Genomic DNA, 65514 nt, shown 5'->3' with positions numbered 1-65514 from the left:
TTCGACTATCTTAGTACTTTATTACTTATCTTAATTACTTGCATATTAGGTGGATCCCATTCAAGGATGACCAAGGGAGCCACATGATTTGCATGGGTCCCTAACTAAATCAACAAGGCTGACCATCGAACTTCAAAATCAACATATCACTACTAGCCCTTTTGTTTGATTCTGAGCTTCTTTTTTTTTTGGCTAGTTTGTTAGTACACCCACCGTCAGCTCACACGTCACTGTTACCCACCCCCAATAGGGAATCGATAACAAGACCTCAGTGTTGAAACGAGGTATCTTTCACTCAGTCTACCACTTGAGCTTAAGCTATAAACAAAAATACCAACTCTGTGTCAAATTGGTGCGCATGTGTATTGATCCAGACCACCATCAAATCACTGGGACATCTCTTAAACAGGTCATCACCCACAGAACACAGAAACTAAATCTCCCGACAGTTATAGTCCAAAACCAATTAATCTTACAGCTTGGAACATTAGATCAACCCTATTTTTGGTTCTGTCCTATACAAGAGATGGCTTATTTTATTAACAGCTTTGATTGATTGGAATATGTATCAATCATTTGCAGACATGGTTTATAAAACCTATTCTCGGTGTATAGGTTATGCAAAATAAAAATAAAAATAAAAGCATAAGAAACATTCCAAGACTCGTCTTTATTGTAATTTCTCAATTTCGGGGGAACACAAACACATCCATCCACGCACACACACATGGCATTAATTTCCTATAACTAGCCTGAAATCTGGCGCAGATGACACGAGGGTTTTATTGCATTGGGGACAGCGATTTAAGACTACCATGGGGATCACTTGTGGGCTTCTCTATCTTCATCAAGATTCTAGACTTCAAATTATTCATAGGGATCTGAAGGCCAGCAATGTTCTTCTAGACGATGAGATGAATCCTAGAATCTCAGATTTTGGTTTGGCAAGGATATTTGATGGAAATCAAACTGAAGCAAACACTACTAGAGTGGTTGGGACATAGTAAGTACTTCAAAACATGTGATGAAAGCTCCAAACTTTAGGTATTCAACAATGTGTGACTCAGGATATCTCAAGTCTGCTCGATTTTTAGTTTGTGTAAATGGGGCCCATGGTTTAGCAGTCCAAAATTGTGGATATGATGGGTGCAGCATGGATGGCCTATGGAGCAAAAGCACCTGTTCTAATCATCAAATCTATGGTCTATACACTACCAAAAAAAGGGGCAAAGGATTCAGACCACGTTACTTTTTTGCTACGGATATAAACCTTAGCTATACTTGCTACGGTTTTACTCTGTAGCTAAAAAGTTGATACACCATTAATAATTAATAGTGTTGTAAGGGGCTCTATGAGACCTAAAAACAACTATATGTTCTATCTAAACCGTCTATATATTTGTAAATATTACTTTAGAGGTTGAAAAAAAAATCAGCTAGATCGAAGACTCAAGTGGACCACATGGTAGGAAACATTAATATTAATTACAGTTGCTTCTTATGGTGTGGTCCAATTGGGCCTTCTATATACTTGAAATTTGGTTTCCTAAAGTAAAATAATTTATTAAATTTATGAATAGGAATGGATTAACGAAATACATCAAGGTGGGCCCCACGGAGTCCCTAATCGGTCTGTCCATTAAAAGAACCCCAATTTCGCGCGCACACACACATACACACGCGCGCGCACACACACACACACACTCTCTCTCTCTCTCTCTCTCTCTCTCTCTCTCTCTCTCATTTTCCTTGTAGACATGTCATAGCTCTATTCTACGGCAACCCAGCTGCCCTACGACGGCATTGTAACGATGCTCTGACCACACCTCATCGGCATACAAATCTAACAGATTAGGGTTTCCACTTCTGGAAGGTGATATTCTTTTGATCTTCTTAGCTTTAATATATTCATGATTATTTGATAGTGCTAAATTCATGAAACAAAATTCTCTTTCTTTTTTATTTTTGGGATTTCTTCTTTGAAGTTCTATAATCGATTACGGTTTGCTTCTGCTTTGTAATTTCTTTTTTGGAGAGAGTAGAAATCTCAGCAATGTGAAGAGATCTACTGTTGAAGGAAATTGTACGGATACTTCTCCTATTTCTTCATCCAGATCCAAAAACTCTCGACTCCTGGAAAGTCAATGTACAGCTTTGAATTCTTCGTGAATCAATTTCAGTTCCGCTTTTTAGTGCATTTTTTGTGGCTGTTTCAGTTTAATTCTTCGAAAACCCACATTTCACGGATCTGGTTTTTTTTTTTTTTTTTTTTGGCCCAGCTTTTCTTTTGATTTCATTGTGGAAACCTGGATTTTGAAGATCTACGCATTTTTTTTAATTTGATTTTAGATTTCGTTAATCTGGAACTTTAGTTTGCTATACTTTTTTCAGCTGAATTTTTTCACCCAACCCTTGTATTTCAACATCTGGAAATCCTGATTCCTTTAAGTTGATCTGTTTGAAGTCGAATTTTCTATCTAAAATGTAAGTTTCTACTTCCTTTTTTAGCATTTCCTTTGCCTTCTGTGTGAAACTTCCTGGATTTCAAGAGCTAGATATACTATTTGCTTTTGTGATTGATTATCTTATAAAAAACCTGGAAATTCAAGTTCTCGAAACTTCAATTACTTCTGAGTAGATTTCTATCCAAAACCCCAATTTGTTGCGCCTTAACCCTGAATTTCAAGTTCCCTTATAGTAAAATTGCTTAAGATTACTGCATTTTGCTCCAGCCATTTCAGAAGAGGTTTTTTTTTTTTTTTCTTTTTCTGGTGATTTTGGAATTTCAGCTCATAATAGAATGTGGAGTCCGGCATGACAACTCCCAGGTGGGGCCTGGTTCCCACGTCAGATGGCACATATATCGGGGATCTGGGTCATCTGATGTGTAGTACACATTGTGAACTTGTACCAAAAATCAAGATGGTGTACACTCATCAACTGAGCCACACATGTTCTACCGCCCATTTTTCTCACACAAGTGGCCTGCCTGATCTATGGACCGACCAACATTTATTTTAGTTCATGGCATGCTCCCAGTGTACCCTACTTGGTGAATGGCCTGGATCTTTGAAAAGTGTGCTATCTGACAGTTATCCAATGGTAATTTCCACCCCCTCAAATTGTGGTTTTTTGATTGAGTCACAACCCATGAACATAAATGGCAAAATGAGGCTCTTTCGTCTTTATTGGAAAGGGGTTTCTTTTGCATCCAAACAAGGACCTCTCATGATTTTTGGTAATTCTATTAAGATTATAAATTCCAAAGATTGCATAATATTTTCTTCATGCCTTGAGCCAAATATGGCCTTAGTTTCTCATCTTCTTGATGAGTTCTAGATCTGAAGCTGCAGTTCACTTCATCATCATGCATTTCTTGTTGCCTCAATAAACTTCTGTATGTTTAGTTCTGGATTGCTGTGGATCATTCTGCAATTATCTCCTTCAAGTCTTTCAAAAGTTTTTTTTTTTTTTTTTTTAAATACTCCTTTAAATCTCCACTATTGAATAGTTGAACTGCCCCACATGTGTCAAAATGGCATGTATGTCCAACATATGAGCCTGGTGCCAGGTCTGGCACTACATATACATGAACATGCCTTGTACCTTCTTTTTTCTTTTTTTTTTTTAGAAATAAAAAAAAGTTAATATCCTTCACCATCATGTCTTAAACCACACTTAAAATTTCTAAAATATAAAAACCAATAAAGAAAAGCTTATGTCATAGAGACCAAAATCCCAAATAACTTGGAAGCATCTCAACTTTCTTATAGTTTCAACGAATCTGATCTGACAACACAAAGTCGCAGACATCTTTGATCAGAATTACATGAACAAATTAGGCCTTGATGGCTTGAATGTTGTCTTAAGCTTCCTAGTTGGTGGCCTAACCTTCTTGAACACCAACGGGAACTTGATTTTGGAATTATGAAATTGCTTAGTATTCTCTCTCTTGCAAAGCGAGTCAGGTATGGTAGCTGTCTTGATGATATGAATGCAAGGAGACCTTACCAAGCCATCTCGTCATACATATGCTTAACAACACCATTAAGAGTGGTGTCCCGGTATTCCTTGTACATATTGTGGTAACCAGTTCTGCTCTGGTACCGCAACCAAATTCCTTAGTTCTCAACAATGGTGGGATTCCTCTCAAAAATCTCATTGATGGCAAGCACTTGCCCTATACTAATGGAACATGCCTTGTACCTAAATCCAGGTTGGTCCCAAACCTCAATTTGGGCAATCCATCAAATGGGTCCATCCTTAATTGCCCCTCTCTCTCAAAAAAATCACTTTTGACTAGATGATCTTAACTATCCAATCAATGGCTAAGGAAATTGATGGTTTATATTGTTTATACTACAAATAGTCTATTAATCTAGACTTTCCATGATGTGAGTCCTGAGCTTGATTGTCCATTCATTTTTCCATGATGTGCCATCTATCGGAACGATTTAAGGATGTAACTGATGCCGATGCAGGACCTAATCTCACCTCATTAGCCATTGTTGATGAGTTGATATTCAATGAACCTGAAGACATCAGTGTTGTAGTCGAGAAAACAAAGAAAAGAAAGCGATCAAGGAGAATCTCTTGAATTGTTTATATTTTCTAAGCATGTAGCAAAATGATATTTAGAGGAAATCCAATCAAGGTATGAATAATGTAGTGAATTGTTTGTACTTTATCTGTTATCCAAATTATTGTATTAATCATTAGTGTTTTTATTTCATTTTATTTTAATTTAATTTAAACAGGCACATGGATTCACAACTAGAGGCATTGGGTGTACACTTGACCGAGACTATAGATGCGAGCAAGACCAAAGGTAATATGATAGTTCTCCTTAATTAGATATGTAAATTTTAATTTTCTTATATATTGGCGGTAATCAAGGTTGTATATATATAACTATTGTTCTTTTTATGTTGTTGTGCCAGCTTCTTCTTCTTCGTCTAGAAAGAGAGGTCCTACTAGGGGTGCTTTTTTTACATAAGCAACCTGATAGGAAAAAAGTCCTAAAGACGAATGAATTCGGGCAACCGAATGAGGGTTGTCCTGAACAAAAGCAATTTTCTGGCTTCTTCTACTATCATTTGAGGACCTCAAAGGCCCAACTAACTTGAGATTTTTATATGCAGGCTAATGTATTTTTAGCCCCACAGATCAATGTTGCCACTACAAGGTTCAATATTGAAATGGTAAAGTTTTTAACTATTTATTTTATCTTTACTTTTTCCTGTTCTTTATAAATAATATGATGTCTTAGCCTCCTATCATTACCAACTAGTCTTGTCACTATTTGTACATATGTCATCTCATGAGTCTTACTATTTATAATTTTCTTACCCCTGTAGTGATTATCAGAAGCAGTGGGCCATCATTGAAAGATTACCCTTGTAGTGAGTCCAATCAAGGTATGGATAATATATGGTTTTAGTTCATGGTAAATGGTACCTTTTATTGTGAATCACCCCTAGATCAAAGACCTGGTACCTATTGTTATAAGTTCGTATTGATTTTGCTAATTGTAATAGAAAACAGACTCAAGCTCAAGTGGGGGGAGATTATTACCACAATTCCAACTATCGGTAAGTACAATTTAGAAGGTAGATTTAAATTTTATTTATTTATTTATTTTTGCATTTCCTTTAGAAATGCTAATTGCATTAATAGAGGATTGACTTATCCAAGGGGTATTGACTTTCTACGGGTAGTGTCATCAGTAGATCTTGGTTATTTTTTCACTCAAATGTACTCAAATTTTAGCTCTTTATTTATATTTTTAGATACACAATTTTCTGGTTGTTGCTTCTGTGTTGTAAATTGGCATTCAGCTTTTTCATCCAAGTAAATTTCTGTTTTATTGGTGTTGTTTATTTATCTATCCTGTTAGTGCAGATAAAACCTTTAGTGAAGCCAACCAAAGACATAATGAAAGTTCGTCGCATTAAATATGCTTGGCATGAGTTTTTCTTGAGGGTACTCATCTTCCTCTTGGTCCATGATATCCTTGCTTTTTGTCATTTCATTCGTATAATTTTTTTATTCTGTCAATGCAGCTAAGTACAACATTGGTGCAGTTATCTCGCTCTGGGCACCTGTCATGCCCCAAACTCAGAAACTGGGCTCACAAAATTCCCGATCGCCGAATCCAGCACCGACAGCCTCCGTAGTACCCCATTCTCGGCTCCCAGTGCCCATTTGCTAGGTTCCGATCCTGGGATGCTACGAGGAGAATTTTCAATATCAGTTTGATTCGTAATAAGCATAACCAAAGGCATAACCCACAAACAACAACTAAAAGCTCCATCACATTTTCACTATGATCAGAAACATTACAAATACAATGAGCATAAAGGGAAATACAATAATAATGGACAAAAAACTCCAAGATGATCTGCCATGCGCTCCTGCTTCAGCGCTGCTACGGTCCAACATCACCTGCACGCAACGGTCGTGCATAAGCTTATGGAAAGCTTAGAGGGTGGTGTAAGTATGTGCTTAAGGTAGTAATATAATTATACAGTATCAGAGTAATGTAGAACATGCTGATGAATCCATGAATGCTATTAGCCGTACTAAGGTCATGCAGTGCAAGATATGAATTATGTCAGCCATACCAAGGCCATGCGGTGTTAAATGTAACTCAAGTATGCAAATCCTCATCTAAGTCCACATATCATTATAACTCAACTTTGGAATATCACCGGGGTCTAGTACACTCCAAGCCAGAATGTCGCCCCATCACGCACAATAAGGTGAGTGGAAAAGACATCACTATCCACCTGCCAATATTAGGCTCGGCTTGTCGATAGTGGACCCATTCCTCGTGCTAGTCAAACTCAGCCTAGCTTTGCACCCTCCTCTCGGGCTGGTAAGGCTGCAACCCCTTCCAACTGACCACGATATAGTGGAAAGCGCGACCTTCTAGTAATCGGCACTCAGCGCTCATGTACCCACTCGATCTAAACGTTAGAGCAACCTCTTGGTACCATAAGGGTTTAGGGACTTTCACCCAGGGATATCTATAGCACTCCATGTGGAATAAGATTTCCGGTATCCAATCCTTCCAACCATGATATTCCTGTGGTGGCTATGGCTCTGATGTTGCTAGGGCGTACGGTATACATGTCACCCAATGCGAGATGCATGAATCACGCAATCCAATCATACAGCAATCATGCGCGTACCACGCGCTCATGTGGGCATCTCCCTCCATCAGGGAGTCCCATAACAATCTGCCCAGGGGCATGTGCTATGATCAATCAGTCATCTCATCACAAGCATGCAGATGATGCGTATGGGCATATATCATGATGTTATGTTGTCATATACACATAATCGGTATCGATAACCGGCGTCGGCCTCGATAATCGGCACCGATAATCAGAATCGGCCTACACAATCGGCCTCGACAAATCGAAAGGGGCCTATTAAGGCCTAAGGGAAGGTCATAATGAGGACATCTAACCATCATTGCCCATCAATGTTGACGTCCAACCATCATTGCTCATAGGGGGTGACCCTTATGAAGAACTCATAAATAATGCAACGGCCCGCTCATACATTACATTGGGCTTTGTTCATGGGCCTCACATACATCGCATTGGGTCTCGAATACACATCAGGTGGGCCTCGCACTAGGACCTCAAATATATCTCAATGGGCCTCCTATGTCGAGCGGACCACATCACATATGCCGCATTACGTGGGCCGCACGAACGGGCTTCATGTATATCAAATGGGCCACACTGATGGGCTTCATTTGGGCCTAACCTTATGTATATTTGAGATCCGACCGATTCATAAGTTAACGTAGAGATAAATGAAGTAAAAAGAATATCAACTTATTTAGAAACCACCACAGCCCTAGAAGTTTGAACGGTGGATGTCATTGTCTACTATTTAAATGGCGGGGTCCACTTGAACTTTAGATATGATTCACACTATCTTCCCATGCTATAAAATGATCTCATAAACGGTTGGATGACATGGATACAACACTTGCATCATGGTGGGCCCCACTGTTCAAATAGGGGACGATGTAGATAAAGCCTATACATAGGGAGTAGGCCCCACCGTCGGACGGACGGCATGTACAAAACACATACACCATGCGAGCCTCCACGTGTAGCCCACAGCCCATTGTAAGGCAGAGGTGGGTCCCACCTAGGGCCCACCCTCATGCATTATACAAAGAATATAATATATATATATATATATAATGTATAGCTGTAACTGTACAGCTTGGCTGCATTAAAATAAAGGGAGCAGGGGTGGGTCCCACGCAGGGCCCACCTTTCTCAGATAATATAATATTATAATATAATATATAATATATATAATATAATAAAATATATATTATATATCAAACGTCCAGGCCGTCCAAGGCCTGGACAATACATACATCACGATGCTGCCTCATACGTGGGGTGGGTCCCACCGTCCAAGAACGATGGATGGTCCAGATTAAACACATGCAACATGGTGCGGCCTAACAGAGTGGATGGACGGTGTAGGTGGGTCCTATGGACCCCACCGTCAATCACACTACATCGTTAGCCACTCCCTACAAGGGAATCCAAGACCTCAATGTTGCAACGAGGTACCTCCATTCAGTCTACCAGTTGAGTTATGGGCTGGGTGTGTCAGGGAGGGCCCCACACGAACGTGGGCCCCACCATTCAGAAATAGTGGGTGGTTTAGATTAAACACATATAGTATGGTGTGGCCCTCCAAAATGGATGGATGACGTGGGTGGGCCCATGGACCCCACCGTCACTCCACATGTCACGTCCCAAACTCAAAAACCGGGCTCACAAAATTCTCGATCGCCGAATTTGGCGCCGACAGCCTCCGCAGTACCCCATTCTCGGCTCCCGGCACTTATACACCAGGTTCCGATCCTAGGATGTTATAAGGAAGATTACAAATCATCAGTTCAATTATAATGAGCATAACCAAAAGCATAATCCATGAACAATAATCACAAGAACACCATCACAAAATTCACTATGATAAAAAACTTTAAGTACAATGCATATGAAGGGAAATACAAGATAATGCGAGTAACAAAACTCCAAAGGCTCGACCGCACACTCCTGCTGCTGCTATGCTACAGCTACGACCTAGCGTCACCTGCACGCATCAATCGTGTATAAGCTTATAGAAAGCTTAGAGGGTGGTGTAAGTGTGTGCGCAATGTGATCGTGCTCAGGGTGCAAGGTCGGAGAAATGAGGGATCATGCTGATGAACACATGTATGCAATCAGCCATACCAAGGCCATGTGGTGTAAAACATGAATGCGATTGGCCACATCAAGGCCATGCGATGCAGAATGCAAGTCAAGCATGTCAATTCTCATCCACATATCAATGCAGCTCCTCACTAGATCATCAAATCAGTGCGGTTCTCAGTATGGATAATCACCGGGGTCAAGTACACTTTACGCCAGCTTGCCGCCCCTATCCGGACGCACAACTGGGAGGGTGAAAGAGACCTCACTATCCGCCTACCAATATCGGGCCCGGCTCATCGATAGCGGACCGATTCCTCAAGCTGGTCAAACTCAACCTAGAAATTATCCCCTCACTCAGGCGGGTAAGGTCACACCCCTTTCCAACCGACCACGATACAGTGGGAGACGCGGCCTACTGGTATACGGCCCTCGCATGCTCGTGTATCTACTTGGTTTCGACGTTGGAGTCATCCTCTGGTACCATTGGGTTTAGAGATTTTCACCCAGGGACATTTATGGCGCCCGTATGCTAGAACCAAATATTTTTGGTATCCAATCCTGCCATCCACGATGTGTTTGTGGAGGTTATGGCCCTGATGTCGCTAGGGCATACAGTAACTACAATCACACAAATACAAGTGCATGAGTCACACTATCAGTCATGCAACAGTCCTGCGTGTACCATGCACTTATATTGTGCAACTCCGCCTATCAGGGAGCCAATAAACAGTCCGCCCGAAGGCATATGCTATGATCGGTCACTCCTCATATCAGGCATACATATGATGCGAATGATCATGAATCATGGATCTATACTAAACATGTATAAAGAGATGAGCTCTGTGTATAACGGAGATGGGCCTAGACGGCCTACTTACCACAAGTATGGGCCTATCAGTGGGCCTTAGGGAGAGTTATAATGCGGACATTCAACTAACATTATCTATTCAATGTGGACGTCAAACCATCATTGCTCCCAAGGTATAACCCACTATAAAATCAATACATATACCATGGTGGAATCACACTACAATGGGCCTTATGTACATCCTATTGGGCCTTGACCCATGGGCCTCCAGTACATCAAATGGGCCTCATACATGGGTCTCATATGTACATATCAAGGTGGGCCTCAACTAGGACCACCAATACATCAAGATGGACCTCAATAATGGGCCTTAAATTATCTCCAAAATGGTTAGACAGTTGGATGAAATACATGCATCATGATGAGCCCACTCTAATGGAGGGTATGGTTTACAATACATACATAAGTGGGTCCCATGTGGGGCCTACCATAATGTTTATTTTCCATCCAATCCATTGATAAAGTCACTCAATCCTGGGGCCCACAGTAATGTTTATTTTCCACCCACTTGGGCCCATTGCAATGTTTATTTACATCCAAGCTGTACATAAAGTCACGTGGACCAGGGCCTACCATAACGTTTATTTACATCCAGCCTATTCACAAGGCCACGTGGACCTGGGTGGAACTGAGGCCCAACGTGATGTTTGTTTGCCATCCAAAAGTTCACGGGTCACGTGGACCATGGGCCCACCATGATATTTATTTACATCCAATCTGTTGAGGGTCACGTGGACCTATGGCCCACTGTAATATTTGTTTGCCATCTAAACTGACCATAAGGTCACCGTCGGGGGGGCCCACCGTGATGTGGTCCATAGATCCAGCCCACCCATTATGTGAGTCCCACTTGGCTGACCATTCAGACCAAGTTTCAGCTACATCCAAATTTCAGGAAGGCCCCACCAACTGATTTTATATGTTTAAGCATGTCTTCACATGATTTTAAATGGTGTGGCCCACCGGAGTTCCGTATACAGCCGATCTTTAGGGTGGTCACCTGGTCCGAGGGGACCCATCAGATGCATGGTGTTGATGTTCGAAACGCATCACGATGGGGGCCCACAGCTGGAGCCGTGAGGCCCAGCCGATATATATATATATATATATATATATATATATATATATATATATATATATATATATATATATATATATATATATATATATATATATAAAATCAATTTTTCCACAGATTTTCTTAGGTGGACCCATATCAACAAAATCCACTCTGTCCACTTGCTCCTACAACTCAAGACAAGCCCAACGGGTCTAATATCCGAGGTATTTTCATGTATAGGGTCATCAAGTGAATTTTTAACAGTAAGGATCCCCATTTTCCATGCTACGGCCCACCAGATGCTCGGATTAATTTCATACCTCGGCTCAACGCCTAAAATAATTCCGAGAATGGAATGGATGGCTTGGATTAAATATATACATCAAGGTGGGGCCTGCATGAGTGGCCCAGCACTTCTTTCTCTCTTCTTCTTTTTCTTTTACAAGTACACACCCATGTCAATATACACACTCCATGTTAGCATCGCCCGTCCAGTGTCCAGTGACGCTGGATGGTATGGATAGACACATGCATTATGGTGGGTCCCACATGGACGTGGCCCACCAACTATATATATATACATATATATTTATATATTAGTATAATATAAGTATAATATATATATATATATATATATTCCCACCGGATGGTGGATTTTTGCCTAAAATGTGGTGGGCCTCACCATTGATGAATGGAGTGGATTTAACATGATTTGGTAGGGCCCACTTCATTCTAGGGAGGGGAAAGAAAGAGAGGGAGAGAGAGAGAGGGAGAGAGAGACATACGGTGATAGAGAGGAGGGACCCCGCCACTATGGGCCCTCCATTAATACAACACATACATCATGCGGGTCCACAACAAGTGGCCCTTAAAATTGAAAGCAATGGTAGATCACCCACCTTATCTTCCTTCTTCTTGGTCCCTTAGACTTCAATGCTCCTTAGCTTGCCTTTTGATAGAGGTTGATGAACTTTTGATGGTGTGGATGAAAGATGAGAGGGTGTAGATGGAAGATGAAAAGGTGGACCACACTTGTGGTTTGGGAGAGAGGGGTTGGACGTGTGAAATTTTTGTTGCTTGGGAGATTTGAGAAATGAGAGAGAGGGTGGGATGATGAGAGTGATATGGATGGGTGAGGTGGTGGTTGTAATTAATGAGGTATGGGTTGGTTTGAAAAATGGGTAAAAGAGGGATGGTGAGGGAGAGAGAGGTTTGACTTATGGAAAAGGGAGGAGTGGGTGGTTGTACTTGGATAAGGGATGCATTTATGATTGATTGATGGGACTTATTGTAGAGATTCCCTCAAGATTCGCAATGCGTGACAGTTCTTCGGAATAAACGCAGATCGACATCTTCTAGCCTGGGTATCAAGTCGATGCGCGAGTCGCGGCGTTGGAATCGCAGCGACAGCATGGTTACTAAGATATAAGTTTCGGTTCAAGCCGACTTTGGCAAGCGGGACTCGGCTTAGGATCGCGCACAATCATCGAATACGGTGCGAAGGTTGTCAGAATTTGACCGGTAGGATCGCGGAAGCATATGGAACGATATGGACTAAGATACGGGTCTCACACCACACCCATGTCAGTACACAGTCAATGTCAGCACAACCCATGTTAGCCACCCACGTCAGTGCACACCCACTGTTAGCACACCTACGTCAGTGCACACTCACTGTTAGTTAACACTTCACTGTTAGCCACCTCCACTAACGGACGGGTGGCATGCCTCATCAAGGTGGGTCCCACATGGCCCACCTATTTATTTGCCCATGGCACGTACCACCCATGAAAACAGTGGGGGTCTACATCAATGGATGGCGTGGATGAGGTCCTGCATCAAGTGGGCCACAAGCCATCATACCCACAAAAAAAGGGAAAACAAAACAATAGAGAGAGAATGGAGAGGATGGAGGGGCCCCGCCACTATAGGCCCCCTTTTGATACAAAGCCTACATCAAGGTGGGTCCCACATATGTGGACCATTAAATAAAAAAAGAAAGATAAAAGACAAACATCCAAGATCACTCACCGGCTTCTTCTTGCACCCTAGGCTTCCTTAGCTCCTTAGCTTTGATTTCAATGGAGGAGATGAGGTTTGGATGGTTGAGATGAGAGATGAAAGGGTAGGAAAGGTGGGCCACACTTGTGGCTCTCTTGGAGTGGAAGAGCTTGGACGTATGGAGGTTTTTGGGTTGCTTGGATTGTGATTTGAAAATGAAGGAGAGAGAGGGTTGTAAAGAGAGATGGGTGATGGAGTGAAGGAGTGATGGATGTGGTGAGTGATGGGTGTAAGAACTTTTTGACTTTTGTGGTTTTTGGTATAAGGAAAGTATGGGCTTGTGTAAGAAACTTTTGACTTGGGGTTGCTTGGGAATGGGTGAAAGGTGATGTGTACTTGACATGTACTTGACATGATGAGATTGATTGATTGATGGATTTATTGATGTGACAAGTCATGGAGATTCTCTCAAAATTTGTACGCGCGACGTTTTCCTCGCACCAAGCGCTCGCCCACATCTCCTAGCCAGAATATCGGATTGGCGCACGAGACGCGGCGACGGTGCGATCGCAAGAGTACAAGTCTCAATTTGAGTCGATTCAGGTTGACGACATGTGACACAGGATCACGCGCAAATATCAGTTAAGGGTCGAAGGCTGTTGAAATTCAACCGGGAAGACCGCGGAAGTCTACGAAACGGTACGGTGTAGGATACGGGGCTTACAGCACCTGTAGTCTCGGTATGTCTCATTGTCCTTCAATAATTTAATATATCGAGATTTCTTTCCCATCATCATTTACATTTTTTTTCCTAATTGATACTTGGAAGTTAATATAATCATTTACTCTGTTTTACAATCTTTGAAATCTTTATATGTAAATCTGTGCCCATATGCATTGTCGGAGAAAATAAAAAACTTTCTCATTCTTAAATTACATTGTGGAATATGCATCCATTATTTAAAGAAAGGGCAACATTCCAAGTACTCACACTTTCTCTCCTTGCTAGCTAAATTGATGAGTCTTCTTTCCTTCATACTATATAATTCATTGATTGGACCGTTCATCACGTGGGGCTTGATTTGTTTTTTTTTAGTTATCTCAAATATTATTTGCATCACATGGTTATAGTAATTGGACTAATAGTTACAAAATGGACCTTTTGTCAAGAATATTATAGCCATTCTACGCAACCTTTTCTTTATAAAACCACATTACAAAATTCTCAAATTCTTTATGAGATGTTTATACTATTCTAAGTGCTTTTACCCTTATTTGCGGGTGTGACTATTTGCTGACGTGCATGGAATACGTCATGTACATGAGATCCACCACTAGGACCTAAAAATTCAGGCTTATTTAAAACGTAGGTTGTCTACAATATGGGGGGATAGTTGAGATGGAAGTCCCGCTATTGCAAGAATGTAAGTTGCATGTGGGGTCCACTGTATTAGTGTTTATATGGTGTCTTATTCAATCACCTAATGCACCAGACCAGGATGAACTGAATTTAGAGTTTTTTAGCACGATTTTACATTGTTTCATATGGTGTGGCCCACCCAAGTCTTAGATTGGACTGATTTTTAAGATTTAGAATTTAGAGTTTTTATGGTGTGGCCCACCCAAGTTTTGGGTTAGATTGATTTTTAAGATCTAGGTGAAAATATGGTGACACATCTAATGGATGAGTGGACTGGATGAAAATTCTCCACCATGTGGTGCACGGTTATTTGCAAACCTGCTTTATTGGTATGACTATGGGCAATTAGAGCAGTTGATTCCTTGTAGTTCTATATTGGCTCTCTTGTTTGTATCTTTTCTATAAAACTTGAGTTTGTATGTTTATATCTTTAATATCAAAGACATTGATATTTGATATTCAATGTGTTTTAGGAACCAGTATCCAAGCAACATCGAGGAATTGGCTTTGTCACATATGAAAACTCAGGTACCATTCTTTTGAATTTGGAAGGGTGTTTTAGGACTTGATTTCTGGGGCTATATGATTCAGAAGGGTGTTACAGGGAGCATAGATCCATTTCCAAAATATTAGCTCTGAGGTAACATGATTGTCTTTTTGAGGATTTTGAAAGTCAGATCGATTAATTCTCACAGCAGAAAACAATCAAGTCAAACCGTTTGATATGGATCACGACCCCACATCATATAAACTTCTCGTATCAATTTCTCTTCCATCCTTTACAGGTGAGAACCGTTGTTATGACCATGATGAAGTTGTCCATCTCCTATGGACAACAATATGGGTGGCCTGGCCATTTGAACAAGCCCATGTTTATATATTATCTCGAAATTGATGAAGCAGATCCGGATGTGTGTCGGAGCTATCCGGATGTTGAGTGGGGTCCTTGAAAGGTGAGAACTGTTGTTATGACCATGATGAAGCTGTCCATTTCTTATGGACAATAATATGGGTAGTCTGGCCATTTGGACAGGTCCATGTTTATGTATTATCTCGAAATTGATGAAGTAGATCCGGATATGCGTCGGAGCTATCCAGATGTTGAGTGGGGTCCTTGAAAGGTGAGAACCACTGTTATGACCATGATGAAGCTGTCCATTTCCTATGGACAGCAATATGGGTGGCCTGGCCATTTGGACAGGCCCGTGTTTATGTATTATCTTGAAATTGATGAAGCAGATCTGGATGTGCATCAGAGCTATTCGGATGTTGAGCGGGGGTCCCTGGAAGATGGGAACCACTGATATTTATTTTTTCCCTTCATCACTGTCTGTGTAATCTTGTGAATAGGTTGAATGATAAATAAACATCACTACAGGCCCGAACCCAAACCCGAACTCGAACCCGAATTACTAAACCTATAACCAATAACCTCAATCTAACCCTATAACCTAAACCTAAACCTATTTTCAAATCCCTAAACCTAAACCTATAGCCTAAACCTATTACCTATAACCTAAACCCAAACCTAAACCTAATCATATAACCTATTCTCAAATCCCTAAACCTAAACCTATAACCTTAACCTTAACCTAAACCTTAAACCTGAACCTGAACCTGAAGCCAAATTCCTAAACCTATAACCTATAACCTCAATCTAAACTTATAACCTAAACCTATAACATATAACCTAAACCTAAAGCTAAACCTAAACCCAAACCTATAACCTATAACCTATAACCCACTTATAACCTACACCTAAACCTAAACCTTTAACCTATAAACTAAACCTAAACCTAAACCTAAACCTAAACCTATAACCTAAAACCTAAACCTATATCCTATAACCAATAACCTATTCTCAAATCTCTAAACCTAAACCTATAACCTTAACCTTAACCTAAACTTGAACCCGAACCTGAACCCAAAGCCGAATTCCTAAACCTATAACCTATAACCTATAAACGAAAACTATAACCTAAAGCTAAACCTATAACCTATAACCTAAACCTAAACCCAAACCTATAACTTATAACCTATAACCTACCTATAATCTACACCTAAACCTATAACCTATAACCTTAACCTAAAGTTAAACCTATAAACTAAACCTATAACCTATAACCTAAACCAAAACCTATTCTCAAATCCCTAAACCGAAACCTATAACCTAAACTTGTAACCTATAACCTAAACCTATAACCTATAACCTCAATCTAAACCTAAACCTAAACCTAAACCCAAACCCAAACCTATAACCTATAACCTATAACCCACCTATAACATACACCTAAACCTAAACCTATAACCTTAACCTAAACCTAAACCTATAACCTATAACCTAAACCTAAACCTAAACCTATTCTCAAATCCCTAAACCTAAACCTATAACCTAAACCTAAACCTAATCCTATAACCTATAACCTATTCTCAAATCCCTAAACCTAAACCTATAACCTTAACCTAAACCTAAACCTAAACCCGAACCCGACCCCGAACCCAAATTCCTAAACCTATAACCTATAACCTCAATCTAAACCTATAACGTATAACTTAAACCTAAACCTAAACCCAAACCGATAACCTATAACCTACCTATAACCTACACCTAAACCTAAACCTATAACCTTAACCTAAACCTAAACCTATAACCTAAACCTATTCTCAGATCCCTAAACTTAAACTTAAACCTAAACCTAAACCTATAACCTATAACCTAAACCTATTCTCAGATCCCTAAACCTAAACTTAAACCTAAACCTAAACCTATAACCTAAACCTATAACCTATAACCTAAACCTAAACCTAAACCTAAACCTATAACCTATACCCTATAACCTATTCTCAAATCCATAAACCTAAACCTATAAGCTTAACCTTAACCTAAACCTAAACCCAAACCCGAATTCCTAAACATATAACCTATAACCTCAATCTAAACTTATAACCTAAACCTATAACCTAAACCTAAATCTAAACCTATAACCTATAACCTATAACCTACACCTAAACCTATAATATAAACCTAAACTTATAACCTATAAACTAAACCTATAGCCTATAACATAAACCTAAACCTAAACCATTCTCAAATCCCTAAACCTAACCCTATAACCTAAACCTATAACCTATAACCGAAACCTAAACTTAAACCTATAACCTATAACTTAAACCTAAACCTAAACCTATCACCTATTCTCAAATCCCTAAACCTAAACCTATAACCTTAACCTTAACCTAAGCCTAAACCCGAACCCGAATTCCTAAACCTATAACCTATAACCTAAACCTAAACCTATAACCTAATCTATGAATGTATGTATGTATGGATGTATGTATGTATGTATGCATGCATGCATGCATGTATGCTTTTTTTTCTTTCCTCGTTTTCTTACTCATGTCTTTCTGTCTTACTATGTAATGTTTCTACAAGTATGTTCCAATTTTGTTAGTTATAGTGTAGCGCTGGCATTCCCTACTCTGTTTTACTGATGGAAACCATATATTAGCGTTAGGAACATATGTGACATCAGCACTGATGTGAAAATAGAAAATTAGAAAACCAGAATGCTCTGTTAGACATTAATTCTCTGTGTAACTGCACAGTTGTCATCCAAACCACTTTACTATGTTGATGGGTTGTTACTACTTTTGGCAGAAAACCATGAAGTCTAGTAGGAATGGATATCGTCTGTAAATAGTAAGTTTACTTTTACAGTAAGTCACATATTTTAGTGTGTTTGAGTTGGAGTTTTAAGTTTAAAAGTCCATCCTAGGTTTGAACACATTTTTTAAAAGGATCGTAATTTCATTTTATTTTTTTACTAATTCTGATTCTGATTTTGATTTTGATTCTGAAATTCTGATTCGAGAAACATAAATACGTGCACACAAAAATAATAACATACATGCATTATTAAAAAAAAAAATCCCTAATTTATCAATATGTCTAATATTTCACAAGTAAATCTCGAGCTTTAATAACAAAAGAAAGAAAGCTTAATATAACCTAATAGTACAAAGTATATACATGAAGACTCAAGAATCAAGACATCAGGGACATCAATAATAGCAACAAAAAATCATGATAGTTCAATAATGCCTACTTAAATTGAAGATTTGGAAACCATCTATGATTGCAGGCCTATTTTTGTAATAATTCTTGTTGACAGCCTTATAATAAAGGAGCTAAAAACCAAGACCACGCTCCTTGAATACCAATCTACTGTAAAGCAAATCACAAAAAGTGCTTTAAGGCATCTATGAAAGATCAAAGTCAAAAAAAAGAGGAATGCATGTTTAATTCACTGTCAGTTAGGAATGCTTTAGTTTTTTTTTAATCATTAACTACTCTTCCATAAGTTACGTAAGTTTAGAGAAGTTGTAGCCCAAATCCCAAATTTCCACCTGAAACGTCCTCTTAGTTCAGTTTGATAATTAGTTACCTAAGAGTATCTACTACCATAATGTACAAGAAAGATGGCAACGGCAAACCCCTCAAAATCATTAAAAAGCGTTTTAGAGACCCATTTATGAGCACAAAGAAAAAAGCATATCCTATAAACTTGCATTCACTTCCTCCACTTCACTCCTAAAGCAAACCTCATTAACATGCTGTTTCGCCATATCAACCTGAGTATCATATACATACACACGCGGGTGATTGTACCGAATGTGTCACATATGTGATATCTGACCTCTCCATATTTTGATATACAATACTCAAGATTTCATATGTAAAACTCAATCCATTTGAATTATCAAGTTGGCAACAATATATATATATATATATATATATTTATCAATGGTCAGCAAAAAAAAAAAAAAAAAACCATCATTTTACCTTGACAGTTGTGGATTAATTGAAAAGTAAAATTATCTGATATTCAAAATCAAATGGAAAGTTCAGATCTGATAAACCTAATGTGTCACATATGTGATATCTTCATGTATAAGTGTTTTTTTTTTTTTTTTTGCCTTTCTTCCTTTTGAGATGTGTACAAAGGCATGCTTGTTTGATTGTGTCTACAAATGCTATTTTATATAGGCTGATAAGCTAAAGAAGTCACTGGAGAATGAAATTCATTTTCTCAAGGGAAGGGTTTCAGAACTTGAAAGTGATCTTGTGTCAAAGTCCACAGAAGTTTTTTTTTTCAAAAAATTCTTGATTCATATAAAACTTCTAAACAAAAACTTACAAAACCGGGCCCTCCCAAGAGAAAAAGGACCTGGCGAGGACCAAACGAAACAACAAAACTGGGCCACACCAATCCCACTATTCACAAAACCTGGAACAAACCAAAACCAAAAAAAGAAGGAAAAACCTCCCTCCAACAGAAAAGAAGGCTGGAAAGTTACTTCCTCTCCCTGATAGAACCAAGCCCTATCCTGTCGAAGACAAGAAGCCCACACACCTCTTGAGGAAGCTCGGCCCAAGAAGTACTACAAATCTGAGATTGAGAGAAGCTCCCCTCGCGGGCAAGTGCATCAGCTGGAGCGTTCCCTTCCCTAAAAATGTGCTCAAAAACTATCTGCCCTTTTTAACGAAGGTGGTTTGTTCTAGCCATCCAGCCTCTCCATTTCCAAGCCAGGCTTAAGTTCTCGTTAAACACCTTGACCACCAACTTTGAATCCGATTCTACCACCACTTTACAAAAACCTTTTTCTATACACATAGCTACCCCGTCGGGGGCTGCTCTGATTTCAGCTTCAATGTTAGACATCACCCCATATCCTATCGAGAAAGCAAAAATGAGATCACCTTTATCATTCCTACAAACTCCGCCACCTCCAGCTAGACCCGGGTTCCCTCTAGATGATCCATCAACATTAACTTTAACCCAGCCCACAGGAGGTCTATGCCATTTAACTATATTCTGGGTTCCATTCCTGACACCGCTTGTACCTACAGGGGGCTGATAAGAAACATTAGAAACTGTACCTGTCCTTCTCCCTTCCACTTTGTGTTCCTGTCTGGATAACCACCTAGCAACGCGAGCGATCATTGATCCTGCCACTGGAGCTATACTTTCGAACACCGCCTTGTTTCTTGCTTTCCACAGTTCCCACCAGATGAAAGCTAGCGCTAGCATTTTGTTGATATGGTGAGAGTTGCTGACCGAGTATGCCATTCTCCATTGCAAAAATCTGGCTTCCGTTGTGGGAGCTTGCATAATTTTGATGTTGAACACTCTGCCAAAAAAATTCCACACCGCTGCTGCTACCTCGCTGTCCAGAAAAAGGTGGGCCAAGGATTCTGTAGCTGGCCCCTGATCTGACTCTTCTTTGCAGCACACGCACTTTGCACTACCAAAAAAAGGGGCAAAGGATACAGACTACGTTAATTTTTTTTTATAGATATACATCGTAGCTAGAGTTACTGCGGTTTTAATCTGTAGCTAAAAGTTGACACACATTAATAATTAACGGTGTTGTAAGGGGCTCTATGGGACCTAAAAAAAATATATTTTTTTTCTATCTAAGTCGTCTATATATTTGGAAATATTATGTTAGAGCATGATATAAAAAATTAGCTAGATTGAAAGCTCAAGTTGACCACACGGTAGGAAACATTAAGATTAAATCACATTTGCTTCCTATGGTGTGGTCCATTTTGGCCTTAAATTTATCTTAAGTTTGGTATCATAAACTAAAATAGTTTAATAAAATTAATGGTTGGAGTGGATAAACCAAATGTATCATAGTGGGCCCCACGAAGCCCCTGTCAGGACTGTCCATGGTCCATCTCACGAAACGACGCCCAAATTTGGGCGCGCGCTCAAAACAGAGCCGCGCCCAAAATAGCCTGATCTCTCTCTCTCTCTCTCTCCGTTCCCTAATCCCCTCTCTCCCCATGTCTCTGTTTCCCAATCCTCTCTCTCCCTCCCGATCTCTGCTCCATCTCTCATTCTGGTCCCTCTCTCTGCCGTATCTTCTATCTCTCTCTATTGCAGCAGCCGTGAAGCTCCTGCCCGAAGAAACACATGCCATGAAACTCCTCTCCATAGGAGTGATATCTTCTTCTCTTTGTGTCTCTTTTTCTGTCTTTCAGATTTGATACATGCTAAATGTTTGATGAAATGGCATGTTATCTGTTTGTTGAAATGGCTGGATGAAATGGCACGCTATTTGTTTGATGAAATGACTAGATTCCATGCATGTTATCTGTTTGATGAAATGGCTAGATTTTGGTAGAGCACATCAGCGCAGTTCTTCTAGGATTAAAAGCCCGCAAACAAATTTTTTCAATAGGCCTTGCTGGTTGGGGTGGTCAGCGAGTTGAGTCAGCGAGTTTTAAAACTATGATCATGGTCAGGTTACCTATACTGAGCACAAATGCACAATCTCATGTTTTTTGCTTCATAGTTGTTTAAGGATAACAGATAGTGAAGATGTCATGGTTCTTTAAATATGCATGTGGATTGAGTTTTCTGTATTACCATTATATTCATGTGTGGGAATGTGAAACTTCTGATTCATATATGTAAATAGGGTTGGGAATGTGAATGAACACATTTCAGAATCACTAAAATGAATGCAAATGTGGTTGTGAAAGTTCTGTAATTCCTATTACAAACTGTAAATGTAAATGGTAAAAACTTATCCATGCGCTAATTCATTGACTGAATTTTCGTGATTGCAGCAGATCCTAGACTTTGAAACTAATGCAGACACTTGTGAAGTGATGCAGATCAGTGGAGATGCATGCTAAGTGGTTCATAGATTAACCTTTTTTTTTTTTTGTGATTGCTGAGTTTGGTTGCAGGTTTTGTGAAGTGGTTTGTATCAATGGTTTTTTTTTTCTTTCAAATCAATGGTTACTTTCCTTTTGTGCACTCATTTCTAAACTGATAGCCATCAATGCAGACCTGTCACCACATGTAGGAGTAGTACTTGGGCTTCATGCACTCATTTGTAGCCTGATTCATCAACTCATTTTTGTAACTAATTGACTTTTCCTTATTGCAACAGGTCCTAGACTTTTGTAACTAATGCACATGCTTGTGAAGTGATGCAGGTCGATGGATGGTTGTGAAGTGATTCATTGACTTATTCTGTGATTGCAGTGATGGGTTGCACGTTTTTGTGAAGTGATGCACATTAATGGTTATTTTTCCAAATCAACGGTTACTTTTCTTTCTTGCACTCATTTGTAAACTGATTCATGCACTCATGTGAACTGGATTGTATCATGTGATTGCATCAGATCATAATCTAATTTTTCAACTGATTCATAGATTAAACTCCAGACAAATCTGTCAACTGGAACTCATTTGTGAACTGAACTTGAACTGGAATGCGGACTGTAGCTTTTAGTTTAGAAACAATTAATTGTCCATATACCATGGATTAAAGCTCACCTAGGACTCGGTTCACCCTTGTTCCAAGTGCATAGTGAACATGGACTTCATAAAAAGTCATCTGTGTCAAAGGTGGGGCATGGCCATTTTTGTAGGATAGGCAACTCTTTCACCAACTGACCTGTTTGAATTTGGAAATTGAAAGACTTAATTTCCAGAATGAACCCTGAGTTTTGAAGTTTGAACTTGCATCTATTTCTAGAAAAAAGCCAATTGTGTTTTGAAGTACCAATATGCAGTTCATTTTTGTCTCTGCTATAGTTCCGTCACTATGCTATTTGTTGCTCTTTGATGCCATTGAATTTTATGATTCATTTAGCTCTGGCAATTTGCAAAATGAGAAGATGACTGATTACGTTTTGCAATCAATCCATCTCATGACATGTTGCAGTTCATGGTGACTCATGATGCATCATTCACTGGAACTGTCCTATGTGGTGGCTGAAAAAAATGTTGATTGGCAAAGCCCAAGTCAATTATTCTTCTATTGCAAGTTTTATTTTGACACAGCCAAGCCAAATGTTGAAACTAAAAGAACAGTCTCCTAGTCCAGCCTGTACTCTGCACATCATTGGTCCTGTCAAAACAACCTTTATCAATTGTTTACTAGAACTTTTTCTCAGGCAATTTTGTTTAATTGATGATAGAGAAATGGAAAATCGACATTCGGTGGACCATGATGATTGTGAAATCAGTGTTCAAGTTTGCAGTTTCTTTGTTTCATGGCAGTTCTCTCTCCCTCCCCCACGCGCGCCCCACCTCTCTTTTCTAATGCTGCTTAGTTTGTGATTTTGATCATAGTCCCTGGTAGAGATGCTTGCAAGATTGCAATGGTGCACCAAGAAGATGCTGGCCTGAACGTCGAGATGGCAAAACTGGCTTTTGCAAAGGGTATATGGAGTTATGTATGTAAGATGGACAATGCATTGTGTAAATACCCTCCTGCCCACCGTATAGGCACAAACTTGGCTGTGACTGCTCTCCAGCTAATTCAAAAGGTGACTACTTCATCCTCACTTCCGGCAGCGCAGCCCTTTTTAGCAATGCTCAACAGCAGCTGGTCCACTGGGAACTTGGCTGGGTTGACTCAGTTTGGTTGGTCTATGACCATTGCCTCTGCCAAATCCTATTCCACAAGAATAACTGATGTGCTTTTCATTCACTTGGTTGGGTCGAACACAGACATCTAAAGACTGATTACCGGGTTGAATAAAATCTCAACTAAAATGAGATGAGCTCATTTTTAAGTGGTAACCAAACAGGGCCTTAGGTTTGTTTTAAGCTGCAGATTCCACTCTTTTATTTTATAAAAAGGATTTTTAAGATGTATCTTTCGAATTTGATACATTTTGTTTTGTTGAAAGGTGGTAGGTGGTTTTTTCCTTTTTGGGCACAAGTAAGGCTGTTAGGGGCTAGCTTGGGGTTAGCTTTGCCCTAGATTCTGAACTTTCTGAGTCGGGCATATTAAAATTTTTTATTTTTCCTAGCCTATTGGCAAGCCTACAAGTAAGGTATTATAAGGTAAGATAAACAGGGATCCAACCTGGATCACTCACACTTGCAGTGGTCTTACTTTTGTTTACTTGGACAGCTTAATAGATTGATGAGGATTGTCATTTATTTTTTTCTAAGAAAAAGTTACTCTCTTGTTATTTATCCAGGACTAATCAACATGCATTTGGACGAAAAAAATTGGCAATCTGATTACAATTTGGTACAGGTTCATTATCCAATGGAAGCCTTTCAGAGTGTTCCAATAGCTGATTCCAAAGTGCAGCTTCTAGAGATACATGCAGGTTAGCTTTTTCTCCAAAATGTTTCCTGGTTTTAGTATTTCAATTTTCAGGGAATATTATGTGTATAGCCTAATACTTGGTTTTTATGATTCTGATGAGTGAGAAATGGTTGGAATTAGCTCTCTCCTCAGAAGTAATTTGTTTTTTGTAATATTAATGGATCTGAATCAATCTTACAGAAGGCTGAAATGAGGTGTCTCTTACCAAGAAGTCTGTTGGATCATGGATTTCTTTCTGGATCCCCCCTGCATGAAGAAGACAGGAATAAGAAATCAATGGCCTATTTTGCAATGTCTTTTTTGTGCTACGGGCTCGTGAGAAGTTTCTATCATTGAGGAAAGGTACAAAGTCGAATGTTGTTGCTGTCTTAGAAGAGGCATTGTCCTATTTTCAACTGAGATGCCTTTTTCTAATCCTGACTCATAGAAAATCTGACAATTTGTTTTTGGTATTTCATTTGTCAGCTTAATTCCTTAAGATAGAAATATTGATTTAGTTATAGGCATATTTCAGGACCTCCACATTGCATGGTCTTCATTCGAGCAGGCTCGCTTCAATCTGTTATTTACAGCCCTACAATGTCTGAACTGTAAACTACTGGTGGTTCACACTGTTCCACAAAGATTAACAATGTGGGTCCCAGAAAGGTGGGCCCGCCTGTATGGTTGTTGGATGCTTTGTTGGACACTTTTGATACTTGTTCATCAAGAAAACCAACTATTTTCTGTTGAGAAATAAAAAGCACTTTAATTTTATACATAACTGCATATTGAAACATTGTTGGAAGTAGCTTCATGCAAATTAGTTGGCTGTTTTGTTTCTCATAGTCTTGGATTCACAAGTCAAAATGATATCAGGATTTTGCTGATGCTATGTTTTCTTTTATTTGCTGTAAGTTGCAATAACAGCTTCCTTCTTTTTTGTTGATTTGAAAAGTTCATAGATCCAAAGTTGGGGTTATAATGGAAAATTTGTCAAGAAGACAATTCTGTTTTAATCTAACAATGTCTGAAGGAGATGTATGTTTCATAAATATTTATTCTTTGAGAGGTTTTTGTATCTTATTCAGATGTTTGCTAGCCACACATACACTTCCACAGGTGGCTTATATGTCAAATGGTGATGTGTGTGGCACATCTGATCTATGCATGTCTTGGGACACACACTGCAGATGACCTGGCACAAAAATCAAGGTATTCACCTATCAGATTGGCCACCCTTTTCAACAAATGGACGGTCAAAAATTTGCCTACAGTCCACATTTGACATCCACATGAAGCCACTTGATTAATCGAGTGGCATATTCTTGAACCATGTGACCTGCATGGTTGGTCTCTCTCTTCTTATATTCCATCATATGTCCATCCACGTGGTTGGCTGGCAACATGTGACATGTGTAAAGTTGCTTCTGGGGCTCAAAAGCCACCATCTTAGTTATAAACTTATAGTTATTGAATGTAAGCCTCAGTTTGGTGTAGGTTTTATGCTACCCTGTTTTCAGATATTGAGTCATCAGATTATTTTTTTCTTGTAGTGAGTGTATTTCATTTCACGTTGGTTAATTGTCATTTAGACCATACATTTTCTATTAAATAAAATGAAATTGCTGCTGAGCCTGAGGATGCGGATGGGGCTGGGGCTTGCAGCCTGGCTACACGTGATTCAGATATGCTTTCTTTCCTTTATATTATGATTTAGATGTGTATTGATATTCTATGAGTTTTTGCAATCCATGCATTTGAATCATCACATATGCTTATGATTCTAATGCACCAAAAACCATCCCATGCAATCTTGTTCACTCTCCAAGTATAGGGTTGTGATATAGTAATAAACTTGGTGAGACCGAGGTCGAATCCCAAAGGACTGAAACCTATACGTAATCTGAAATTAAGTAGAACTAGAACTAAGATAAGATGAAATCTAAATCAGGTAAAATGAAGGGAATAATTGTGAATAAATTAATTAAAAATTAATAAAAATAAAGGTGGGAACTAGGGTGCCAAGGATCCACTTGTAGCAATTGGGAAGCTGCCTTGCAATGATTTAAGAACACAACTGGAATTAGAGTCCTATCCTATCCAATTGGTAAGAAGAGATTTGTCAGATCTCTATACTTCTCATGGATCCAATCATCAATAGATAAGAGTGGTGAAGATTTGGAAGTGATCCCATTACCTAACCATGCCCAGGAGACGATGGCAAACAACAGCAATTTACCAATCTCACAGCCAACCCTAAGAGAATTGTGAAGGTTAGAAAGGATTTCGTCACCCTACCATGCCCATGAGACGATGGTGAACAACAGATCTTACTAATTTCACAATCTCAATTCAGAAAAAAAGACATATCAAGCTATCGCAGATCTATTGTAATTTGAGTCACAACAAACCATTAAAAACTAAGAATATATCTTCATAAATAACTAGAATCTATAAGAGTTGAACAAAACATGAATTAAAACAAAGCAACTATCTTAATCACGCTACAAGCTTCACCTCTTAGCCCTAGCTAAGAGGTTTAGCCTGGCAACATGATTAGGCTAAATCCAAAATAAACAAAAAGAAAAAGAAAAACAAACAACTCTACTCTCTCTCTATCTCTCTGCTCCACGTCCAACCCAAGCCAAGATAGGATCCTCCACACGTCATCTCTCCTTCTCCTTTTATAGCAGATATGGTCAATGGAGTGCTGGAGTCGGCGTGCGTGGAGAGATTTCGCAGCAACAACCGGTTTACGCAGGTCCTGTTTACGCAGCAACTGAGGCGGCACTAACTCCTCACTTTCCTTTCTTCTTTTCCACATAACCAACATCCCTTAGGACTTTTTTAGACGGCGTCCATGACGGACGGTTCAGATCGGACATCCGATCATCGCTGGAGGGCCAGGACGATTCGGAGCGTCCGGTTTTTCCGGACTGTGAAATAGAGCAGCGTAGTTGACGTTGTGACGACGGTGGGCACTTTTATCGGCTTCAAATGAGAAATCCACTCCGTTCATTGTGATCCTCTCGAAAAACTAGTAAGAAATGGCTGGTTTCAGATTGGATTCGGTATGGCATGCAAGATCTTCTGTGCCACCGTCGATCATCCATTTGAACGGTTGAATTTTGATGCACGTTGTCTTCCAAAATTCCGTCACCTAGGCTTCGGTAAGAGGGCCTGTTAGATTCCAATAAACGGTCCAGATCATACATTTGGATGATGGGTGGGGTCCACTAGAGAAACCCATTCGGACTAGGATCGTCCCCGACGTGTTTTGGAAAGTTTTTAAAAAAGCATCGGTCAGCGCATGTTGACATATTTCTTAATTTTTAGTGTTCGTCCAGTGCATGTGTGCTGTGCATACACACCATGTAAAGTGGGTCCTATATTGATGTGTATGAAGAATTCGCTCCGTCCATTCCTTTCCTCATCCCATTTAACACGTTGAGACCAAGATTGAAGCATATCCAGATATCTGGTGGGCCCCACATCAGGATTTAAGGGGCTGATCTGTCTGTTGAGACATTTCCACAGGGATACAATGGCTGAAATTTGGCATGTACTGTTAATTTAAGGTCCTCAGTCCATATATGAAGTCTCGAGACAAATAGATGGTGGGAACCCTGTGATCTTACATTCTGGCTCACTTTCAGGCTACCTGAGCTTCAGTTTCTCAATTTTCTTGGATCTCTGGTGTGTAAATCTGTCGATCTTTGTCTCCTGGGGTCTGTCCCTTACCTTGGTGATTCTTGAGAGTTAAATCCATGCTTTTATCACCCTTTTCAGTCCATGCTCGTAAATCCACTTCGCAACACAAATACGATTAAAATAGGGCATTAAACAGTATCATGCTCATAAAAGCAGGCAATAACTGGGGTCTAATATACAATATTCGACCCTCAATACAACCCCCAACCAGTATTTTGCTTGTCCCGAGCAAAGCATGTGAAAAATAAGTTGAGAATTACAGGATGTTTTTTATAAACTCAAGTGATTTATGGAAAACAATTCAGATACTAGAATTCTAAGATTCATGAATGTTGGACATTATTTTCTCTTAGTCTCAAGTGCACGGTAAACTTCATAGTCAAGTTCAAAGTATTAATCTATCAATCAGAAAAATTCTAAATATTGAGTTCCATGGGTGTATAGTGTAATTTCGGGTTATCATTATTAAAATTCACTTCTCTATTTCAGGATATCATTGGTAACCAGCAAGAGAATTCATGATAATCAAAACTTAAACCAAAACTTGCCTCGCAGATCGTCTTTTCATTCTTCTAGCTTTTGATTTTTTCATTAAAAGTAACACCAAGAAGGGAAATCAAATCCCCGCCTATAGGGAGCAAACCTATGGTGAAGACTGTACACCCAACCTTTTTTTATTATCAACCTTGGGGAATCAAACCTTCACCTGTAGGAAGCAAACCTATGGTGAAGACCATTCACTCAATCCTTTCAATTTCTTAGGTTGGTTCCTTTCAAGCTTAGTGATCACCAAGTTAATTTTTCAATATCGAACTGAAACCTTAATGTGAAAGCGAGATGTGACATGTGAAATCGTGACCCAATCAATATTTACAACTTCTAATTATGGATTAATAATTCAAAGTTAACTATGAAATCTAACAAATAGTTGAATGCAAGAGTCATAAATTACCAACATCACTTATCTTGTAATTATAAATCCAAGATGACCATCAAAATCACTTCGAATTAATAAGAATTTTCAGAAAAATTTTAAAAAAATTTCACAATTTTTACTTAAGACTAAGAAAGCACTGATTAGGTAACCTGATCTCTCACCCCCAACATGAAAACTACACTGTCCTCAATGTAAAAGATATTTAAGCATACAATGTACATAAGATAACGAAACTAAATGAGAAGTGATGGGAAGATAGTACCTAAACGAAAGAATCGAGAAAGACTTTTCAAGAGATCACAGTGTGAGAGCAAGTCAGCACGAGAGTGAAAACATGAAAACAAACTAACCTAATGGCATAAAACCGACTAACCTAGAACAGCATAAAACAAACTACCCTAGTCCTATGAAAGTAGTAAATTCTAATCTTCAACTGTGAAAGCATGGAAAATCTACTCAATTATGCATCTAGGTTCTTCTGTTGGCCAGTATCTTGGTAAATTTCTTAGAAGGTTTTTCAACAAGATCATCCAAAAGCCCGTTTTGCAGTAGGCTTGGATGTCCTAGAGTGTGAATGTCCAGAGAAATTGAGGGACCTCAGCATAAAGTTTTCTTTTAATCGTCTGAAGTGTCCAAGGTATGTACGATTCACCTGTGACAAATAAAATTTTGAAGTTAGTACACCATGATGAATCAGTGACTACGAGTAGATGAAATTCAAAAAAATTTATAGTAAGTGGTGTAGTCTCAACACACGCCGAAGTTTCACTCTTTAGTTCAATTTTCAGCTCCTTTAATGGTAAACATTCAGGATCTGGGGGAGGAGGTACTTTAGAAGAATAAGGGTTCTCTCGGTCCGTAACAACTACCGAGGTATTGTCTTGCGAGACATCCACTATTTCGTGTATTATGGGATCGTTTGAATCTGCAAAGTGTGCCAAACAATCATCCAAAGAGTCAAAACATTCTGTTGAAAGGAGTTCATTCATCCTATCGAGATCTGTGATGATATGTCCAATAACTCCTTTATCTTCTTCAAGAGTAGAAATGAGCATACTCTCTTATTTGTTCTCAAGATGAGATGAAATCACCACTGGGTATGTCTCTTCTTGACCTAAATGGGCATATTCTAAATCAGAGGGTAAAGGTTTTAGGTCAAGCTTCGGTGGCTTGAGGTTAAACAATAGAGGCACGACATCAGTTTGGTATAATTCTTCAAATTGTGGCCTCCACTGGTTAACTTCAAGTACCGACGCAGTATTAAGTAAGGCACACCTCTCCCTAATCATGTCATCATCCAAGTCATGGGAGTGTGCCAGGCACGTCTCTAGAGGGTTAGAGGATAAGGTCAGAGGCGTTCTATCTTCCATGAAAGAATCAATCATGTTAATGTCATGGAAATCATCATTATCCTTTAAGTTTCTGCCGTTATTGAAAAAGATGTTTGACTCCAATGTCATAAAGACATAGTCATGACATAATTCTTACAATTGATAATTGCGTTTGAAGTGGCAAGGAATGGGCGACCAAGAACGACAGGAATCTGAGTGCTCATATTATTGATGGGTTCGGTGTCCATGATCATAAAATCTACAGGGTAGTAAAATCTATCGACCTGAACCAACACATCCTCAATTATCCCTCTAGGTACACGAACAGAGCAATTAGCAAGTTGTAGTATGGTTAGGGTGGGTTTTAATTCACCCAAACCTAACTGTTTGTATATCGAGTAGGGAATTAGATTGACGCTCGCCCCTAAGTCAAGAAGTGCGTGATCAATTCGATAGTCCCCAATTACACATGATATGGTTGGGCTACCGGAATCTTTGAATTTATGTGGCATGTCTTGTTTCAGGATGGCACTCACTTTCTCAGTCAAGAAGATCTTCTTTTGAATACTCTGTCGTCGTTTGGTCATGCATAGGTCTTTCAGGAATTTAGAATATAAAGATATCTATTTTACGGCATCAAGTAGAGGAATATTGACTTTCACTTGTTTCAATACCTCTAGAATATCCTGAGAGTTAGAAAGAGGTTTTGGTGCAACCAACCGTTGGGGAAATGGAGTAACTGGCTTCTCTATAAGTTCCGATTCTAATTTTTGTGGAGCAATGCTAGGTCTATCATTGTTATCCTCTTCCAGGTTCTTAGGCTTTTCAGCCCTAATCGGAATAGTTTTGTCAATGGTCTTCCCACTCCTAAGAGTAGTGATAGATTTAGCCTGCTCCATCTGATCCAAAGAGCTTGGATCACTTATCTCATATTGCGGTTTGGGATCGGAGAGAGGTTGAGTAGGAAGCATCCCCTTTCCCCCAATCATTATGTGTGACTCTATCCTTTGAATGGATGATGTAAGTGATCCTATTGCTGATCTGATATCTTGGTTGAATAGCTCTTGGTCTTGAATGTGTTTTAGAATTGGATCCTCTTGAGGTTTCCCTTGATTTGGAATTTGATTGAAGAAACCTTGAGGGGTAGTAGTTTGTCCATTCCTCCAACTAAGATTGTACGTATTAGAGGTGGGTCCATTGAAAGGTCTTTGGTAATTATTTACGACATTGGATTGCTCAGTTAGAACCTCTTGAAAGGCAGATATAGTTGGACAATTTTCAGTTGTGTGACTGTTACAACCACAAATACCGCAAACAACTTCCATACCTTTATCCTTTCTTGATTACATGGCCTCAAATTTCTTTATGAGATTAGCTACTTTAACATTGATATCATCATCCTCTTTCAGCAGGTATACTCCACCCCTTTCCTTTGATTGAGTGGGCCTAGAAGTGGTACTCAATTTTGGGTATGTGTCCCATGAATGTGTGTTTTCGGCAAGTCTATCCAAGTAATCCCACACATCATCGATATTTTTATTCATAAATTCCCCATTGCACATCGTCTCAACCAATTGGCGTATGGAGGATGTCAGCCCATCATAGAAAAAGTGCGTAATGCGCCACGTTTCAAAACCGTGTTGTGGGCAAGAGCTGACAAGATCCTTGAACTGCTCCCAACATTGGAAGAATGTTTCATCCTTCCTTTGTGCGAAGTTCATGATTGATTTTCTAAAGGTGTTCGTTTTATGATATGGAAAAAATTTCTTTATGAACTCCCTTTGCATATCATTCCATGTGCCAATAAATCTAGGACATAGTGAATGTAACCACGTCTTAGCTTTCTCTTTCAAAGAAAAGGGAAAGAGTTTCAGCCTGACTATGTCCTCAGACACGTTTGGAAAATATAAAGTGGTTATAATCTTATCAAACTCTTTCAAGTGTAGATGCGGTTCTTCAGATTCAAGCCCATGAAATTTAGGAAGGAGTTGGATCACCCCTGGCTTGATATTCATGTGTCCCATATTTTTTGGAAAAATCATCCCCACCGGTTGTAAATAATCTCGTAAAGTACAAGGCGGGAGTGCTTGATGCACCTCATTCTCATCATGGACTTCCTCAATCCCAGGTGGAGGTAGTGCTTGAGGTTGATTTGCAGTCATAACCTCAATTCAGATTCTAAACTTAGACCTAAAAGAGAGAAATGAAATAAAAATCTAGAAAGAAAGAGAGGATTTGGAAAGAAGTTACCAGATCGGAGTCCCTAAGTTAAAAACCTAATCTAGAAATAGAGGGTTAGAAAATCAGAAAGATATTACCAATTTAGAAAGTATATATCAGAATCCTACAAAATAAGAAAAATAGGTTAGTTTCTAAAAATCAAGAAAACCTAAACCTAAAATCTAAGGTTAGAAAATTCCTAATCTTAAACTAATCTCAAAACTAATTAATTTCAAAAAACATAACCATCAGTCCCCAGCAACGGCGCCAAAAACTTGTTCACTCCCCAAGTATAGGGTTGTGATGTAGTAATAAACTCGGTGAGACCGAGGTCGAATCCCCAAGGACTGAAACCTATACATAATCTGAAACTAAGTAGAACTAGAACTAGGATAAGATGAAATCTAAATCAGGTAAAATGAAGGGAATAATTGTGAATAAATTAATTAAAAACTAATAAAAATAAAAATGGGAACTAGGGTGCCAAGGATCCACTTGTAGCAATTGGAAAGCTACCTTGCAATGATTCAAGAACACAACTGGAATCAGAGTCCTATCCTATCTAATTGGTAAGAAGAGATTTGTCAGATCTCTGAACTTCTCATGGATCCAATCATCAATAGATAAGAGTGGTGAAGATTTGGAAGTAATCCCATTACCTAACATGCCCAGGAGACGATGGCAAACAACAACAATTTACCAATCTCACAGCCAACCCTAAGAGAATTGTGAAGGTTAGAAAGGATTCCGTCACCCTACCATGCTCATGGGACAATGGTGAACAACAGATCTTACTAATTTCACAATCTCAATTCAGAAAAAGAAGATATATCAAGCTATCGCAGATCTATTATAATTTGAGTCACAATAAACCATTAAAAACTAAGAATATATCTTCATAAATAACTAAAATCCATAAAAGTTGAACAAAACATGAATTAAAACAAAGCAACCATCTTAATCACGCTACAAGCTTCACCTCTTAGCCCTAGCTAAGAGATTTAGCCTAGCAATATGATTAGGCTAAATTCAAAACAAACAAAAAGAAAAAGAAAAACAAACAACTCTACTCTCTCTCTATCTCTATGCTCCAAGTCTAGCCCAAGCCAAGATAGGATCCTCCACACGTCATCTCTCCTTCTCCTTTTATATCAGATATGGTCAATGGAGTGCTGGAGTCGGCGTGCGTGGAGAGATTTCGTAGCAACAATCGGTTTACGCAGGTCCTGTTTACGTAGCAACTGAGGCGGCACTAACTCCTCACTTTCCATTCTTCTTTTCCACATAACCAACATCCCTTAGGACTTTTTTAGACGGCATCCATGATGGACAGTTCAGATCGGACATCCGATCATCGCTGGTGGGCCAGGATGATTCAGAACGTCCAGTTTTTTCGGGCTGCGAAACAGAGCAGCGTAGTTGACGTTGTGACGACGGTGGGCCCCTTTATCGGCTTCGAATGAGAAATCCACTCCGTTCATTGTGATCCTCTCGAAAAACCAGTAAGAAATGGCTGGTTTCAGATTGGATTCAGTATGGCATGCAAGATCTTCTGTGCTACTGTCGATCATCCATTTGAATGGTTGAATTCTGATGCACGTTGTCTTCCAAAATTCCGTCACCTAGGCTTCGGTAAGAGGGCCTGTTAGATTCCAATAGACGGTCCAAATCATAAATTTGGATGATGGGTGGGGTCCACTAGAGAAACCCAATCAGACTATGACCGTCCCGGACGTGTTTTGAAAAGTTTTTAAAGAAGCATCAGTCAGCGCATGCTGACCGATTTCTTGATTTTTGGTGCTCATCCAGTGCATGTGTGTTGTGCACACACACCATGTAAAGTGGGTCCTATATTGATGTGTATGAAGAATCCGCTCCGTCCATTCCTTTCCTCATCTCATTTAGCACATTGAGACCAAGATTGAAGCATATCCAGATATCTGGTGGGCCCCAAATCAGGATTTAAGGGGCTGATCTGTCTGTTGAGACAGTTCTACAGGGATACAATGGCTGAATTTTGGCATGTACGGTTAATTTAAGGTCCTCAGTCCATATATGAAGTCTCGAGACAAATAGATGGTGGGAACCCTGTGATCTTGCATTTTGGCTCACTTTCAGGTCACCTAAGCTTCAGTTTCTCAATTTTCTCGGATCTCTGGCATGTAAATCCGTCGATCTTGGTCCCCTGGGGTTTGTCCCTTACCTTGGTGATTCTTGAGAGTTAAATCCATGCTTTTAGCATCCTTTTCAGTCCATGCTCATAAATCCACTTCGCAACACAAATACGATTAAAATAGGGCATTAAACAGTATCATGCTCATAAAAGCAGGCAATAACTGAGGTCTAATATGCAATATTCGACCCTCAACAAATCTCAGCCCTGCAAATGCGTCAGCATATCAAGCTTATGGACTTGACATGGATATGTTTGATGTCGCCTAGGTGCGGAACCAGTTGTCCATTTCAATGTTACCAAGGTCAGCAACCCGCCTCATTCTTTTGACAAAAAAGAAAATGAAAAAGAAAAAAAAGGTGGCACTCCAGTCATAGATATTATTGTCCTCAACCCCTAGAGTCTGCATGTGGATGTTCTGATTTCTTTGTGCATGCAGTTTTTTTTCCATTGAATTCAATATCAGTGAGTTTCTCAAATGTAGGATGTTTTGCTAGCAGTGATTTCTTTGTTCTGATTCCTTTTACTTTATACCAATGTTTTTATTCTCAAAGTTTAATTTATTTATTTCATTATGGCATTTTCCCATAGGATGCAAGCTCTGGTTGACTACATTTTCAATGGAGGCATTTTCTCTATGTCGGTATTTTAGTATACTAATGAGGAAAAAAGCTCTCAAGGTTAGTTCATTTCCACTTAAAACATCGAATAACTAGATATATCAGCCGGTATGTACATTGATCAGTTGGTAGTTTTTTGGCTTTATCTCGTTTTTCTACAGTGGAGCCTGAATTCATAGATAAATCAGCTAGTATGTACATTGCTCACTTGTGCGATACTACCTAAACTGCACTTCTGTTTTGCTGTTGATTTATAAGTTTGATCTGGAACTGTAGGTATTTCCATGGGATGTGTCTCGCATTTGAGCATCAACGTAGGCAAAAGCAATCCCAACAAAAAGAAGACTGATTCAATTCCATCTTCAATAGACAACAAGGTGCATTCTTGCACACACTTCTTATTGTAATTGGTGCATTGTTGCACATGTTTATTTTTAAATTTTGATGCATTCAATTGTGAAAGGATTTATGACTTTGAAAATGAAAGAGAGAGGCTCATTATGGAGAAAGATGCAGTCATTCAAGAGCATGCTTCCCTGGAAAATCAATTAGTTTCTTTACAGACACAGATAAACAGCCTCACTGTAGAAGTAGATAACCTTACAAGCAAGGTGCTTAAACTTACAATCTAACCCTTTTTGCTGAACACAAAATGCACGCATCTTTATTGCCTTTCCTATTGCAGGTTAGTTCCATAAAGAAGGAACATGATCAAGCCCAATTTGAGCTCAATTTAAGTCGTTCAAAGATGAAAGAATGTGATGCTGAGATCAGTGTCATTGTCAAGGAGCAACGGAAGCTTCAACATAAAATTAGTGATGCAAATGTTGAGAGGGAAAAATTGAAAAATGAGGTACTTGTAGTGGTTATTCTGTTCCTATTTTATTTAACTTGCTTGATCTATGAAATTGTGTATGTGTTCTTAATAGAAACCCACTCTTTCCCATTCACACAGATTAAGCGAATGGAGATGGAACAAAAAGATTGCTCCCTGAAGGTAGATAAACTACTAGAAAGGCATAGTTGGATTATAGCCGAGAAACAATTATTTGAAAAAAGTGGAACAGATTATGACTTCTCATCTCGTGATCCTCGTAAATCAAGGGAGGAGCATGAGAAACTTTAAGCTGAACAATCTGGGTGTGTGATTAGATTACTTATTGTGTTGTTTCTTGTGCTTCTTTGTTTTTTTTTTTTTTTTTTTTTCCATGACAATGAAATAGTATGATTCAACACCTAATTGATGTTTGGTTTTGCATTTTTTTTTTTTTTTTGAAAGAAGAAGGTTAATGGACATGAATCTCAGTTAATCTGATTGATTGCTTTTAGCCTTGAGAAGAGGGTCAACAAAAAAGTTATGGTAATGTTCGAGAAAGTTGAAGATGAATACAATGACTTATTATCCAACAAAAACATCATTGAGGTATACTGTTGTATTTCTCAGCCTGTAAAGGATCTCATCTTCTTTTTTTCTTTTTCTTTTTTTAAATTGAATTTGTTTATTTCTGAAGTTGTTTGTTTACTGTATTCTTCTCTTGCTTAGAATGATAAGTCAAAAATCAAGAAGGTGATTGAAGAGCTTGATGAAAAGAAGAAGGAAACACTAAAAGTTACTTGGGTTAAAGTGAACAAGTGAGTCAACACTTCTCTGCTCTCATGTTCTAGTTCATATTTTGTGCTTTCCAGTTGAAAATCAAGAATGCCATTTACTTTTGTTGGTATATTTCAGCGAAAGAAATTTCCTTTCTGGATTATGTTAGTGTGCGTGATTTCAGCATTTCAAATGGCTGAAACTATGGCCCAAGTTATAGTATCCGCCTTCCTTGGATCCCTGGATCAGACAAATTCGGTGGATCCGAGGGACAAACCATGTTTATGTATTTGCTCAAAAATAATGGAGCAAACCCGGATGTGCGTCGGAGCTATCCGGATGAGCGGGGGTCCTTGGAAGGTGGGAACCGCTGTTATGACCATGATGAAGCTTTTCATTTCCTATGGACAGCATTGGAAGGGCCTGGCCATTTGAATAGGCCGTGTTTATGTATTTGCTCGAAATTAATGGAGCAGACTCGGATGTGCGTCGGAGCTATTCGGATGAGCGGGAGTCCCTAGAAGGTGGGAACCGCGATTATGACCATGATGAAGCCGTCCATTTCCTATGGACAACATTGGAAGGGCCTGGCCATTTGGACAGGCCGTGTTTATATCTGTATTTGCAGGGACCACACCCTTAACCTAAAACCCAAACGTAAACTCGATATCGAACCCGAATTCAATTTCTTAAACCTAAACCTTAACGTATTCTCAAATCCCTAAACATAAATCTACACCTAATCATAATCTCAACTCCTTAACATAAACCTAAACTTGAAAACCCAAACCTAAATCCAAATCCAAACCCGAACCCGAACCCAATTTCCTAAACCTAAACCTTAATCTATTCTCAATTCCCTAAACCGTAACCTATAACCTTACCTAAACCTAAACCTATAACCTACACTTATAACCTAAATATAAACTTGTAACCTTAACCTAAACGTAAAACCTAAACCTAAACCTAAACCCGATCCCAAACCTGATTTCCTATACATAAACCTTAACATATTCTCAAATCCCTAAACTTAAACCTACACCTAATCCTAATCTCAACTCTCTAACCTAAACCTAAACCTAAACTTGAAAACCCAAACCTAAACCCGATCCCGAACCCGAACACGATTTCCTAAACCTAAACTTATAACCTTAACTTAAACCTATTCTCAAATCCCAAAACCTATAACCTAAACCTAAACCTTAACCTAAACCTAAACCTTAACCTATAAACTAACCTTAACCTATAACCTAAACCTATAAACTAAAATCAAAACCTAAACCTAAAACCTAAATGCATTCTCAAATCCCTAAACCTAAACCTACACCTAATCCTAATCTCAACTCCCTAACCTAAACCTAAACCTAAACTTGAAAACCCATACCTAAACCCAATTCCGAACCCGAACCCGATTTCCTAAACCTAAACCTTAACCTATTCTCAATTCCTTAAAGCTATAACCTATAACCTATAACATATAACCTAAACCTTGACCTAAACCTATAATATAAACCTAAACCTTAACCTAAACCTAAACCTATAACCTTAACCTAAACCAAAACCTATAAACTAAACCTTAACCCATAACCTATAAACTATAACCTAAAGTTATAACCGATAACCTAACCTTAACCTAAACCTAAAACCTAAACCTAAACCTATAATTTAAAACCTAAACCTAAACCTAAAACCTAAATGTATTCTCAAATCCCTAAACCTAAACCTACACCTAATCCTAATCTCAACTCCCTAACCTAAACTTGAAAACTCAAACCTAAACCCGATCCCGAACCCGAACCTAATTTCCTAAACCTAAACCTTAACCTATTCTCAATTCCCTAAAGCTATAACATATAACCTTAACCTAAACCTAAAACCTAAATATATTCTCAAATCCTTAAACCTAAACCTGCACCTAATCTTAATCTCAACTCCTTAACCTAAACCTAAACTTGAAAACCCAAACTAAACCTGATCTCAAACCTGAACCCGATTTCCTAAACCTAAACCTTAACCTATTCTCAATTCTCTAAAGCTTTAACCTATAACCTATAACCTATAACCTAAACCTAAACCTATAACCTATAATCTAAACCTAAACCTTAACCTAAACCTACACCTATAACCTTAACCTAAACCAAAACCTATAACCTAAACCTTAACCTATAACCTATAACCTAAACTTATAACCTATAACCTAACCTTAACCTAAACCTAAAACCTAAGCCTAAACCTACAACCTAAACCTATAACCTAAAACCTAAAACCTAAATGTATTCTCAAACCCCTAAACATAAACCTACACCTGATCCTAATCTCAACTCCCTAACCTAAACCTAAACCTAAACTTGAAAACCCAAACCTAAACTCGATCCCGAACCTGAACCCGATTTCCTAAACCTAAACCTTAACCTATTGTGAATTCCCTAAAGCTATAATCTAACCTATAACCTAAACCTAACCTAAACCTATAACCTTAACCTAAACCTAACACCTAAACCAATAACCTTAACCTAAACCTAGGTTTTGAGTTTAAAAGTCCATCCTAGGTTTGAACACATTACTCATGTTGGATTTTGCCATAGTTTAGAAGATTTGTCGATACGTTTTTAATTTCTTCATATATAAGTGTTTTTTTTTTTTATCTTTCTTCCTTTTGAGATGTGTACAAAGGCATGCTTGTTTGATCGTGTCTATAAATGTTGCCTTATATAGGCTGACAAGCCAAAGAAGTCAGTGGAGGATGAAATTCATTTTCTCAAGGGAAGGGTTTTGGAACTTGAAAGTGATCTTGTGTCGAAGTCCACAGAAATTACATTTACAATTTCAAGGAAAGAAGAAGGTCTATCTTCTGCATTTGCTGAAATTGACCGTCTGAAGGAAGAAAATTCTGTAAAAACGTGAGCATTATTGAATGCATGTGGAAGGTGTTTACTGTGTTAGAGTGTATTTGTTTCTTGCACATGAGGGCACGCCTTAGTTGTAATTCTTATGATAGGTTGAGCAAAGTGAAGTATTGTTTATTTAGAAATGTGAATATAGGATGCACTGTATGATTTGATTGCTATTTGTAATAAATGCATCGTTTTTTTTTTCTGATTGTATTTTATGTACTATTTCTATCAGCATTAAGCTTAGATGAGTTATCAATCACAGCAGGTTTTTGCAATGGAAATAGGTCGTATTAATTCAAATTTTTTTTTTTAAAAAATAGCTACAAATATAATCCGTAGCTATAGCTACGGCTTTTGTCCATAGCTATTGTATCTATTGTTACGAATATTATTGGTGCAGTTGGTATCTATTGCTACGGATAAAATTCTTTTTACTACGGATATGATACGCAGTACGTCCATCGCTATTGGTGGGGTAGCTAAAGGTATTGCTACAGATATAATCCGTAGCTATTGGTATCTATTGCTACGGATATAATCCGTAGCGATTGGTATCTATTGCTACGGACTATATCCGTAGCTATTGGTATCTATTGCTACGGATATAATCCGTAGCTAGACCTTTAGCTACCCCACCAATAGCGGTGGACGTGCTACGGATCATATCCGTAGCAAAAGGGCTTTTGCTACGGTTTTTGGCCGTAGCCTTTGCCCGTTTTTCTTGTAGTGTTGACGCTAAATGAATGCCCCTTGATTGAATTGCATTCTCTACCGGGAGAGTTGTTAAAGAGTTTCCAAACAAACAACAAAATTTTTGGAGGTAAGTGGCCGTGCCAGATCCACCTCGCCTATTCTTTCGTAGAAGAAATCGGCCTGCTCACTTCCCATGCTGATTTTGCTGTGAACTTTCCTGATGTAGTGAACGGCCACACAGGGGAATCCGGACCTTCTGATAGACAGAAACACCCTTGAAAGATTACATCTACAACTTGTTGAGGAAGCATCGAGAGTACCACTGTTGGAGGGAGAGGTCCTGTAGGACCTAAAATTTGCTTCACCTTTAAATCTTTGATCTCTTCTGGAATGTCCCCCGACACATAATTTTGCAGAGGACCAAGACCGGTCCAATTTTCTTGCCAACATCTACATTCCCCTTCTCCAATGCTCCATTGGACCTTTTCATTTAGAAAAGGCATCAAGTTCCTCATTTTCTTCGAGGTTGGAGAGCTGACTCTATCGTTGATTGTTGAGGTCGAGTCCTCCTGCATCGTACCATACTTAGCCGCCATGAACACTACCCAAAAACTGGAGTCCTTTTGAAATTTCAAAGTCCAAGTCATCTTTATCTGAAATGTATGCATTACTTCTGATAGTTTCCGGATTCCTAGTCCACCTTCCGTCTTCGGCCTGGTAATTGCTTCCCAGCTTCTCCAATGGAGTTTCCTTTTCCCATCAGCCCACCCCCAGAAGAAGCTGGAGAACCTGCTCTCTAACTCTTTAAGCATGCTCCTGTGAATAGTAGTAGCTGCCATGGAATGAATGGGGATGCTTCCCAGCACATGCTTGATTAGGATTGCTCTTCCGACTTGAGATAGAAATCTGTTTTTCCACCCCCAAATACGCCCCTCAACCTTGTCTATGACGGGCTGAAAATCTCTTACTTTCAGCCTTCCCACTGCCAGCGGCACCCCCAGATAGCAGAAAACTCCCCCGGCCCTGTTTATGCCTAGCAAGTTAGAGATGGACCTGATCCTGGATGACGTTATCTTATTTGAGCATAAGAAAGAGCTCTTCCGACGGTTTATCCTCTGACCAGAAGCCTTCTGGTAATCTTCCAGAACTGCCATGGTTTTGTAAAGTGATGTGATACTCCCATTAAGAAAAAGCAAAGTATCGTTTGCATATAGGAGGTGAGTAACTCTTGGACAGCTTCTCCTAAGTTTGTACGGTAAACAGTGGCCTTGATCAACAAGCCGATTGAGGTTTCTACTAAGCACGTCTGCACAAATTATAAAAAGGCTTGGAGAGAGAGGGTCTCCTTACCTCAACTCTCTAGAAGGCTTGAAGAAACCTGCAGCTTCCCTGTTAACCAACATAGAAATCCAGCTACTAGCCCAACAATTTTCGACAATTCCTATCAACCTAGAGGAGAAACCGAACCACAACCTATTTAAGGAACATCCATTCCACTCTATCATACGCTTTCTCCATATCCAACTTCAGAACCACATTACCTCCTCTAGTCTGCCTATTGATATCTCTGAACAATTCCTGCGATAGAGCAATATTTTCTGATATTGATCGGCCTTTTATAAAGGCTCCTTGCTCTGTGGATATCAAATGAGGGAGAACCTGACTGAGTCTATTAGCAATGATCTTTGAGAAGACTTTATATATGCAGTTGCAGAGGCTAATGGGATGATAATCTGACCATCTCTTAGGAGCAACCCACTTGGGGATCTAACAAATCAGCGTGGAGGACATTGCTCTTGGAATCTTGCCCCCTTGGAAAAAATAAGTGATTACCTTGTGCACATCTTGCCCGATTATATCCCAACATGTGGAATAAAAAATCCCTGAAAATCCATCTGGACCAAGCGCACTATCAGCTGCGATGGAGTGGATAGCCTCTTGAACTTCACAAAAGGATGGGGGAGCCAAAAGTATGTCATTCATCTCCAGTGACACTAAAGGGGGAATAGAATTCAGCAGATCAGTTCTTATTTCTCCTAGGCTACTTGTGTTGAGGGTCAAATATTGCATATTAGACCCCAGTTATTACCGGATTTTATGAGCATGATATTACTAACGTTTTCTTTTTAGCGTGTTTGTATTGCAAGGTGAATTCACGAGCTTGGACTGAAAAAGGATGCTAAAAGCATGGATTTAATGCTCATGAGTCACCAAGGCAAGGGATGGATCCCAGGGGACCAAGATCGATGGATTTACACGCCAGAGATCTGAGAAAATTGAGAAACTGAAGCTCAAGTGGCCTAAAAGTCAGTCAGAATGCAAGATCACAGGATTTCCACCATCCATTCGGCTCGAAACTTCATGCATGACCTAAGGACTATAAATTAATTGTACACGTCAAATTTCAGCCATTAGATCCATGTGAAACTAGCCCAATAAATATATTAGAGGGTGCTAGCCATTAAAGAGCATCTTGGCAATCCATAAGCGATCAAGGCTCAAACTTAGGCGTTGGAAAGAGCGTGAAAGATAACAAGTCCTGGTGAAATTTTGTCTCATTTGCATGGTATAATCAGGAGATACGGACGGCAGAAGTTATAACAAAAGAGAAGGACAAATTTGTAAATAGATGTGCATGGCATCAAGCATACGTGAAGCGATTATATTTTTAACGGTGAATGTTGTCCACACATCGATTGAGCGTGTGGCCCACCCTGAAGTCGGATCTACTTCAAACTTGAGGCCATGGGCCAACACTACGTACAAGAGTCGATGGAGGGAGTGGATTTCTAAGACATGCATTACAGTGGACCCCACCTATTTTTTGCGCAAAACATCCAAATTGAGCCATGCAGAACGTCCAGTGACGGACGTGTTCCCACTGGGTTTTGACAGTGGGCCCCACCCATCATTCCATTAGATGATCTGACCTGTCCAATTGCTCCATGGAGTGGCCAAGACCCTCGTCAAGCTCGCCTTTCGGCCCAATGCACGTGTACGCACATGAAATGTTGTAAAACACAGAATGGATGACAGAATCTTTACTGAAAGATAAATCAAATGGGCCACACGAAACCTAATCCAAAACCATCCATATCTGAATAGTTTTTCGAAGAGAGCACAATGGACGGAGTAGATTTCCTGGAAAAATTTGTTCATAGGCCCCACTGATCACAGAAGCCTCTCTTTTCCATATGTTCTACGCATTGACGTGCGTCTGGAGAGACTGGGACAATCTGGGCCGTTCTACGTCCGTGGCCAGGATCAGCCCATCGATCCCAGCCTTCCAGATCACTTCCCAGGGACGTCTGATCATTCCTAAGAAGCTCGTCCGGATCAGATTTCGGAATGGGCTCCCTGTTTTCTGTTTCTTCGGTTTGCTGCGTAAGGAAGTTTCCAGATTTGCTATTGCGTGAAAGCTACGCACCGCCTGCCTCTTTGTGCGGAAACTCCAACCGACCGACCTTTGACAGCTATAAAGAGAAGATAGAGTTGAGCACAGGAGGCATGAAATTTTCTAGGGGACGTGGGCAGAGGCAGAGAGAGAGAGTAGAGTAATATTTATTTATTTTATTTTTTTATTATTTCTTCTTAGTATTTTTCTAAAGATGTTTAGCTTAATCATGTCTATTCTAGGCTAAATCTCTTAATTAGGGCTAAGGAGTGAAGCTGGTAGCGTGATTAGGACGGTTGCTTGTTTTGATTCATGTCTTGTTGAACCTTATAGATTCTAATTTGATTATTAAGGTATGCTTTTAGTTTTTAATGGTTTATTGTGACTCAAATTACAATGGATCTGTGATAGCTTTAAGTATGTTCTTTCCTTTATTGAGATTGTGAACTGGGGAACCCTGTCGTTCACCATTGTCTTATGGGCATGGTTGGGTGATGGAACCTTTCCTAACTTTCACAATTCTCTCATGATTGGCTGTGAGATTGGTAAATTGCTGTTGTTTGTCATAGTCTCCTAGGCATACTTAGGTGATAGAATCACTTCCAAATCTTCACCATTCTTATATATTGAGGATTAGATCCATGAGAAGTTCAGAGATCTGACAAATCTCTTCATACCAATTGGATATGATAGGACTCTGATTCCAGTTGTGTCCTTGAATCAATGCAAGGTAACTTCCCAATTGCTACAAGTGGATCCTTGGCACCCTAATTCTCACCTTTATTTTTATTAGTTTTTAATTAATCTATTCACAATTATTCCCTCATATTCGCTTGATTTAGATTACATCTTAGTCTAGTTCTAGTTCTATTTAGTTTCAAATTACGTACAGGTTTTAGTCCCTTGGGATTCGACCTCGGTCTCACCAAGTTTATTACTACATCACGACCCTATACTTGAGGAGTGAACAAGTTTTTAGCACCGTTGCCAGGGATTGACGGTTACATTTTCTGAGATTAATTAGTTTTAGAATTAGGTTAAGATTAGGATTTTACTAACTTTAGGTTAAAGTTTTTTTTTTTATTTTATTTTGTTTAGAAACTAACCTGTTTTCCTATTTTGTAGGATCCTGACATAAGCTTCTAAATTGGTAATCCCTTTCTAAATTTTCTATTTTTCCTATTTTTAGAAGTAGGGTTTTATTTTTTTAAAAACTTTCTAATTCTAGGATTTCTTCTGTTTTTAGAAACTAATTTCTTTTATTTCCTTTTACAGGATCTTAACATAGGAACTTCTGATTTGGTACTTTCCTTCTAACTTCTTCTCCTCTTACTTTCCATACTTCTGTAGGATTTTTTCTTCTATTTTTCTTAGAATTAGACTCAGAGTTAGGGTTCTACCATGGAAGCATGGGTACGTGCATATGCCGAGATGGATAAGAGATATTGGGGAATGCCTGAGGGTTGTGGAATTCAACGTATACCTCAAGATTTTTCTTCATCGGGAACAGACATTGAGAACCGACTAGAACGTTATGTTCCATCGGTTAATAGGGCCGTATACGATCATAATTATGGAAACGAGGATTATTATCAACCATCATATTCTCCCATGTATGATCAGTATGACTATTACCAGGGAAAACATCAAAATTTGGAAGATGAACCAACTTATGTTATAATGATTATCCTCTTGGATACCCTACCATTGATATCCAACCAGAAATAATCCAAGAGGATTCAGCTCAGCGTAGCCTAACCTATCTCACGGAAATGAGAAAATCGTTGGAAGCGCTTAATTCACGCCTTGATAAGATAGAAGAGGCTCGGTTATCTCAGCCACAATTCATTCCAGAAATACAATGCGAGAAAAGTAATCCTAACTCGCTTTTGAAGAACTCTAGAATTACAAATGAGGAGTTGGATTCCATTAATGAGCATATGGTTCAATTTCCCGATGAGTTGATCTCGATGACTGTTTAAAGGAATGGTCAAGATACGTGGGTATCTTTCAAATACAGTAATGATGACACACTTTCCTCACATGACATATAGGATCTCAATGACGAGGTAGAGGTTAGTTTTTTCAAACCTCAACCGAACTTAGGTGTAGAATGTGAGGAGAGCGACCCCATCCCAAGTGTGTACTGCACGAAATTAGACGATGATGCATATTGGGATGATGATCATGAATGTACAGCCCAAAGTCCCCTAGAATCAATCTCAAGTTTGATCCGGGTCAATGATCAAGACGTACATAAAGTGGTCGGTCATAATGAGCCACTCCCCTCACCTGACATGTCTGATTTTAAGGTGGAGGATGAGCCCCTTACAATCGACCCTTCTAACTCTTGTGAAACATGTTTGGACCACTCTGAATTAAATGATGATGTGATTTGGGAGAAGAACGAGTTGCTCGCTACGACCTTGAAAATTGAAACCACTAAGTTGAGGCCACCATCTGAGCTGTACACATTTGACAATTCAACGCCTCGATTGAGTAGTTTCAATGAACAAAGTGATCACATCGATGCTTTCCCTATTGATTTTCAATATATCTGTGTAGGGCTGGAGCAAGAGAGCACACCTCCGTTTACCTTTAAAGACAATGGATTCCTTGGGCAGATCATCATGAGCTTTAATGTGGAACATAAGTCACGCTCAACTGAATTTTTCAACTCTTTGGATGATTGCTTGACACACTTTGCAGATTCAAATGATCCCATGATAAGAGACGTAGTGAATGTCTTGCAAGACAATATCTCGGTAGTCATCACTGACCGAGAGAACTCTTACTCTGAAGCCCCTTCTTCCATAGATTCTGAATGTTTACCATTAGGGAAGGAGGAGCTGAAAATTGAACCAAAGTCTGCTACTTCGGAATGTGTTGAGACTACACCACTTCCTGAAAATTTTTCTCAATTTGATCTACCTGTAGTCTCTGATTCACCATGGGATACTAACTTTGAAACTTTTTCTGACACAGGTGAATCATATATACTTTGGATACTTCTGACAAATCAACGATAAATTTTTAATGAGGTACATAAGTTTCTCTGTAAAGTCAAGCTCCAGAGCACCCAAGCTTATTGCAAAAGGGTGGATGATCCTGTTGAGGAACTTACTGAGGAACTTATTAAGATATTGGCCAGAAGAGGAACCTTACGGCATGATCAAGTAGTTTTTTTCATACTTTCATAGGACTAGGGTAGTTTGCTTTATGCTATTCTAGGATAGACGGTTTTACGCCATTAGGTTAGTTTGCTTTCTGCATTGTTTTTAGGATAGTTTGTTTTCGTGTCTTCACTCTTGTGCTGACCAGCTTTCATGCTGTGATCTCTATGGAAAAGTCTCTCTCGATTCGTTATCTAGGTACTATCTTCCCATCACTTTTCATTTACTTTCGATGTCCCATGTGCATTGCATGTTCATATCTTTTACATTGAGGACAATGTAGATTTGAGGTTGGGGGTGGGAGATCGGGTTACCTAATCAGTATTTTCTTGGTCTTTAGCAAAAATTGTGAAAATTTTTAAAATTTTCTGGACTTTCTTGTGAATTCGAAATAATTTTGACGGCTATCATTGATTTAGAATTATAAGATACGGAGTGTTGGGGATTTATGACTCTTGGATTCAGTTATCTGTTAGACTTCACAGTTAAGTTCGAACTATTAATCCATGATTAGAAAAACATTAATTGAGCCATGATTTCACAAGACACATCTCGCTTGCACATTAAGGTTTCAATTCGATTTTGAATTGTAACTTGGTAGTCACTAAGCATGTAAAGAACCAGCCTGGAAAATTTGCCCATCATGATTAATTGAAGAAAAGGAAAATACCTATGAAAAAAAATAATAATAAACAGATACCTTTGGAAAGGGTTGGGCGAATAATCTTCACGATAGGTTTGCTCCCTATCGGTGTAGATTTAATTCCCCATGGATAATATGTGAAAAGGGTTGGGCGTACACTCTCCACCATAGGTTTGCTCCCTATAACTGCAGATTCGATTCCCCTCCCCCTTGATGGAAAAATTAAAAGCTAAAAGAATGAAAAAGAAGAACTGTAAGGCAAGTTTTGGTTTAGGTATTGATTGTCCTAAATGCACTTTTGATTACCAATGTTATCATGGAAATTGACAATTGAATCTCTTAATGATGGTAAGTCAGGTTTACACTATACACATATGGAACTCAATATTTAGAATTTTTTTCTAATTGATGGGTTAATACATTGAACTTGATTATGAAGTTTACCGTGAGCTGGATTCCAGGATAAAGTACTGCTCACCATTCATGAAACTTAGAATTCTCGCATCTTGATTATTTTTCACAAGTCACTTGGGTTTGTAGGAATTGTCTTGTATTTTTGAAATTATTTTTCGCATACTTTGCTTGAGACTAGCAAAATGCTGGTTGGGAGTTGTGTTGAGGGTCAAATATTGCATATTAGACCCCAGTTATTACCGGATTTTATGAGCATAATATTGTTAACGTCTTCTTTTAAGTGTGTTTGTATTGCAAGGTGAATTCATGAGCTTGGACTGAAAAAGGATGCTAAAAGCATGGATTTAATGCTCATGAGTCACCAAGGCAAGGGATGGATCCCAGGGGACCAAGATCGATGGATTTACACGCCAAAGATCCGAGAAAATTGAGAAACTGAAGCTCAAGTGGCCTGAAAGTCAGTCAGAATGCAAGATCACAGGCTTCCCACCATCCATTCGGCTCGAAACTTCATGCATGACCTGAGGACCATAAATTAACCGTACACATCAAATTTCAGCCATTAGATCCATGTGGAAGTGGCCCAATAAATATATTAGAGGGTGTTAGCCATTAAAGAGCATCTTGGCAATCCATAAGCGATCAAGGCTCAAACTTAGGCATTGGAAAGAGCGTGAAAGATAACAAGTCCTGGTGAAATTTTGTCTTATTTGCATGGTGTAATCAGGAGATACGGAAGGCAGAAGTTATAACAAAAGAGAAGGGTAAATTTGTAAATAGATGTGCATGACATCAAGGATACGTGAAGCGATTATATTTTTAACGGTGAATGTTGTCCACACATCGATTGAGCGTGTGGCCCACCTTGAAGTCGGATCTACTTCAAACTTGAGGCCATGGGCCAACACTATCTACAAGAGGCGATGGAGGGAGTGGATTTCTAGGACATGCATTACAGTGGACCCCACCTATTTTTTGCGCAAAAAATCCAAATTGAGCCGTGCAGAATGTCCAGTGACGGACATGTTCCCACTGGGTTTTGACAGTGGGCCCCACCCATCATTCCATTAGATGATCTGACCTGTCCAATTGCTCCGTGGAGTGGCCAAGACCCTCGCCAAGCTTACCTTTCGGCCCAATGCACGTGTACGCACATGAAATGTTGTAAAACACAGAATGGATGACAGAATCTTTACTGAAAGATAAATCAAATGGGCCACACCAAACCTAATCCAAAACCATCCATATCTGAATAGTTTTTCGAAGAGAGCACAATGGACGGAGTGGGTTTCCTGGAAAAATCTGTTCATAGGCCCCACTGATCATAGAAGCCTCTCTTTTCCGTATGTTCTACGCATTGATGTGCGTCTGGAGAGACTGGGACGATCTGGGCCGTTCTACGTCCGTGGCCAGGATCGGCCCATCGATCTTAGCCGTCCAGATCACTTCCTAGGGACGTCTGATCATTCCCAAGAAACTCGTCCGGATCAGATTTTGGAATGGGTTCCCTGTTTTCTGTTTCTTCGGTTTGCTACGTAAGGAAGTTTCCAGATTTGCTATTGCGTGAAAGCTACGCACCGCCTGCCTCTTTGTGCGGAAACTCCTACCGACTGACCTTTGACAGCTATAAAGAGAAGATAGAGTTGAGCATAGGAGGCATGACATTTTCCAGGGGACGTGGGCAGAGGCAGAGAGAGAAAGTAGAGTAATATTTATTTATTTTTATTTTTTTATTGTTTCTTCTTAGTATTTTCTAAAGATGTTTAGCCTAATCATGTCTATTTTAGGCTAAACCTCTTAGCTAGGGCTAAGAGGTGAAGCTGGTAGCGTGATTAGGATGGTTGCTTGTTTTGATTCATGTCTTGTTGAACCTTATAGATTCTAATTTGATTATTAAGGTATGCTTTTAGTTTTTAATGGTTTATTGTGACTCAAATTACAATGGATCTGCGATAGCTTTAAGTATGTTCTTTCCATTATTGAGATTGTGAATTGGGGAACCCTGTTGTTCACCATTGTCTTATGGGCATTGTTGGGTGATGGAACCTTTCCTGACTTTCACAATTCTCTCATGATTGGCTGTGAGATTGGTAAATTGTTGTTGTTTGTCATAGTCTCCTAGGCATGGTTAGGTGACAGAATCACTTCCAAATCTTCACCATTCTTATCTATTGAGGATTAGATCCATAAGAAGTTTAGAGATCTGACAAATCTCTTCGTACCAATTGGATATGATAGAACTCTGATTCCAGTTGTGTCCTTGAATCAATGCAAGGTAACTTCCCAATTACTACAAGTGGATCTTTGGCACCCTAGTTCCTACCTTTATTTTTATTAGTTTTTAATTAATCTATTCATAATTATTCCCTCATATTCGATTGATTTAGATTATATCTTAGTTTAGTTCTAGTTCTATTTAGTTTCAGATTACGTACAGGTTTCAGTCCCTTGGGATTCGACCTCGGTCTCACCGAGTTTATTACTACATCACAACCCTATACTTGGGGAGTGAACAACTTGTAAACAAATTCTCGAAATGGCGCACCGCATCTTGCTTTATATCCTCCATCTCTGTTACCACCTGACCTGAGTCTTGCTCTATCCCACCGATCGTCGCTCTTCTTTATTTTTCCGTAGCACTTGCATGGAAGAATTTTGTGTTTTTATCTCCCTCCTCTAGCCAGTTTATCTTGGACTTTTGTTTCCAGAATATCTCTTGCTTGATTTTTAATTGATAAAGATGGTCGGAAGCTTTTTGAAATCTGATCTGATTGTTATCCTAATCCTGACCCTGCAAATCCTGCTGCATTTTCAATTCAAATTCTACTATCTCAGCTTCTGCTAACTTTATTTGCTCAAATATGTTTCCAAAGCTTTCCCTATTCTAAATCTTTAACTCCGTTTTGAGACTTTTCATCTTTGTCAAAAAATTATATACCGGGTGATGTGACTCCACTTTGTCCCAAGCTGCCTTAACTACTTGCAGGAAAGAGCCATCCTTCATCCACATTCTCTGAAACCTGAACGGCTTTGGGCTACTAGAGGATTGAGGAGGGAAAGACAAGAGTAGCGGATTGTGGTCTGAACTCACGCCAGGAAGGTGGTCGACTTTAAATCGAGGAAAAGTGGAAGCCCAGGGAGTGTTGATGAGCACTCTATCTAACCTTGCCCAAGCTCTAGTGACACCTGATTGATTCTTGCACCATGTGTAACGGGACCCAAGAAACCCGCGTCTGATAGACCCACGTTCTCTAGCACATCCGAGAACTCCCTTGCACTCCGAACATCAAAATTCTCTCTGCTCCGTCTCTCTGTAGCTTCTGTCAGAAGTTACATCTACAGTTTCAGGGAAAAAAAAGCTCTATCTTCTGCATTTGCTGAAATTGACCGTCTGAATGAAGAAAATTCTGTAAAAACGTGAGCATTATTGCATTATATGGAGGGTGTTTACTATGTTGGAGTGTATTTATTTCTTGTACATGAGGGCACGCCTTAGTTGTAATTCTTATGATAGGTTGAGCAAAGTGAAGTATTGGTTATTTAGAAATGTGAATGTAGGATGCATTATATAATTTGATTACTATTTGTAATAAATGCATCATTTTTTTTTTACTGATTGCATTTTATATACTATTTCTATCAGCATTAAGCTTTGATGAGTTATCAATCACAGCAGGTTCTTGCAATGGAAACAGGCACCATATTACAATTTTTTTAAAAATAGCTACGAATTTTGGCCGTAGCTATTGTTCTGAAAACCGTAGCTATTGCTAACTATAGATTATTGCTATGGATTTCATTCCACTTTCAGCTAATGATATTATCCGTAGTAGTAGGTGCACTTCGCTACAGAAATTATAACTACTGCTTTTTTCCGTAGCTAGTGATATCGACTGCTACGGATCTAATCTATAGCCATAAGTATTTTACACTACAGAAAATATAGCTACGGCCTTTATTTGTAGCTATTGATACCTACTGATTTAATCTATAGGTGTAGCTGTATTTCGCTACAGCAACTATCACTACGGCTTTTGTCCGTAGCTATTGGTATCTATTACTATGGATATAATCTGTAGCGATTACTGTAGCTACCCTACCAATCGCGGTGCACATACTATGGATCACATCTGTAGCAAATAATTTTTGGTCGAAGCATTTACCCTTTTCTTGTTGTGATCTCTTTCTGTTGGATGCAGATCATTGCTGCATTTTAACCATTTACTTTCTGGTCACCAGTTGAAAGGTTAAAATTTTCCTGATTGGGAGTTTTTCAGCCCATGAGCTGTCCACAGTGGGGCCCATCATATGTTTAGGTCGTCATACTGAGAACCCAAGAAGACTAAATGTACTCTGATCACGCATTGTGTAACTTCAAATTCCTTTTATCACAATGAAATCTAATGGGCGAAAATGGAATGCAGTGGTTATATGTCTCCAGAGTATGCAATGGATGGGCTTTTCTCAGTGAAATCAGATGCCTTTAGCTTTGGGGTCTTACTGCTGGAGATTATTAATGGCAAGAGGAACAGCGGCTGTTAATTTCAGGGACGATCTTCACAGAATTTGATGAGATATGTAAGTGTAAGTTTTCCTTCTTGATCTATGTATATCAAATATCAACTACTTGATAGTTTAGCGTTGTGAATTTTAGGGAAGCAAGTAAAAACTCATGTTTCTTGAAACATGGAAGAAAAAACCTGTTCGTTGAAAAAAAAAAAAGCCATGCTATGAAAAGAGAAAAAGGGCTAGAATCGACATGTTGATTCTTTTTTTGTATCGCACTTTTGATTTTGAACCGTATCTACATGCGTGCAGATGGTACTTTATTGTATCATATGTACTTAATTATTTCCCTCCTACTTGTGAATCCCATAGTAGATGGGCGATAGACCAAAAATCACAATGACTGGATGATCCTAAACTAATCACAGCTGCTGCTTTTCTTCTTTTTTTTTTTTTTTTTTTTTCTTTTTTCTTTTTTAATCATAGCCATCAAATTGATGGGTAAAGGGAAAAATGTTTAATGGCCTAGATTCATCAAGCAAAACTCCTTAAGTTAGAGTTTTGTTTATTTAATCTGATTGTGGTGATTTACCACTAATCCATAGCGGGGACCAAAAAATATGATGACTTGGATTGAGATTTATGCCATGTGTACAATCTGTATAAATGTCATACCGTGCCAGATCAGCAATGAAATACTCTGACCGTCTTCTAGGATTTTCTGCCTTGAACACTGACTTCTTGGTGACAATTCCAGGCATGGGAGCTATGGAAGGAAGACAGAGGTTTGGAGCTGGTCGATTAATCGATGATTAGTTCTTGTTCCACCAATGAAGTTCTAAGATGTATTCAAGTGGGACTGTTGTGTGTGCAAGAAAATGCAGTGGATAGACCAACAATGGCATCTGTTGTTTTCATGCTCGACAATGATACAGTCATGCCTACCCCTAAGCAACCTGCATTCTGTGTGCGGAAAAACTTTAACAAAGACTCATCTACCAACGGAACCGGCTCCCATTCCATTAATGAAGTGAGTATTACAGAGTTACATGCCCGATAGGAGTTTGAAATTCCTTTTACTAGTTTTGTATTGATCAATTCTATCAACTGTTCTCTAGGGTGTGGTTTGGAATGATATGTTCAAAAGCTGCAATTTTTGAGTGACTGAGATTAATGAGAGACCTACATCGCAAAGTACGTGGACAACCAGCTCTACAACATGGAGCTGATGCAGCCCATTTGATTGTAGTCGAAGTTGTCATGTCGAAAACTAGCCCTTAATCTCTTCCAAATCACATTTTCCAGAACATTGAGTGCACTCCCCTTCTGGTAATATATATCTTATCAAAGAATCCGAATATTTATGTTATTTTCTGGTGATGTTTCATGTGGGAGAATGTGTTTGGTTGCACCAAACATAGTGAAATTTCATGATATCTGGCACCAAATATCATGAAATTTCACAATATTTGGTGGCAAATATCATGAAAATTTTCTATATTCGGTGCAACCAAGCAATATTTGTAGTTGTAATAAATCATGTAATCAGGACGCATTGCTTTTAATTAGAGGTTTTAAGCGTGATTTTGCATTATTTCCCGTGGAAAAAAGTAAGTCAAACTGGCTGGACCACAACTTACGGCCCGCACAGCAAATAAATTCCATTCTATCCTGTGCGTGCCACAACCAACCCTTCTAATAGGTTGGGCCGACCGCAAGATTCACCTTATGTAGCAATCAGACTCATCCACCCATTAGGTGGGCCATACGATAGAAAACAATTGTTAACCATTGATGAATAACAAAATACAAGGGTGGTCTATAAGACAATGATTATGTGGGCCTCACATGATCAATGCTTTGGACGATCTAACTGTTGGATATTTAGAATAAGCATTCCTATGGGCTCCACAATAGAGCTCATTAGTTTAAATATACATGTAATTAGGGCTGTAGACAAACCGGGCTAGCTCGGTTAACTCGCTCGACTTGGCCCGAAAAAGCTCAACTCGGCCCGACCCGGAACTGAGTTCGGGTCGGGACGGGCCATTTTCTTCGGCCCAAAACTGAGTTCGGGCCGAGTTCGGATAGGTCCTAGTTCAACCCAACTCAGTTGAGTAGTGTGTGTGTGTGTGTGTGTGTGTGTGTGTGTGTGTGTGTGTATTCCAAAACCCTACCCATCCTTTTCCCCTTTACCCTTCTGGAATAGTTCACCGCCCATCTTTGAAGTGACAGTGACTCATCCACCTTACAGACGTATAACTTGAACGGCTTAGATTCATCCAAATACAAAAAAGAATTATAATGTCCTGACTAGTTAGATTTTTTGTGGAGTCTATAGTTCAACTATCTAAACCGTTGATCTAGAGCCTTGTAATGGGATGCGGATTAACTGTCAAAGCCCTTCCCATGAACTTGTTGTAAGGTCTGAAATTGACCCGAACTCGGCCCAAACTCACCCAATTGCTAACCGGGCCGAGTTCGAGCCGGACATATTGGCTCGGTGGCCGGGCCAGGCCGGGTTCGGGCTGGGTTTGGCTGGTGACCGGGCTGGGCCGGGTTTAGCCCAGTTCGAATCAGATCGACCCGCATACACCCCTACATGTAATGGGATGCTACTCTTAAACTATGCTATGTGTTGATGTTGTTTCTGGTAGTCCTGGCCACGCCTTAAAGGACATGCACAAATAGAATACTAATGGAAACCCTAACAGACACATAGACCCAAATTTCCTGTCTAACTTAGCTACCAGAGAGTTCCCTATCTTAGCCAAGGTCTCCATTAGTGTTCTACTTTTCTAGGTTCTTTAATACGAAAACAGCATCAACATTGTGTATTTATAGTACTCAGTTGGACATAAACTCTACCTAATGGGGAGACTTTTGAAGGAGTAATTCTAATGGGTTGAACTACTTTAAGCCTCTTCTATAAATACAAGTCTTGATCTCTCGCCTACACCCACACACATACGAAAAACTCGAGTTCCATTGAAAATAATTTTTAAATGGTGTAATGTGTCGCCATTCAGCTACTCATTTAAGATTCAGTTTATGATCTCCATTAGGATGTCAATGGGCTTGGTTAGAATCAGATCAAGTATTATCCAAGCCTGGCCCGCATTGTCCAACATAGGCACAAGGCTGACTTGGGCCCGCAACGGACTAAATAGCCCAGCCCAATATGTTTTTGTTAGGCCCGAGCCAGAGCTCAAATGAGAGAGAGAGAGAGAGAGAGAGAGAGAGAGAGAGAGAGAGAGAGAGAGAGAGAGAGAGAGAGAGCTGCTAGCTTGCGCGTGCACGCTAGTTCCCATGCCCATGTTTGTGAATATAGGCCACGAGCCTCACATCCTCGACCGACATCCATGGCCAACACCATCATGTGCTATGCTCGTCTCTTTGGAAAACAAGACCCCGTTCATGGCTGCAAGCATCGACAATGACCCATTTCATGGTCGCGGGATTTTACAAAGCCATAGAGTTTCCTTCAATTGTATCTCTTCAACTGCACCAATAAGCCCGTCTAGCTCAGTTGGTAGAGCGCAAGGCTCTTAACCTTGTGATCGCGGATTTGAGCCCCACGGTGGGCGTTACTACTTCCCTAATAGGAAGTGTTATGTGGTCCTGAATATTTATTTTGGGCCGGGCTTTTGTAATTTAGCTTTTTCGGTTATCTGGGTCGGGCTTAGCCCTATCCAATCTGTAACTTGTCTTTTTCAATTTTAATCTTGGCCATTGAAATTTGGGCCGCCATTGTGGCCCTACTCCTTGCATTTGGTTTGGCTATGCAGTTAGGCCTGAACAAATTTTAAGACCTGACCAGTTTCGATTACTCGTACGTTAAGATGGTTAGAATTTGAGTGTGCCCCTGTTTATCTATTGCCACGTTTACATATGGCCCCGGATATACAATCCATTCAACATGGTTTGCGTGATGCTTATATTGAGTTTAATCTTTAATCATGTATATGTATATATTGAGTAGGTTTATATACATTGTGGGCCTACTCCTTGCACCATGTACATGTATATATTGAGTAGGTTAAATTTTTGTTTTTATGGGCCCATATTTGGGTGTCTGGTCCCATTTCCTAATTCAAGCTATCTTTGAGCCCATCAGGCCATCTGATTATCCTTAGATGTGTGGCCCAACTATCTTAAATAGGATTAAGACTCATAACCCTTTGAACGGCTAGATCATAGAATGGAGGACTAAAATTGCACATTTAATGGGTCATAATGAGGTAAGTGGGTTGCAACTCATACAATTGAAAACAATATATGGGGTGATGCGCACCCTCCAACTATTTCCCTTGGTGTGGCCCACCCGAATCACGCCCTACGTTGATGACTGGCAATTAGGAGTGCACACGGGTCGGTTCGGTCCGGTTCTGGGGTGAAACCGAAACCGAACTGTTCCTAACGGTTCTAGGATTTTCGGAATCGGAACCAGACCTCATCACCCTAGAACCGAACCGGAACCGGACCGTGAAAACCGGTTCGGTTCCACGGTTCCAGGCTTTGTAAAATCCAGCCCAAAAACTTTGCAAAATAGACATATATTCATGCAAGCTCATTTAGCCTAAAGACAAGGCCTAAAAACCTAGCCCATTATCCATTTCTACTTGATCTCACTCTCCTTTACTAGGCCTACTTATTGTCTTTGTTTGCGCTTGTACAATGGCTAAAACCTCACTCTATCAGGCCTTTAAACGTGACAGACCATTGGCCCTTCATCCAGGCCCATTTCTAAAAACATAACCCCATCTCTCACATATAGGGTTTTTTTATTTTATTTTATTTTAATCACAAGTTCGAGTCCATGGTTCGGATCAACGGTTCGGATCGGTTCTACAAGCCCTTAAACCGGAACCAAACCATATCCAACGGTTCTTGAAATTTTGGAACCGAAACCGAAACCGGTGCAGTCTAGAACCAGACCAAACCGGACCGTTGGATCGGTTCTGGTCCGATTCCACAATTCTACCGGTTCGTTGTGCACCCCTACTGGCAATTCAGGTAGGGAAGGGATTTTTTTTTTTTTTTTTTTTACACACACACGCCCTTGTCTCATAACAGTAGTGCAGGTGCATGCACACTGAAGCATTGAGGAGCCCCACCAGCAAGCGGGTCAATGTAGTGGAAGGGACGAGGGGGCTAGGGCTATGGGCATAAGAACATCCCAATGCAATCCTGCCCTTTGAGTCGTCCACACGCAACGATTTAAAACGGTTGGACGGTGTAGATTTAAGGTACATGCATCACTGTGAGACCCACAGTCAGGGGTCCCACCCACCTTGGTGGATCCAGGGTCTCACCAAATCCGCTCGCATGTGCAGGACGGCGATACATTTTACGCGCAGTGCGCACAACATCCAAGATGAGTAGGTCAACCATGTTGATTGTCTGAAATCCACTCCGTAGGTCCATCTCTCTGCGAGGCTCTGCGAACAAATCTCAGCCCTATATTTAAGAATGTCACACCAAAGGGGAAAATGGGGAGGGGACGCCAGCCGACCGTTGGTTTAACTGTGGGGTACACCATGGTTTTGTACGGTATGTCCAACCCGTTCATCTGGTATGCATAATTAGTATGAGCAGTCAGTCCGAAAATCTTCCTGATTCAAAACTTAGAGACTTTTGACGTGATTTTACATCTCTTACTACGGTGTGGTTCATACGATTTTCTTATTGAGCTGATTTTTGAATTTTACGGTGAAAATGAGAAGTCACACCTGATGGATGGAGCGGATGTCACGTGACTGAAAAAGTGGGCCTAAAAAGCTTGGCTATTTTACAACCATTGTTGTAGAGGATTCGGTACGTGCGGACGCGGATTGGGTACTACCCCACCAGGACGGAGTAGGGCTGAAAGTTGGGCGGGTTGGGCCGGGTTGGTGCTCAACCCTAGCCCAACCCAAGGTTCCTATACCTCCACCCTAACCCAACCGAACCTCGAGTTGGAGATTCTTAACCCATGTCCAACCCAAGCGGGCTCGGCCGGGTTAGTCAGGTTAGTGGGGTGGATACATGCTAGCATTTTTGTTATTACATTCGTCTACTATACTTCAACACACACTTATTTTTTGTATATATATGATTTTATTAATTATATATGTAGTTATTTATTGTAAAGAATTTCATTTTTTTCTTAAACAAACAAGCTAAAATATAAGACAACTACTCCCTTAAAAGACGTGTTGTATGGCATGCAATCTATATGTACCAATGAAACTCGGCAGCCGCAGAATTTCTTGTGCCTTCAACACCGATGATCCACACTCAATTATAATTTATAAGTAACTTACATATTGATCAGGTTCGGGTTGGGTCGGGCAACCCGAGACCTCAACCCAAACCCAACCCAAGTTTTATCGGGTTGGTGTTTGTATAGCCCAAGCTTGAGATCGGACTGGATACATCCTACCCGAGCCCAACCCAATGTCAGGTCGGTCACGGGTCAATCGGGTTGAACCCGCCCAACTTTCAGCCCTAGGATGGAGGCAGATTAGATACTGACAGGTTGAGTAGCCAGACTCCAGAAACGGATTGGCTACTCCCCCTGCCACCGGCTAATGGCTGGTGGTCGGTGCTCTGTAGGCCCTACCATGATGTATGTGTTTCATCCATGTCGTCCATCTATTTTTCTATATCATTTTATGGTATGAGACCAAAATTGAGGTATATCCCAATCTCAAGTGAACCACATTATAGGAAACATTGTTAAATGAACGTCAACCATTAAAAACTTTTTAGGGGCCATAAAAGTTTTGGATCAAGCTGATCTTTGTTGTTTCCCTTCATATGGGCCTGTAGACCTAATAAACAAATTGGAAGTCAAATAAACAGTACAGTGGATCTTAGGAGTATTTTAATGGTGGATATCTAATCACTATTGTTTTCTTGTGGTGTGGTCCACGTCAAATTTATATTCCTCTCATGTATGGGATCAAGCTCTAAAATGATCTTTAAAAATGAATGAATGGAATGGATAAAACAAATACATCATGGTGAGGCCCACAGAGCATCGACCATCAGCCACGGGATGGTGGCTGGGGAGTAGCCAATCCGTTCCCCCAGACTCCCTGCTGAAGTAAGGTCACCAAGTTATGTTGGGTCCACCATGATGTATGTTTTGTATCTACACCGTCCATCCATTTGAAGAGATCATTTTAAGGCATGAGAGAGAATGAGTAAGATCCAAATCTGGAGTGGTCCCACCACAGAAAACAGAGGGGAGAGTGAGGCCCACCATTGAAACCTTCCTAAGGTCCACTATGATGTTTATCTGAGATCCAACTTGTTTATAGGTAAAGATAGACATGAAAGAAGGGAAAAAACAAATTTCAGCTAGATCGAAAACTTTTGTGGCCCTTAGAAATTTTTAATGGTGGGCATCACTCTCTCTACTGTTTTCTATGGTGGGGTCCACTCGAGCTTTGGATCCGACTCATTCTTTCTCTAATCCCCTAAACTGATATCTCCAAATGGATGGACGGCTATAGAACCTGATGACTTCACTTCAGTAGCCGGTCTGGCTACTCAACCTGTCAGTGGCTAATCCGCGTCCAACTAGGACCTAGTTAGAGACTAACCGTGGTGGCAGGGGCTCTGTGGAGCCCACTTTAATTAATGTGTTTCATCCATGCAATCCATCCATTAAAAAGATTATTTCAAGGCATGAGTCCAAAAAGGAACAAAATCGAAAGCTTGAGTGGATCACACCATAGGAAAATGGAGATTAAACACCAACCATTGAAAACCTCGTGAGGGCCACATAAGTTTTGGATCAAGCTGATATTTATGTTTTCCATTCATCTAGGTTTGTGTGACCTTATGAACAGGTTGGATGGAGTGGGTCCTAAGAAAGAAAGTTTCAACAGTGGGCGCGGCGCATTATCACCGTTGCTTTTTGTGATGTAGTCCACTCAATCCTTTAATCCTTTAATCTGCCTCTTTTTAAGCTGCTACCAATAAATGATCAGTCAAAATAGATGAACAAAGTTGCTAAAACACATACATCACGGTGGGCCCCACAGAGACCCTGCCAGGACCGTCGTCTCTCGCTAGGTCCTGGTGGGGTAGCAACCATTCCGCGCCCACCATGTGCATGCCATGAGAGGGACGCAGATTGCGTCCTCTGTGGGGCCCACCCTGATGCATGGGTTTTATCTGTGTCATTCATCCATTTTCTAGATTATTTTAGTGTATCACCCAAAAAATAGACAGAATTAAAACTCAAGTAGACCATATGGTAGGGATTAAACAGTCACTGTTAAAAACTTTTTAGGGACCATAGAAGTTTTGGATGAAGCTTATTTAAAATTTTGTCAACTTATGAATAAATTGGATAGCAAATGAACATCACAGTATACCTTAAGAAGGTTTCAACGGTGGGTATAAGTATTACCATTTTTTCCTCTTGTGCGGTCCACTTAATACATGGATCTGCTTCATTTTTTTGCATTATAGTGTAAAATGATATGGAAAAATGGATGAACGGCATGTTATGGCATGGCTAAGGAAGGCAGTTCCAAGCAGGCCAGCGAGCTTTTCAGGGACCCGTCTGAGCTTCCTCGCGTCGTTAGAGGCAGCGTGTTCCTGGATAAAGTCGGGTTAGGTTCAATTAGAGTGCCCCGTAACAACTCAGTGTATGGTATATGATAGATTGGGCCCCTCCTTTTCTCGTGGGCCCTATCCGAATGGTCCTCTGACCCCTTTATATCTCCAGCTTTCTATTAATACAAAGGTTCTGTTTTTTTTATATATATATATATATATATTTTTTAATTTAAAGAATAGATTTAAGACATCCAAAAACAACAATCGCCACCATATCTTTAATCATCAAATGTGAAGCTTCGTGTCCTCTTTTCTCATCTTTGCCTTGCATTATAGCTTCATCATTGCTTCTTATGCATACTATGTCCTCATTTTACGCCTTCACCAAGCTTAGAGAAGTCGCACAGAACTTGAACTTATCTGCAAGAACCACTTTGGTGAGCATGTCCGTCAGATTCACATTGGTGTGAATCTTCTGCAGAGTCATGCCTCATTCCTTAAGTAATTGTCTGATAAAATGGTGACGAACATCAATATATTTAGCACGTGAATGATAAATAGAGTTTTTAGCCAAATTGATAGTACTCTCGCTGTCACAATTAACTAGCACGGCTGTGACGCCCCGTCACTGTTGCACATGTGGGCGGGCACACGTGGGCGGACGCTAATGTGGGCGGGGCCGAAGGGCCTAGGCGAGCTACTAGTAGTTGGCAGGCCACTGTGTTGGCAAGATACTGTGTATGTAGTAGGAGGTTGAACTTGTCCCACATCGGAAGCACTGTCCGAAGTAATGGTGGTTATATATGGAGTTAGTACCTTCATAGTATGAGGCCTTTTGAGGAAAACCCTGAGAACAAAACTGTGCAGGCGCAAACCCAGTGGACAATATCATACTGTGTTGGTCGAGCTGTTACAACGACCTTCTGTTGAAGTCCCAACTGATTTATCATCTCTCTCAACCAACCATCTTCCTTAAATACCTCCGTCACTGCCATGTATTTAGCTTCGGTTGTGGAAAGAGCCACCACTGACTGAAGCTTCGACGTCCAACTAGTTGCTCCACCCACTAGAACAAACGAGAAACATACAATTGACTTTTTGAAATCCATACTACCTACGTAATCTGAATCCACATATCCAACTAATTTGGCCCTTGTCTTCTCAAAAGTTAATACGTAGTACTTTATGTCTCGAATGTATCGAAGTAGCCATTTCACAGCTTCAATTCTCAGTGTTGTTTGTCGTGATTTGACATGTATCTGCTCACAACACCAACTGTCTGTGAAATATCCGGTCTTGTACATACCATGACATACATTAAACCGCTCATAGCATTTAAATAAGCCACATGAGATATATCCTTCTTTTTCACATTTGATTTAGGATTAAGAAAGCTTGAAGTAAGCAACGTGGAGAATGCTAACCGGCTTTTCCTTGTCCATCCCAAAGCCTACTCCTCTTCCTATCTCTATGAATATATACGCGGAAAATCCTCTTTGCAATCCCCAGATCTTTCATCTCGAATATCCTGATAACCGAGTCTTCGGTACATCGATTTCAGACATATTACGATTGGTGATCAACATGTCATCAATATGCAATACTAGGATGATGGTTCCAGGTTCTAGCCTTGTCGTGCCTTGTAAGTGACTGTTTTACTCCCAAAAGTATCAAATGTATCCTCACAATTTTGGAGGGTGAATGTTTTGTGTACATTATTTCGAATCAGCCCATCTAAATCACGCATAGAGCTGATTTTTAGGTACTTGAGCCTAACTGGGAGTGATTTACCTAGTGGTTTTGGTGGATTTCACATAAACATCCCCATCGGGCTTATCTCTTTGCTTGCATGAACTGACTCGAACCTGTTAATAAAAATCTAATTGAAGGTACTCTATTGATAATTATTGGGATCGAGGCAGCTCAGTGGAAACCTTTTGAAAGGAGACCAAAATGTAAATTCTGTAATGATTAGGCAGTTTTTTCTATAAAATCTCTTGGCATTATTCAATTTCTATCTGGATTGTACTCAGGAGGTATAAAGGCAACAGGTGGGGCCACATTATCTGGGAGTGGCCCGGCCTCACCCAAGACTGTGCAGCCTTTACCGTGGGGCTCATTTTGATGTACATATTCTGTATCCACGCCATCCATCCGTTTTAGGGCACGAGCCCAAAAAGGAAGTAGATCCACAGAATTTTGTGGATCAAGCTGATATTTGTTTTATCTCTTTATCAAGGTTTATGTGACCTTATCGACTGATGCCAACCTTAAGCTTTCGTAGGTGTTACTGAGCTTCATCATCCCACCTCTACGATTGAGGGATCGAAGTTGGCAAAAGGGAAAAAAAAAAAAAAGAAGTCTAGATGACAGATGAACATTACAGAAACCTTACAATGGCCCTATCAAATTTTTTTATGGTAGGAGGTGAAATTAGCACTGTTTCCCATTGTATGTCCACTTGAGAATTGGATCTTCTACCATTTTGGGCTCATGCCCTAAAATGATCTGGTAAAACAGATAAACGGTGTGGATATAGATTACATAATCAAGGTGGCGCCCACAGCAAGGACTGCACGAAATTGGGTGAGGCCAGGGCCACATCTAATCCCCTCCCATTCATGACAGGATCCATCAGCTGTGTCCCATAGCACAGGAGACAGGTTGGGAGGGCATGGCCACCATGTTGTCTATAAGCAGTCCTGATGCTTCATCTTCCCCCGATGAAGAGTTAGGACCAAAAATCAGCTGTTCTGTAACTCATGTGGGCTCTAGATAAAGTCAATGGTGAGTGTCCCCTTCCAACTTGTTCCCATGTTGTGGTCCACCCAAGCTTTGTATTGAGCTAATATTCATGACATCGGATATAAACTGAGGAGATTCAGTGGATAGACAGGTTGGATATGATACATAAATGTTGTTGGCTCCACACAAGTACTAGTGGAGCATACTTTCTTTCCTCTTAGCCAGACCCACGGACAACCTTAAAAGGAAGTGTACTATAGTTGGCCACGTATCTTTGCACACCATAGACCACTAGACCGGCTTTTAATTATGGCAAGTGGGGCCATGGTTAGGTAAGCCAATCCATTTGTCTGTCCTACTGTGAATGGACCATACCTCTAAAATTTCCTCCCTACAAAAAATTCACCTTTTGACTGTGTCCTGCTAATAGACAGATGGTTAAGAAGCAAAAGGAGAAATATAACAACGGTCCATGTTCAAGTACCGAAAGGGACTTTAATTTCAGGATCGGGCATACTCTGAGAGAAGGTAATTTTGAAGTGGATGGTCTGGCTAAGATTGGGAGTGGTCCTGAATGGGGTATGGATGGGGTATATAGAAGCAAAGAGGAGGTCCCCAAAGGGATCAGGGCTTGATTAATTACCTTAGTCTATGAGAAGGTAGAGGCGGAGAGAAAGCAAGGTGTTCGACCCTAATATTGGCTTGTGACAGGTTTGTGTTGGCTCGTATAGGTTGGTGCAGAGGGTTAGTTAGGTATTGGTGATTTTGGGTAAGGGTTGTTTAGTAGAACGAAAGTAAGGGCAAATGATAGGTTGCACTATGTTTTCTTTTCGGTGTCGAATGTTTGTGAGGATATTTTCGTACTTTTAATAAAATTATTGGGGGTGAGCTCCCATCTTTATGGAAAAAAAATAAAAGTCATCGGGAGAGATTGTTCCGTATCTTTGGAAAGAGTTGCCAAATTCAATGACAGTCCACATCAATGCATAAAAGTCCTAATTTTAGTTGTTATAATGTGAAAGCCATAGAATTTTGGGCCAGTCAATAGTAAGATTCAGCATCAGTGGCTTGACTGGTAAATAACATGTAGTCATAGAATTTTGGGTCAATCAATAGTGGGATTCAACATCAGTGACTTGACTAGAGAATAATGCGTAGAGTAGCGTTTTATGCTATGAAATG

At 39.8% G+C, this 65514-nt stretch overlaps 1 protein-coding gene and 1 non-coding gene across 7 annotated transcripts; both read left to right on the top strand.

Annotated features, from left to right (window-relative positions):
* Window positions 1-5082: 5082 nt before the first annotated feature.
* Window positions 5083-52101, top strand: LOC131221735 (structural maintenance of chromosomes protein 2-1-like). Of its 6 annotated transcripts, XR_009159551.1 has the most exons (5): window positions 35518-35780; window positions 36676-36860; window positions 37050-37143; window positions 37264-37352; window positions 40027-40567. XR_009159551.1 is itself a non-coding variant. In XM_058217051.1 (4 exons), the coding sequence occupies exons 1-4, from the start codon at window positions 5170-5172 to the stop codon at window positions 51941-51943; spliced, it is 294 nt and encodes a 97-aa protein (XP_058073034.1). In that variant the 5' UTR covers window positions 5083-5169; the 3' UTR covers window positions 51944-52101. The 6 variants fall into 6 exon arrangements, 3 of the variants coding, with proteins under 3 accessions (XP_058073034.1, XP_058073033.1, XP_058073035.1); XM_058217051.1 differs by lacking the exons at window positions 35518-35780; window positions 36676-36860; window positions 40027-40567 and adding exons at window positions 5083-5201; window positions 51865-52101; XM_058217050.1 differs by lacking the exons at window positions 35518-35780; window positions 36676-36860 and adding an exon at window positions 5093-5201.
* A 4441-nt stretch (window positions 52102-56542) lies between these two features.
* TRNAK-CUU (transfer RNA lysine (anticodon CUU)) lies at window positions 56543-56615 on the top strand. Its single transcript has one exon. It is a non-coding gene; the product is annotated as a tRNA-Lys (tRNA).
* Window positions 56616-65514: the final 8899 nt, after the last annotated feature.

Source organism: Magnolia sinica, chromosome 12, assembly GCF_029962835.1.
Source record: "Magnolia sinica isolate HGM2019 chromosome 12, MsV1, whole genome shotgun sequence".
Lineage (NCBI taxonomy): Eukaryota > Viridiplantae > Streptophyta > Magnoliopsida > Magnoliales > Magnoliaceae > Magnolia > Magnolia sinica.
This window is presented reverse-complemented; position numbering and strand designations above follow the sequence as displayed.

What these genes read in the sequence shown, in the direction of transcription:
- LOC131221735 (XM_058217050.1), top strand. Translation starts at nt 5,170, where the DNA reads ATGTTGCCACTACAAGGTTCAATATTGAAATG. An exon ending in CAAGGTTCAATATTGAAATG is followed by an intron (nt 5,202 to 37,049) that starts GTAAAGTTTTTA and finishes GATTGCTTTTAG; the next exon opens with CCTTGAGAAGAGGGTCAACA. An exon ending in ACTTGGGTTAAAGTGAACAA is followed by an intron (nt 37,353 to 40,026) that starts GTGAGTCAACAC and finishes TGCCTTATATAG; the next exon opens with GCTGACAAGCCAAAGAAGTC.